This window comes from Hyla sarda, chromosome 11 (assembly GCF_029499605.1).
Source record: "Hyla sarda isolate aHylSar1 chromosome 11, aHylSar1.hap1, whole genome shotgun sequence".
NCBI classification, from domain to species: Eukaryota; Metazoa; Chordata; class Amphibia; order Anura; family Hylidae; genus Hyla; species Hyla sarda.
This window is the reverse complement of record NC_079199.1, coordinates 6,419,148-6,491,236: the sequence shown is the minus strand read 5'-3', so window position 1 is coordinate 6,491,236 and position 72,089 is coordinate 6,419,148. Positions and strand designations below refer to the sequence as shown.

At 46.1% G+C, this 72,089-nt stretch overlaps 1 protein-coding gene across 5 annotated transcripts; it reads left to right on the top strand.

Annotated features, from left to right (window-relative positions):
* Positions 1-11,473: 11,473 nt before the first annotated feature.
* PRIMA1 (proline rich membrane anchor 1) lies at positions 11,474-71,244 on the top strand. Of its 5 annotated transcripts, none has more exons than XM_056545733.1 (6): positions 12,650-12,922; positions 19,117-19,231; positions 30,071-30,221; positions 47,407-47,518; positions 68,670-68,731; positions 70,251-71,244. In XM_056545733.1, exons 2-5 carry the CDS (start codon positions 19,148-19,150, stop codon positions 68,683-68,685), a joined length of 363 nt encoding a protein of 120 aa, XP_056401708.1. In that variant the 5' UTR covers positions 12,650-12,922; positions 19,117-19,147; the 3' UTR covers positions 68,686-68,731; positions 70,251-71,244. The 5 variants fall into 5 exon arrangements, with proteins under 5 accessions (XP_056401705.1, XP_056401708.1, XP_056401707.1 ...); XM_056545732.1 differs by having other exon boundaries at positions 12,651-12,922; positions 30,071-30,242; XM_056545730.1 differs by lacking the exons at positions 12,650-12,922; positions 68,670-68,731 and adding an exon at positions 11,474-11,524 and having other exon boundaries at positions 30,071-30,242.
* Positions 71,245-72,089: the final 845 nt, after the last annotated feature.

Below are 72,089 nucleotides of genomic sequence, written 5' to 3'. Positions count from 1 at the left end.
TATATGTAAATTTCTTCTATTAAAAAAATATATATATCTGTTTAACTTTCTGGCTCCAGTTGATTTAAAAAAATAATATGTTTTCCAGCAGAGTACCCCTTTAAATGCATATTTAGCTCAGAGATGGGGTCCCTAATTTGGACACCCACCTATTATACAGTAGCCAGTGCTGGACGTCTTCTAAAGTGCCCATTGGAATTACCAGATAGGATATGTATAGATTACAATTAATGCCAGAAGGTGCAATGGGCATAGGTATTGGGGTGCCCATTAGGGGGGCTTGTAATATAAAATACATATTCCAGGCCAGACCGTCCCTCCTATGGGGGGTTGTCTAGATTAGAGAACCTATTGTGGTACATTCATTTAGGGGATTAATATAGGACGGTTGTCTGTTCAGGATCCTCAACAATGGAGAATGGAGAACAATTACACCCAGTCATGTGAATGGGCTCTGTGTAATGCTTCTTTTATCCTGTGGTGGCGCTGCAGGGAAATTGAACACTCACTAACAGAAGGGGACGTCCTCTTGAAGTCGCTCTTTTTCTTCTCGAAACCACTATGATGACTTATCTTAGGCTCCTTCCTTTCCCTACACGCATCCCACCTCCATACAATCTCCTTATCTATAGTCCCCCAAATGGTAATAATGTCCCCATGGTTCCCCGCACAGTGTGTAAGTAAGTAGGGGACCCATTAGATCAGTGTTACCCAACCAAGGTGCCTCCAGCTGTTGCAAAACTACAACTCCCAGCATGCCCGGACAGCCGTTGGCTGTCCGGGCATGCTGGGAGTTGTAGTTTTGTAACAGCTAGCGGCACCCTGGTTGGGAAACACTGCCCTGCGGCAGTCTGGGAATGCTAGAAGTTATAGTCTTGCAACAGCTGGAGGCACTCTGGTTGGGAAACACTGCCCTACGGCTGTCTGGGAATGCTGGAAGTTATAGTCTTGCAACAGCTGGAGGCACCCTGGTTGGGAAACACTGCCCTACGGCTGTCTAGGAATGCTGGGAGTTGTAGTTTTGCAACAGCTGGATGCACCCTGGTTGGGAAACACTGCCCTACGGCTGTCTAGGAATGCTGGGAGTTGTCGTTTTGCAACAGCTGGAGGCACCCTGGTTGGGAAGCACTGTCCTACGGCTGTCTGGGTATGCTGGGAGTTGTAGTCTTGCAACAGCTGGAGGCACCCTGGTTGGGAAACACTGTCCTACGGCTGTCTGGGTATGCTGGGAGTTGTAGTTTTGCAACAGCTGGAGGCCCCCTGGTTGGGAAACACTGCATTAGATAGATAGGTTCCCCATTAAGTATGCCTGGGGTTGTAGGGTATATGGGATGTAGCTGTGCAGTAACTAAAGGGTGTCTGGTTAACCCTTTCTATTCGTGACGCCAGGGTGCGGGCTATTCTCTGCATGCTTGTATGCAACAGCTGGAGGCACCCTGGTTGGGAAACACTGCATTAGATAGATAGGTTCCCCATTATGGTAGCCTGGGGTTGTAGGGTAAATGGGGTGTAGCTGTGCAGTAACTAAAGGGTGTCTGGTTAACCCTTTCTATTCGTGACGCCAGGGTGAGGGCTATTCTCTGCATGCTTGTATGCAACAGCTGGAGGCACCCTGGTTGGGAAACACTGCATTAGATAGATAGGTTCCCCATTATGGTAGCCTGGGGTTGTAGGGTAAATGGGGTGTAGCTGTGCAGTAACTAAAGGGTGTCTGGTTAACCCTTTCTATTCGTGATGCCAGGGTGAGGGCTATTCTCTGTATGCTTGTATGCAACAGCTGGAGGCACCCTGGTTGGGAAACACTGCATTAGATAGATAGGTTCCCCATTATGGTAGCCTGGGGTTGTAGGGTAAATGGGGTGTAGCTGTGCAGTAACTAAAGGGTGTCTGGTTAACCCTTTCTATTCGTGATGCCAGGGTGAGGGCTATTCTCTGTATGCTTGTACTACCACCACCCGTCCCAAGAGCGATAGGGAGATATTAAATAAGTGAATGTCCACAACTGGAGAGTTTGCTGAAACTGTTGGAACTTTTACTGAAGATTTTATGCAGACTTTATAACAGGAACAGTCTCTTTACAAGCAAAGTCTCTTAGAGATTGACAGTGGTTGGGACCTTGATCGTTTTGAAGTCCGCTGTTCCACTGGATTTTTGGGATTTAGTTTCGGTCCAGTAGTCACGCTAGCTTTAGCGGGGATTAGTTTAGGACTCACGGTTTGATTCAGGCTTCAGGCCTAGGGTTGTCTTTTTACACAGATCTCAACTCTCCGATGATCCGGAACCCAAGAGAGCGATCATTGGCTGCAGCTCCCTTATATGGGCAGGGGCTGGCCTTAAGCTGATTGGTCCAAAACTTCTGTCAATCATCTGTACAAAGGATCAAGGTCTGACATGTGACCACACCATGTGACCTCTGAAAGGTCCTAAAGCATAACCCAAAGGAATTAACATAGTCACATGACCAAAGGTCCTGCGATGCTATAAAGGTAATTATATTAATATACATTATTAAATATATATACACATAAACACTATAAAATTAGAGAAGGAGGAGGCGACTAGGGGCTGTCCCACCTGGGGGACCCTACCTGAATGTAGTAACTCTGACTTTGGGGACCACCATACAAGGTACGGCATGCAATACGGTACCGGGACACCACAAGTATGTCTCCGGCAGCAGTAAGGTCGTTCCCCCTTTAGGTAAGTATGTCCCTAGGTAGATTGTTCCGGACTTATGCAGGTAGCCCACCTATTAGCCAGGTAGCCCCCCCAAAAGGCACTTCATCCCCCCCCCAGTTGGATGGTAGTCCCCAGTAGTCAGGTAGTCACCCCACACTGCCCCCATAGTTGTTTGCCCCCTTAGTGAAGCAAGTAGTTCGACGCTCCGACACTTTTCCTATATAATTATAGACTCCACACTGCCCTCATATAGATGTATGCCCCCTCGTTGAGCCAACGGCTGTCCGGGCATGCTGGGAGTTGTGGTTTCGCAACAGCAGGAGGCGCCCTGGTTGGGAAACACTGCATTAGATAGGTTCCCCATTAAGTATGTCGGCAGTAAGGCTGTTACCCCATTAGGTAGGTATGTCCCTAGGTAGATAGTTCCTGCTTTATGTAGGTAGCCCCCCCCCCCCCCCAGAAGGCACTTGGTCACCCCCAGTTGGAAGGTAGCCCCAAGTAGTCAGGTTGTCACCCCACAAGGCAGGATTAGCTCCCCCATTAGGCAGGTACCCCCCCCCCCCCCCAGAAGGCACTTGGTCACCCCCAGTTGGAAGGTAGCCCCCAGTAGTCAGGTAGTCACCCCACAAGGCAGGATTAGCTCCCCCATTAGGCAGGTACCCCCCCCCCATAGGGATGTAGCCCCAAGATAAGGGATAAGTGTCTGATTGTGGGGGGTCTGACCGCTGGGACGCCCTGCCATCTCCCGCCTAATGCCCCATTCCTCCTGCTGGAGCGACCTCCACTCCGTGCAGGTTTACTGGCGACCACCAGACGAAGCAATGGCCGACGCGCCCCTGTGTATCTCTATGGGAGAGCCTGATATACACGAGTGCTGTATGTTTAGCTCTCCCATAGTGGCAGAAGCCTGTGATCTGCTCTCCAGTCTGCACCCTCCTCTGACTGTAGGGGGCAGCATTGAGACGCCATACATTCAATTTTTACACTTTTCAGTCCTAAATTTGGAAAAACAAAACAAAAACAAAATTGTAGATGTAGAAAACCAATCCACCCCAAGATCAGCATTACTGCTGGAATATCTACAGCCCCCACAATAATGTCCCTGGTGGAAGGTGGGGATCAGTTCATGTCTCCCCCCGTCCCATCGCAGTGGTATGGCCCACCCTCTACGCCTAGTCCAGCTATTACCCTGCAGCCGTCGTCCTCCCTATAGATTCTTCTCCGCTTTCCATTAATATCATGAAGAGCAGGAAATCCCCCAATGAACATTGATTTTATTTTATTTTTGGCCACAATAACCAGATGAATAAATTCCGGAGAAACGAGACGACAAATTATGATGCAAATTGAATCTGTGTAATTGGCAGTAATTGACCGATGCGAAGAAATGTCACGGCCAATCAGGTTAATGGCTGCGGCGCCGCTGGTGATGGAGCGACGGATGACGCGGCCCCCGGAACCTCTACGGTCTATGAATCCTGTTCTCTTCTATACGACACTGAACCCGGTGACCTCCGTCCTAGCGGACGCTCATATACAGAACGGGCACAATTGTACCATGTAAAACGGCAGGAAAACAATGCAGAGGAGCGAGCCGCTGCCAGGTGACATCTGAGCGACTCGTCTCTGCTGCTCCCTGCAGCTCTCGGCTCTGCACAATAATCGCAGTGTACGTTCCTTTAAAGGGGTACTCCGGCCCTAATACATCTTATCCCCTATCCAAAGCATAGGGGATAAGATGTATGATCGTGGGGGTGGGGGTCCCGTCGCTGGGGACCCCCGCAATATATTATTCCGCACCGCTCCGAGTGTGAAGCGTGACGACCACAGGGCGGAGTATCGTGACGTCATGACTCCGCCCCTCGTGTGAGGTGTGCGGAATGACATAGTGCAGGGGTCCCCAGTGGCGGACCCCCGCGATCATAAATCTTATCCCCTATGTTTTGGATAGGGGATAAGATGTATTGAGGGAGCATGGCCGTGACGTCACAAGCAGAGCATGATCATGACATCACGAGCCTCCGGCGCTGCACCCGACGCTCTAAACGAACGCTGGGTGCAGCTGGGAGATTGCGGGGGTCCCTAGCTGTCTAGAGACAAGAATAATTACCTGCTGACCGGACGGGGCCTATAAATTGCACTGTTTGTAAAACTGTGAGCATAACATTTGAAAATGGATCCTGGACGAAACGCGTCCTGTGTGTCTCAATTTTGATTAGAAGAGGTGTGAATAAACACTTACGGGGATCTGCAAAGAAATGGTGAGTGCCAAGAATTTGCTACATCCAGGATTCAGCCTTCAAATCACGTATGTATCACTGGGATGGATTGGACCAGGTGGACTGAACCTAGAAGCAGGTTGTAAACTTCATATCTATCAGGGGGTCTGAAACTAGAAGAAGATTGTAAACTGCAGATTAGGGGGCCTGAATGTAGAAGCAGGTTGTATACTGTACATAATGGGGTCTTAGACTATAAGCAGGTTGTATACTGCACATCAGAGGGTCTTAACCTAGAAGCAGGTTGTAAATTTTATATCAATGGGTATGAAACTAAGAGCAGGTTGTAAACTGCACATCAGGGGATCTGAACCTAGAAGCAGGTTGTAAACTGCAATCAGGGGATCTGAAACTACAAGCAGGTTATAAACTGCACATCAGGGTGTCTGAAACTACAAGCAGGTTGTAAACTGCACATCAGGGGATATGAATGTAGATGCAGGTTGTAAACTGCACATAAGGGGGTCTGAAACTAGTAAACTGCACATCAGGGGGTCTGAAACTGGGAGCAGCTTGTATACATTATATTAGTGGGTCTGAACCTAGGGGCAGGTTGTACACTGCACATCAGGGGGTCTGAAACTACAAGCAGGTTGTAAACTACACATCATGGGGTTTGAATGTAGAAGCAGGTTGTAAACTGCACATAAAGGGGTCTGAAACTCCAAGCAGGTTGTAAACTACACATAAGGGTGTCTGAAACTAGGAGCAGATTGGGAGGATATGGGTTGATGTCTTATATCTTCAGTGCTGACATTGTACAGTCGCTAAAGAAAGGATTTCCCGCACAGGTTCTTACCACCCATAAAATCAGATACTTACGCTACTTATGACTATAAAGGATCCTAGTAGAAGCTGAAAGGAGAGATCTAATACATGCGCGTTCATTCCATGTATACAAATCATCCCAATGAATAGTATCACCCACTATGCCCTACAACTCCCAGTCATGGTCCGGTCGTTGTGCGGTGATGGACCCAGTGGCCTCCATTTCCTCTGTATAATGCTGACACAACCACCTCTGAACTCAATGGAATCTTTAATACTCCATAAATCTGACATCATACACAGTTAAAGGTGCACATGCAATATTTATCCCGTCTTTCATTACAATATCAATAATCCTTTAAATGTCAGTAAACTCTCTGCTCTCATCCAATTGACAATTTCCGCTCTCTGCACGCGCGACCGCGGTTACGTTGGTTAATACATTAATCCTGGAGCTTAGTCTCCTTCTTCAGGAATGTCTGCCGTAGCCTTAATGTATCTTGATGGTTGAGTTCTATAGTTTTTCACTGAGGGACAGACACGATTCCTGCGCTTCCTCAAGCTATTTCAGCACTTGTGCTCAACACCGACCATAATACACTTGGCCATCTACATACATGGCAGTACATGAAAGAGAAAGGCGCCTGGGGGCTCAGCAGGATGAGATATTGCAGCCAATTCTTCCAGGCTGAAGACACAATGACTTCATATTAAAGGGTCCTGCATTCACTCCGGTTTTCATCATGTTCATCAATATGCACAGTCCTCGACCAACAATGGCTGCTGCAGAACCTCTTTCAATGAGGCAACCGACAGCTGTGCAAAGACAATATGAGGAAGACATATAACTCAGATTGTAATTTATTGTAAAATAATTCTGCATGTAGGTGCATATCATGTAGGGATTGTCTGTTTTATGAACTTACAGGACAATTGTCCATAACCAAAATGTACTAAGCCTTTATCTTCTTTAAAGACTATGGACCCCTTACATATTTTTACATAGTGGTTAGCTTGAGCTAAAAAAAAAAAAAAAAAAAGTTTAGGCTGCAATGTTAAATCCTTCATTTATTTTAAGACCACCTGATGTGAAGTTTACAACCTGCTTGTAGTTTAAGAACCCCACCAATGTGCAGTTTACAATCTGCTTGTAGTTTAAGAACCCCCCCCCCCCCACCCATGTGCAGTTTACAGCCTGCTCCTAGTTTCAGACCCTTAAAGTACAGTTTACAACTTGCTCCTAGTGTAATGTCCGTTTATTTGTTTTGGCATTTTTCCATTTTAGGCCCTGTTCAGACCTTGTTTTTCATACTTTTTCTGTTTTTTGTGCTCTTCTTTTCAGGTGTGGAAGAGTTAAGCTTTTCACCCATGTGCTAGGCGGGTGTGGCTATATAACTCAAGCTCAGTCTGTATTCTAGTTGCTGGTTATTGAGTGCAATACTATTTGTCTGTTTGTGCAATAATGCTACTATGTCTGCTTGAGCATTTACCTTGTATCTATCTTGTTATTTGATCTGAGTTTTTAGCCATGGTTAATTAGTCTTGTATAGTAGATTTTAGTGTGTTTCATTAGTTGATTTTTAGGATTGTATTTCCGGTCTGCTAGTTGCTGTTCACACTGAGTTTTCTTGTGTCCGTTTTCTGAGTTTTTGTAATAAGACATCCCTGTTACCTTTTCATTGGACTCTGGGGAATTAAGATTTAGAACAAGACATTCCCATGTTTTCTGGAGGTTTTCTGGGGGATTGAGTTTTTATTCCTGTTTGTCCTGGAGTCTATGCTGACTCATCCGTTTCCTAGTCTTGTTTTCTAGACCTAATCTGTTAGTTATCGGTGTCCAGTGTGAACAGTGTTCTATATTTATATTCTGTCTGGTATATCTGGTTGTCTAATAGTTTTCCGTTTCTGTTTCTGGCCTGTGACCGACTTTTTATTATGTGTTTTTATGCCACTGCACTTTAACGCAGGCAGGGACCGGCTCCAAGTTGTCAATCCATCGCTTAGGATGGATGGGCAAGTAGGCTCCTTGTCCCCCAGTAGGTCATGACACCTAGTTTCAGCTTCACCAATGTGTAGCATACAACCTGCTTCTAGTTTCAGATCCCCCAATGTGAAGCGTACAACCTGCTAATAGTTTTAGCCCCTCCCAGGTAGGCAGTTTACAACTTGCTCCTAGCTTATGAACCCTATTGTGCAGTTAAGAATCTGCTCCTAGTTTCCTATGTTCAGATCCTCTGATGTGCATTTAACACTCTGGTTCTAGTTTCAGACCTCCCCCCCCCCCCCCATATGCAGTTTACAATCTGCTGCTAGACCCTCTGATGTGCCTTTTACAACCTGCTCCTAGTTTCTGATCCCACCCAATGTGTAGTTTTCAACCTACTCCTAGTTTTTTACCCTACCCAATGTGTAGTTTTCAACCTGCTCCTAGTTTAAGACCCCCCCATGTGCAGTTTACGACCTCCTACTACTTTCAGAACCCTGAGGTGCAGTTTACAACCTGCTCCTTGTTTACCCCCCCCCCCCCAACATGTGTTGTTTCAGAGGTTCAGACCCTCTGATGTTCAGTTTACAATCTAGTAGTAGTTTCAGACCCTCTAATGGGCATTTTACAACCTGCTCCTAGTTTCTGTTGTGCAGTTTACAACCTTTTATATTATACATTTCCATTATATTCTCCTCCGTACTGTACTGTGCAGTGTTATACTTTACTATACTGTACCTCTTAATACTTTACTGTGCTATACTACACTATACATTACGGTATACTACCCTTTTCTGTACAGTATTACACATTACTGTACTAGATTTCACTACTGTTGTGTACATCTCTACACAAAACTGTGCTATACTTTACTACACTCTCCATTACTATAACGCACTGTGCTCTTCTATTCCTATATGCCTCATGGGGAGGGGGTTAAAGCAGTAATGTATGGATGTAATTGATCAGGTACAGAGTATACAGGAAGGCTGCGGTAAGAGCACTAACACTAAACATACATTAAATAACATTACAGAGGAAATTACCGCTGTTAATTCTGTCGAAAAAGTTTCAGTCTACAAAACTTTTTTAGCCATGACCCGGGGCCCAGAGGCATTATGGGGGCTACCTTGGATTCCCTATATGAGACAGATGTTCAGACCCTCTGGTGTTCAGTTTAAAATCTAGTACTAGTTTCAGACCCTTTAATGGGCATTTTACAACCTGCTCCTAGTTTCTGTTGTGCAGTTTACAACCTTTTCTACTATACATTTCCATAATATTCTCTACTGTACTGTGCAGTGTTATACTTTACTATACTGTATTGCTATACTACACTATACATTACTAAACAATACTGAATACTACCCTATTCTGTACAGTATTACACATTACTATACTAAACTTCACTACTGTTGTGTAAGGCATTATGGGGGCTACCTTGGATTCCCTTTATGATACATATACCCTTGATGGAGACCCTCTAACCCAGTATTTTCCAAACAGTGTGTCTCCAGCTTTTGCATAACTACAACTCCCAGCATGCCCGGACAGCCAAAGGCTGTCCGGGCATGCTGGGAGTTGCAGTTTTGCAACAGCTGTGGACACACTGCTTGGAAAACACTTCTCTAATCCACTCCCCTCGCTACTAGCACAGACACACACCATCCATAGGAAAGGAAGATAGGGCCCGCATAATATATATATATATATATATATATATATATATATATATATATATACACATAGAGTTATATGTCTCAATTGTACCATATATATATATATATATATATATATATATAAATACACACACACACACAATACCCTGCACAGTATAAAATATCCTCACAATTCTACAATGATAGAACTATGAAAGGGAGCACTCAGCGCACCCGGTGGTCACTGCCGGTACTGCAGCTATTTTTTCTTTGAATTTCTTTTGAATTTCTTTTGGAAGTGGAAAGGGGGGGGGGGGGGGCACAAAACTACGAACCCTGTAACCCCTTCTTGTCTTATTCTTCACATAGCCATTGCCGGTCTCTGTCCTCTGTGCCCAGTTCTTCTACTATGGAGTCTATGAGATGCCATCATTCAGTTATATAATATCATGTTACAAGTTTTCTGCCCAGATAAGGATAAATGCACAGTACAACTTCTTCAGTCATCTGTGCATAAATGTTCTATAACCCCTTCCTATACCATTCTTCACATAGTCTTTGACTATCTCTGCACTCTGTGTTCCCGGTTCTTCTACTATGGAGTTTATGCACATCAATGGCCATTATCCAGTTACATAATATTATGTCACAAGCTTCCTGCCCAGATAAGGATGAATGCACAGTACAACTTCTTCAGTCATCTATGCATTTGTGCACTATAACCCCTTCCTATACCATTCTTCACACATGGTCATTTACTATCTCTGCACTGTGCCCAGTTCTTTATATATGGGGTTTGTACATCAATGAGATGACATAATCCAGTTTTATAATATCGTGTTACAAGGTTAGTATAAATGCACAGTACAACTTCTTCAGTCATCTATGCGTTTGCGTACTATACCCCCTTCCTATACCATTCTTCACACATGGTCATTGACTATCTCTGCACTGTGCCCAGTTCTTTATATATGGGGTTTGTGTACATCAATGAGAGGCAATCATCCAGTTATATAATATCGTGTTACAAGGTTAGTATAAATGCACAGTACAACTTCTTCAGTCATCTATGCGTCTGCGTACTATACCCCCTTCCTATACCATTCTTCACACATGGTCATTGACTATCTCTGCACTGTGCCCAGTTCTTTATATATGGGGTTTGTGTACATCAATGAGATGACAAAATCCAATTATATAATATTGTGTTACAAGGTTAGTATAAATGCACAGTACAACTTCCTCAGTCATCTATGCATTAATGTACTATAACCCCTTCCTATACCTTTCTTCACAAAGTCTTTGACTATCTCTGTTCCCGGTTCTTCTACTATGGAGTTTATGCACATCAATGGCCATTATCCAGTTACATAATATTATGTTACAAGCTTCCTGCCCAGATAAGGATGAATGCACAGTACAACTTCTTCAGTCATCTATGTATTTGCGTGCTATAACCCCTTCTTATGCCATTCTTCACACATCATTAACTATCCCTGTACTGTGCCCGGTTCTTCTTTATGGATTGGGTTTGTACATCAATGAGATGCCATAATCCAGTTATATAATATAATGTTACAAGGTTATTATAAATGCACAGTACAACTTCTTCAGTCATCTATGCATGACCCCTTCCTATACCATTCTTCACACATAGTCATGGACTATCTCTGCACTGTGCCCAGTTCTTCTTCTTTATGTATGTATTGGGTCTCCCAACCAGGGTCCCGCCAGCTGTTGCAAAACTACAAATCCCAGCATGCCCGGACAGCCGTTGGCTGTCCGGGCATGCTGGGAGTTGTAGTTTTGCAACAGCTGGAGGCACCCTGGTTAGGAAACACTGGTGTGCATCAATGGGACCTATCGTGCTCTGGACAGTTCCTGACATGGACAGAGGTGTCAGCAGAGAGCACTGTGGTCAGACTGGAAAGGAAATTCAAAAAGAAAAGAACTTCCTGTGGAACATACAGCAGCTGATAAGTAGCGGAAGGATTAAGATTTTTTACATAGAAGTAATTTACAAATATGTTTAACTTTCTGGCACCAGTTGATTTAACAATAATAATAATTTAATGATTTAACTTTTTTTTTTTTTTTTTCCAGCGGAGTACCCCTTTAAATAGAGGGAAACAAAATGTCAACTAGAAGGAAGAGGGGTGAGTTCTGGATCCTGCACATTTGTACATACAGGACCCGTTGGGGGGCATCATGATAGGATGATGGGGGTATATATATATATATATATATATATATATATATATATATTATTTTTTTTTTTTTTTTCAGTGAGTACCCCTTTAAATAGAGTTCTGGATCTTGCACCCTTGTACATACAGGACCCATTGGGGGCATCATGATAGGGGTATATATATGTTTTTCAGTGGAGTACCCCTTTAAGATGTTCTACTTTTACTCTGTGACAACCCCCTTGTGTCTGGAGCGATTCCAGGATCTCCCTCCCTCCCCACAGGAATCACATCCAACACCATTTAGATCCCAGTCAGGTGCAGGGGCATCCCCCCATCTGAGTGGGCAGGAGGAGTGGTGAGAGGAGCAGCTCCCTCCACCTATCCAGGATCATGTGGCTGTAGAAAAGCGGAACAGTCTCCCAGCACTGAGTGCCAAATGCACAATGGACTCGGTAGATGTGGATGAGAAATCACTGCAGTATGCTGAGGACAGAATGCAGCCTCCCCCTGCCTCTGCTCTGGGCTCCCTGTAGTCCTGCAGTCTCCAGCCTCTGCTCTGGGCTCCCTGTAGTCCTGCAGTCTCCAGCCTCTGCTCTGGGCTCCCTGTAGTCCTGCAGTCTCCAGCCTCTGCTCTGGGCTCCCTGTAGTCCTGCAGTCTCCAGCCTCAGCTGCTGGGGATGTGACCTGTAGTCCTGTAGTCCTGGTCTGAGCAGATTGATTCTCTTTTTTTTTTTTTTATTAATGAAGAATGGAAGATGTTACCTTGTTGGGAGGCTTCTTACCCTGCTCTGTCTCTGGGAGTCCTTGCTTGTGAGTCAGCTGCACTTTTACTAACTTCATAGACACCAGGACTGCAGGCGATCACTGCCCCCACTCTGTCCTCTGCCCCACTCTGTCCTCTGCCCCACTCTGTCCTCTGCCCCACTCTGTCCTCTGCCCCACTCTGTCCTCTACCCCTCTCTCTCTCTCCTCTGCCCCTCTCCCTCTCTCTCTCTCTGCCCCCACTCTGTCCTCTGCCCCTCTCTATCTCTCTCTCTCCTCTGCCCCCACTCTGTCCTCTGCCCCACTCTCTAATCTGCCCCCCTCTCTCTCCTCACCCCCCCCCCCTCTCTCCTCTGCCCCACTCTCCTGCCTCTTTCTCCTCTGCCCCGCTCTCTCCTCTGCCCCCTGTGGGGCAAAAGTAAAAAGTGGGGGGCTTCTATAGATGTCTTGGGACTACAAGAAGATGAAGCGAAGCTGGGGGGAGGCAGAGACATGGGAGATATAACCACAGCCAGGGGAGGACCTGCTTCCCCACAAACTGCTAACTTTCCCCTAAAGGGACTGGAGACATCTGGAGACCCCAAGACCCCAACAACCAAAGAGGTAAGTCATCATGGGGGGCTCCCCCAGAGTCCAGCCTGTGCTCCTCATCCCCTGCGCGCGCCCTGATGTTTACATTTCCGTTACCGTTTGTTTATTTATTTTGTTTATAAATTGATACAATGTTACCACTCGCTGGATACATTTGTCCCAGATACAAGACAAAGGGGGGAACTTTTACTACACATACAATAAAGAGCAGGTTGTGTGTGATAGATTTTTCTGGCTATTTTCTTCGAGAAGACCACCGACCACCCCCACAGAAGACCACTAATTTTTTTCATTTTACATTACAATTTTTTTGCACAAAATGCAAACTCTGTTCAGCCAAAACGCTCAGTACCAGCCAGGGCTACATGACACCAATGTGCTGGGCTCTGCTCCCATGTCCTGATCTGTAATAAGGTTACTTACTTGGCCGTATGTATCATTCCTATCCCTAGATCAGTGTTTCCAAACCAAGGTCCCTCCAGCTGTTGCAAAACTACAACTCCCAGCATTCCTGTACAGCCTTTGATCAGTGTTTTCTAACCAGGGTGCCTCCAGCTGTTGCAAAACTACAACTCACAGCATTCCTGTACAGCCTTTGATCAGTGTTTCCTAACCAGGGTCCCTCCAGCTGTTGCAAAACTACAACTTCCAGCATTCCTGTACAGTCTTTGATCAGTGTTTCCTAACCAGGGTCCCTCCAGCTGTTGCAAAACTACAACTCCCAGCATGCCCGGACAGCCGTTGGCTGTCCGCGCATGCTGGGAATTGTAGTTTTGCAATAGCTGGAGGTACCCTGGTTAGGAAACACTGCCCTAGATAATAACCAGCGCATTGTGTAGATCTTTAAGCTGCAAGTTGCTCCCAGCGATTCCTGCAAAGAAAGAGTTAAGGAATCCTTGCAAGAAAACCAAGCAATGTAAACAGTGCACCTTATGCATCCTCAGCATAACACAATCTCCAGGGACAGATCCCGTAAAGATTTGGCATAGCCTCTCTTCCCCCATGAAGTCACAGAATCTAAAGCAGTGGTCTCCAACCTGCGGACCTCCAGATGTTGCAAAACTACAACTCCCAGCATGCCCGGACAGCCAAAGGCAGGTCTGCGGGTTGGAGACCACTGATCTAAAGCATTAGTGGAACAGACCTTAGTGCTCAGGAACCTTATATTCTGGGGAAGATTTGGCCAGAAAGTTAATTAATTTGTCCCCCTATGTCAGTGGCCTCCAAACTGTGGACCTCCAGCTGTTGCAAATTTCCAACTTCCAGCATATCCAGGCATGCTGGGAGATGTAGTTTTGCAATAGCTGGAGGTCCACAGTTTAGAGGCAACTGCCCTATGTGATCTCCACTCTTAGCCAGGGTGCCTACAGCTGTTGCACAACTATGACCCCCAGCATGCCCGGACAGCCGCAGGCTGTTAACCCATAGGACCTGTGTCCTACCTGCAATAAAGTGTGCAGAAAACCCATCCTAGATGTAAGCATCTAGTCCAGTGTTTCCCAACCAGGGAGCCTCCAGCTGTTGCAGAACTACCACTCCCAGCATGCCCATCATGGGGGTAAGGGGTTAACGTGACCTAGGGTCCATAGGCATTATAGGGGCTACATTATATTGTACCTATAAGATACATATAACCTTGATGGAGACCATCTAACAAAGTGTTTTGCAAACACTGTGTCCCCAGCTGTTGCAAAACTACAACTCCCAGCACTATAATGCAGTACTGTATAGTGTACAGTAGTTTAGAACAGTATGGTATTTTCAGTATAATATAGAACAGTATAGCGATGTATAGTACAATGTTGTGCAGTATAGTATAATTGGCTCAGGGCAGTAAAGTGCTTGAATTTAGCAAATTTAGAGAAATTTTAATATACAGACACATTGACTTCACATACCGCTCAACGGGCTCCATTTACAAGGCTCTATAGGAGTGTCTCCCAACAAAGGTGCCCCCAGCTGTTGTGAAGCTACAACTCCGATGGCTGTCCAGTCTTGCTGGGAGTTGTAGTTTTGCAACAGCTGGAGGTCCACAGTTTGGAGAGCACTGCCCTATGTGGTCTCCACATCTGTCCATAGAGGTGAACACCAATATTGTTCTACAAATGTCACCTTATGGATCAGTGTTTCCCAATCAGCGTGCCTCCAGCTGTTGCCGTTGGCTGTCCGGGCATGCTGGGAGTTGTAATTTTGCAACAGCTGGAGGCACACTGATTGAGAAACACTGGACTAGATCCTTACATCTATGATGGGTTTTCTGCGCAGGTAATTGCAGGTAGGACTGAGGGTCAACAGAGGGGTTTGCAGTCTCGCAACAGCTGGAGAGCCACAGGTTAGGAGATGTTGTATAAACAGTGGGAGCCATCTTTTTTTCATTACCGTAAAAATGGGCGTGGTTACACGGCAAGCTGCATATTGCGCAATTTCTGTAAATAGAAATGTTGGGGCGTCACTAGTTATATCTCATCCCAATATCGTGAACAATCCACGCTCCAGTCGGTAAAAGCCCCAATATAGATACGTGATGTCCCCCATTGTACTTGAAATAATTGTCCCCCTTCCCCTTTTATTATATTTTCTGGAAATAGAAATTTATATTACAATATAAGGCAGTGGTCTGCGAACTGTGGTCTCCAGATGTTGCAAAACTACAACTCCCAGCATGCCTGGACAACCTTTAATATGGTACCTCAGATATTGGCTATGATTAGAGGCTATACCGCATATCGGGCACAATCTGTTATGTATTTGTTACTTGTATAGCGGCACACCGTTCTGTAGCGCTGTACACAGATTGTAATCACTCCAATGAGACTCTGTTTCCAAGAGCTGACAATCTAATCTTACTATCACTCCCAATATCCATCTTCCCTGCACTTGCGCTGTCATAATATAATCTCACTATCTGAGTCCCAATGGGTAACTCCTATCAGTCCCTGTCCCCAAGAGCTTGCAATCCATTCTCGCTATTGCACACTATTATTCACAACGTTCCTGTGCCAAAGAGCTCACAATCTAAACTAACCATTCCACACCCACCCTATAACCCCCCATCATTCTTGTCCCCTAAAGCCTGAAATCTAACCTCACAATCTTACAACCACTGTATAACCCCCTTGCCTTTGGAGCTCACAATCTAATGCAGTGTTTCCCAACCAGGGTGCCTCAAGCTGTTGCAAAACTACAATTCCCAGCATGCCCGGGGCCTGCTGGGAGTTGTAGTTTTGCAACAGCTAGAGGCACCCTGGTTGGGGAAACACTGCCCTACGGCTGTCTGGGAATGCTGGGAGTTGTAGTCTTGCAACAGCTAGAGGCACCCTGGTTAGGAAACACTGCCCTACGGCTGTCTGGGAATGCTGGGAGTTGTAGTTTTGCAATAGCTGGAGGCACCCTGTTGGGAAACGCTGCCCTACGTCTGTCTGGGAATGCTGGGAGTTGTAGTTTTGTAACAGCTGGAGGCACCATGGTTGGGAAACACTGCCCTACGGCTGTCTGGGAATGCTGGGAGTTGTAGTTTTGCAACAGCTGGAGGAATCCTGATTGGGAAACACTGCCCCATGGCTGTCTGGGAATGCTGGGAGTTGTAGTTTTGCAACAGCTGGAGGCACCCTGGTTGGGGAAACACTGATCTAATGTATAGACCACACCCATTAGAGCACGGGAATCCCACAAGAACATAGGAGCGTCATGCAGGGTCCATACAAGTGAGATGTGTCTTGGATGAGGCCACGGATCCCGGTGCCATCTGGTACCACAGTGTGAGATGACAATGGCTCTGCTGTGTCTTATGGTGGGATGATTGGGGGGGCTGATCTCCTCTCATTGTTTACTGGAGTCACTGGGTGGGGACAGGAGCAAAAGTAGAAGGGAAAAGTTTTGATCTTCTGCAGCAGGTGACGAAGATGGAGCAGAGATAAATGTTCCTTTATAAGGCTGTGCTGTTTGGGCTACATTGTGACTTTTGAAGCTCTGACTATTACTGTAGTAGGTTTAGCTGCAGTCCTATGTAACACCATAGATAACACAGTGATAACTCTTTGAGTACAGATAATGTATAGATGTGACCTGCAGTCCTATGTAACACCACAGATAACAGTGATACCTCTCTGAGTACAGATAATGTATAGATGTGACCTGCAGTCCTATGTAACACCATAGATAACACAGTGATAACTCTCTGAGTACAGATAATGTATAGATGTAACCTGCAGTCCTATGTAACACTACATATAACACAGTGATAACTCTCTGAGTACAGATAATGTATAGATGTGACCTGCAGTCCTATGTAACACCACAGATAACACAGTGATAACTCTCTGAGTACAGATAATGTATAGATGTAACCTGCAGTCCTATGTAACACCACAGATAACAGTGATAACTCTCTGAGTACAGATAATGTATAGATGTGACCTGCAGTCCTATGTAACACCACAGATAACACAGTGATAACTCTCTGAGTACAGATAATGTATAGATGTAACCTGCAGTCCTATGTAACACCACAGATAACAGTGATAACTCTCTGAGTACAGATAATGTATAGATGTGACCTGCAGTCCTATGTAACACCACAGATAACTTGTCATGATATTACTATCAGTAGTGGCCAAAGACAAACACATCTCTATTGAATCTGAATAACTCTGCCACTTCTGACATAATTTTCCCTTCTACCTGAAAATTCAGCTCTGCTGCATCTGGCCTCTGCTCCCCTCTCTGTCCTCTGCTCCCCTCTCTGTCCTCTGCTCCCCTCTCTGGCCTCTGCTCCCCTCTCTGGCCTCTGCTCCCCTCTCTGGCCTCTGCTCCTCTCTATCCTATGACAATCTGCTGCATCTGACCTGCTCTTCTAAAGAGCCTCTGTCAGTTCCTGTTTGAACCCAAAGTACTTTACAATTGTTCCCTGTTATCAGCCATAAGTATAATGAATTCCTACAATTTGCATATTCTCTGCAAGATTGTCAAGCAGTATTTCCCTAGCAGGGTGCATCCATCTGTTGTACAACTACAACTCCCAGCATGCCCGGACAGCCTCCAGCTCTTAGGAGAAGAAATACCCCCAGTGGAGGAAACCTCTAGGGAACCATGGCCGAAGGATTGCACTTCACTTGTTCGTAGACCAGTGTTTCCCAACCAGGGTGCCTCAAGTTGTTGCAAAACTACAATTCCCAGCATGCCTAGACAGTGGGCTGTCCCAGCATGCTGGGAGTTGTAGTTTTGCAACAGCCCCTCGTGCTGATTATGTAACTGTGTGTATGTTGCTTCTAATATACCCCTGTTGTAATTTTAGCATTGAGTGTTGCCCCCTGTAGGTGGCGCTGTTGTTTCCGCTATCACATGGACGCAGATTCCCTGCCAACGGCATTTCCTAAAATAAGATTTTCTACTTTATTAAATATGTACACAGTGACCTCACCAGCAGAATAGTGAGTGCAGCTCTGGGGTATAATACAGGATATAACTCAGGATCAGTACAGGATAAGTAATGTATGTACACAGTGACCCCACCAGCAGAATAGTGAGTACAGCTCTGGGGTATAATACAGGATATAACTCAGGATCAGTACAGGATAAGTAATGTAATGTATGTACACAGTGACCTCACCAGCAGAATAGTGAGTACAGATCTGGAGTATAATACAGGATATAACTCAGGATCAGTACAGGATAAGTAATGTAATGTATGTACACAGTGATCTCACCAGCAGAATAGTGAGTACAGCTCTGGAGTATAATACAGGATATAACTCAGGATCAGTACAGGATAAGTAATGTAATGTATGTACACAGTGACCCCACCAGCAGAATAGTGAGTACAGCTCTGGAGTATAATACAGGATATAACTCAGGATCAGTACAGGATAAGTAATGTAATGTATGTACACAGTGACCTCACCAGCAGAATAGTGAGTACAGCTCTGGAGTATAATACAGGATATAACTCAGGATCAGTACAGGATCAGTAATGTAATGTATGTACACAGTGACTCCACCAGCAGAATAGTGAGTGCAGCTCTGGGGTATAATACAGGATATAACTCAGGATCAGTACAGGATAAGTAATGTAATTTATGTACACAGTGACCTCACCAGCAGAATAGTGAGTACAGCTCTGGAGTATAATACAGGCCATTGTGTAGCCCAAGTTGTACCAGTTGCCGCTTATCTCTCCCTTCTATTAATCTCAGTTTCTTTCCTCCCAGTCCTGCAGGTTGTGACGCTTCTCTCGGAGTTATGCAGAACACAGGGAGCTTCTGCCTCCTCTCCCCCACCCTCCTCATTCACTGTCTCACGCTCCCCCTGGCCGGACTCCTGCAGGTAAGAGGCCGTCAGATCTGTCTATTGCGCGGTATAAAATATTGATGTGCCGTGTTGTCCGCTGGGCCGTAGCACATTACATCATTTGCATTGGAAAGTTATGACATCATGGAGTGGATGGAGCAGCCGGGATGTGCGGTCTCCAAACTGTGGACATATAGATGTTGCAAAACTGCAACTCCCAGCATGCCAAGGTCTGCTGGGAGTTTTAGTTTTGCAATATCTGGAGGTCCACAGTTTGGAGACCACTTGTACAGACCTGCACCTCTATACAGTGCCTTGTATAAGAATTCCCCCCCCATTTTGCTAATGTTACAAACTGGGATTGAAATAAACTTAAATAGAATTTTACCATTTGATCAGCACAATATACATAGTATAAAAAGTGCAAACTACCTTTTAATGTCACTCGGATGCATAAGTATTCATCCCCTGAATCAATATGGTGTAGTATGCTCAGGGTGATGGGCGGTGTTGGGTTATAATGCTCAGGGTGATGGGCGGTGTTGGGTTATGATGGTGTGCTCAGGGTGATGGGCGGTGTTGGGTTATGATGGTGTGCTCAGGGTGATGGGCGGTGTTGGGTTATGATGTGTTTTTTTGAAAAATTCTATGTTGTAGAATAAATGTATTAAAGGGGTACTCCAGTTGAAAACTATTTATATTTATTTATTTTTTCAAAACAACTGGTGCCAGAAAGTTAAACAGATTTGTAAATTACTTCTATTAAAAAAAACTTCTGCTGTATGCTCCACAGGAAGTTGTGTAGTTCTTTCCAGTCTGACCACAGTGCTCTCTGCTGACACCTCTGTCCATGTCAGGAACTGTCCAGAGCAGGAGTCGTTTGCTATGGGGATTTGCTCTGGACAGTTCCTGACATGGACAGAGGTGTCAGCAGAGAGCACTGTGGTCAGACTGGAAAGAACTACACAACTTCCTCGGTAGTATACAGCAGCTGATAAGTACTAGAACGAGTGGAAGAATTAAGATTTTAGATTTTTATATAGAAGTAGTTTAAAATCTGTAGAACTTTCTGGAGCCAGTTGATAGAGGGGTGGGAGGGAATAGTTTTTCAGAGTACCCCTTTAACTAATTCAATGTAGTCGAAAAACACTTTGGTGGAAGAGATGAGCAAATCCATTCTGAACTAGTTGATATTGTTGTGAATTCCCCAAACAATTCAGCCACATCCTTACAGGAGCAGGGACTCCTGTCAAATCTGACTTGGAACTGATTGGTCTCCAATTCGCTCTAATTGACCGTGTGAAAGACATTTTTGGGAGGTTCATCTCTATTTGGCACCTATTTCAGCTCCTCTGGTGGTAGGGGAGAGGACACACAGCTTTCCCATTAACCTGAATGGCATTAAGCAAGGTTTTCCAACCAGTGTGCCTTCAGCTGTTGCAAAACTAATTTCCAGCATCCCGAACAACCAAAGGGGTGTAAATCATGGCTAGAGGAATACTGTCGAACTTCATTCCACTTTCTTCTATAGAAAACTGAGACGTGACACTTGGAAAAGTGGATCCAGGAGAAGTTCCACCAACTTAAAGGGGTTATCCAGGAAAAGCCACTCCCTGTTTATCCCCAGGTTGGGTGGGGTTTTATAACTTGACTCCATTCACTTCAATAGAACAGAGCTGCAGAACCACACCCAACCTGGAGACAGACAAGGAGTGGTTTTTGGAAGAAATAGTCACTGCTTTTCGATTCCTGGATAACCCCTTTAACAGTTAATGCACCGGACCATGACTGGAGGCAGAACGTATCCAGTGTATTTTCCAATAAGTCTTTGTGCAACTTCACTTCGCTGCTACCTCTAGTGACTATGTTGAAAAGCTGATTTAAAGGGGTACTCTGGTGGAAACTTTTTTATTTTTTAAATCTTTTTTCTAATCAACTGGTGCCACAAAGTTAAACAGATTTGTAAATTACTTCTATTTAAAAATCTACTGTATGCTCCACAGGAAGTTGTGTAGTTCTTTCCAGTCTGACCACAGAGTAAAAGCAAATCCCCATAGCAAACCTCTCCTGCTCTGGACAGTTCCTGATACGGACAGAGGTGTCAGCAGAGAGCACTGTGGTCAGACTAGAAAGAACAACTCAACTTCCTGTGGAACATACAGCATCTAAGTACTGGAAGGATTAAGATTAAATAGAAGCAATTTACAAATCTGTTTTTTGGCACCAGTTGATTAAAAAAAAAATCTGTTTTCCACCGGAGTACCGGAGCGTATATCTATCATATCTATCCATAAACACAGACATTGGGGGACATTTATTATGGGGTTTTTTTTTTCACCGCTTTCTGGTGTAAATTTGTCACACTTGCGCAAAAAACAGTATCTCTTTGCCCATGTGACTTTGGTGCACTCTTTTGCTTTTTCACTTTGCAGTCGTCAGAGATTTATGACTTGCATGTAAAAAAAAAAAATTAGCAGAATTGGCGCATAGCCCTCAATTACACCAAAAACCTACACCAGCCCAGACCTGGCGCAAAACACTGGAGAAAGTGGCACGAGTGAAAAAAAAGTTGCAGGAAAGTCGCATACAAAGTGGTGCATTAGCCCCGTATTTACCATAGGTCCTGCGCACTTCAAATACACCATCAAAACCTGTGTATTACATCAGTGACCTGTACGGACTGATGTTTAATACATATAAGGAGAGATTTATCAAAACCTGTGCAGAGGAAAAGTTGCCCAGTTGCCCATAGCAACCAATCAGATCACTTCTTTCACTTTTGAAAAGGCCATGGAAACTGAAAGAAGCGATCTGATTGGTTGCTATGGGCAACTGGGAAACTTTTCCTCTGCACAGGTTTTGATAAATCGTTGTCCAGTTGTCCATAGCAACCAATCAGATCGCTACTTTCATTTTGCAGAGGCCTTGTTAAAAATGAAAGTAGCGATCTGATTGGTCGCTATGGGCAACTGGGCAACTTTTCCTCTGGACAGGTTTTGATAAATCTCCCCCATTAGGTATATCCTGGTATCTTGTCCAGCACACGTGTCTTTATTGAAGGACTTGGTACTTGTTTTCTTCCATCCAATCTATAGAACAGTGGTCTCCAACCGGCGGACCTCCAGATGTTGCAAAACTACAACTCCCAGCATGCCCGGACAGCCAACGGCTGTCCGGGGATGCTGGGAGTTGTAGTTTTGCAACATCTGGAGGTCTGCAAGTTGAAGACCACTGCTATAGAATGTATTAGACTTACAGGACGTCCTCCAATAAATATAATGACTTCTGTCCAAGAAGAGTGTTCCACACGTTGCTTCTATCCGCCATAGTTTCCCCATGATGTATAATGTAGCGTTCAGTGTCACAAAATATCATGGCCACAAATAGGGGACCGGGACTTATTCCAGATATCCCAGCTCTGGGCTCGGTGACCCTTGACCTTATTCCAGATATCCCAGCTCTGGGCTCGGTGACCCTTGACCTTATTCCAGATATCCCAGCTCTGGGCTCGGTGACCCTTGACCTTATTCCAGATATCCCAGCTCTGGGCTCGGTGACCCTTGACCCTATTCCAGATATCCCAGCTCTGGGCTCGGTGACCCTTGACCTTATTCCAGATATCCCAGCTCTGGGCTCGGTGACCCTTGACCTTATTCCAGATATCCCAGCTCTGGGCTCGGTGACCCTTGACCCTATTCCAGATATCCCAGCTCTGGGCTCGGTGACCCTTGACCCTATTCCAGATATCCCAGCTCTGGGCTCGGTGACCCTTGACCTTATTCCAGATATCCCAGCTCTGGGCTCGGTGACCCTTGACCTTATTCCAGATATCCCAGCTCTGGGCTCGGTGACCCTTGACCCTATTCCAGATATCCCAGCTCTGGGCTCGGTGACCCTTGACCCTATTCCAGATATCCCAGCTCTGGGCTCGGTGACCCTTGACCCTATTCCAGATATCCCAGCTCTGGGCTCGGTGACCCTTGACCCTATTCCAGATATCCCAGCTCTGGGCTCGGTGACCCTTGACCTTATTCCAGATATCCCAGCTCTGGGCATCGGTGACCCTTGACCTTATTCCAGATATCCCAGCTCTGGGCTCGGTGACCCTTGACCTTATTCCAGATATCCCAGCTCTGGGCATCGGTGACCCTTGACCTTATTCCAGATATCCCAGCTCTGGGCATCGGTGACCCTTGACCTTATTCCAGATATCCCAGCTCTGGGCTCGGTGACCCTTGACCTTATTCCAGATATCCCAGCTCTGGGCTCGGTGACCCTTGACCTTATTCCAGATATCCCAGCTCTGGGCTCGGTGACCCTTGACCTTATTCCAGATATCCCAGCTCTGGGCATCGATGACCCTTGACCTTATTCCAGATATCCCAGCTCTGGGCTCGGTGACCCTTGACCTTATTCCAGATATCCCAGCTCTGGGCTCGGTGACCCTTGACCCTATTCCAGATATCCCAGCTCTGGGCTCGGTGACCCTTGACCCTATTCCAGATATCCCAGCTCTGGGCTCGGTGACCCTTGACCCTATTCCAGATATCCCAGCTCTGGGCTCGGTGACCCTTGACCTTATTCCAGATATCCCAGCTCTGGGCTCGGTGACCCTTGACCTTATTCCAGATATCCCAGCTCTGGGCTCGGTGACCCTTGACCTTATTCCAGATATCCCAGCTCTGGGCATCGGTGACCCTTGACCTTATTCCAGATATCCCAGCTCTGGGCTCGGTGACCCTTGACCTTATTCCAGATATCCCAGCTCTGGGCTCGGTGACCCTTGACCTTATTCCAGATATCCCAGCTCTGGGCTCGGTGACCCTTGACCTTATTCCAGATATCCCAGCTCTGGGCATCGGTGACCCTTGACCTTATTCCAGATATCCCAGCTCTGGGCATCGGTGACCCTTGACCTTATTCCAGATATCCCAGCTCTGGGCATCGGTGACCCTTGACCTTATTCCAGATATCCCAGCTCTGGGCTCGGTGACCCTTGACCCTATTCCAGATATCCCAGCTCTGGGCTCGGTGACCCTTGACCCTATTCCAGATATCCCAGCTCTGGGCTCGGTGACCCTTGACCCTATTCCAGATATCCCAGCTCTGGGCTCGGTGACCCTTGACCCTATTCCAGATATCCCAGCTCTGGGCTCGGTGACCCTTGACCTTATTCCAGATATCCCAGCTCTGGGCTCGGTGACCCTTGACCTTATTCCAGATATCCCAGCTCTGGGCTCGGTGACCCTTGACCTTATTCCAGATATCCCAGCTCTGGGCATCGGTGACCCTTGACCTTATTCCAGATATCCCAGCTCTGGGCATCGGTGACCCTTGACCTTATTCCAGATATCCCAGCTCTGGGCTCGGTGACCCTTGACCTTATTCCAGATATCCCAGCTCTGGGCTCGGTGACCCTTGACCTTATTCCAGATATCCCAGCTCTGGGCTCGGTGACCCTTGACCTTATTCCAGATATCCCAGCTCTGGGCATCGATGACCCTTGACCTTATTCCAGATATCCCAGCTCTGGGCATCGATGACCCTTGACCTTATTCCAGATATCCCAGCTCTGGGCTCGGTGACCCTTGACCTTATTCCAGATATCCCAGCTCTGGGCTCGGTGACCCTTGACCCTATTCCAGATATCCCAGCTCTGGGCTCGGTGACCCTTGACCCTATTCCAGATATCCCAGCTCTGGGCTCGGTGACCCTTGACCCTATTCCAGATATCCCAGCTCTGGGCTCGGTGACCCTTGACCTTATTCCAGATATCCCAGCTCTGGGCTCGGTGACCCTTGACCTTATTCCAGATATCCCAGCTCTGGGCATCGGTGACCCTTGACCTTATTCCAGATATCCCAGCTCTGGGCATCGGTGACCCTTGACCTTATTCCAGATATCCCAGCTCTGGGCTCGGTGACCCTTGACCTTATTCCAGATATCCCAGCTCTGGGCTCGGTGACCCTTGACCTTATTCCAGATATCCCAGCTCTGGGCTCGGTGACCCTTGACCTTATTCCAGATATCCCAGCTCTGGGCTCGGTGACCCTTGACCCTATTCCAGATATCCCAGCTCTGGGCTCGGTGACCCTTGACCCTATTCCAGATATCCCAGCTCTGGGCTCGGTGACCCTTGACCCTATTCCAGATATCCCAGCTCTGGGCTCGGTGACCCTTGACCCTATTCCAGATATCCCAGCTCTGGGCTCGGTGACCCTTGACCCTATTCCAGATATCCCAGCTCTGGGCTCGGTGACCCTTGACCCTATTCCAGATATCCCAGCTCTGGGCTCGGTGACCCTTGACCTTATTCCAGATATCCCAGCTCTGGGCTCGGTGACCCTTGACCCTATTCCAGATATCCCAGCTCTGGGCTCGGTGACCCTTGACCCTATTCCAGATATCCCAGCTCTGGGCTCGGTGACCCTTGACCCTATTCCAGATATCCCAGCTCTGGGCTCGGTGACCCTTGACCCTATTCCAGATATCCCAGCTCTGGGCTCGGTGACCCTTGACCTTATTCCAGATATCCCAGCTCTGGGCTCGGTGACCCTTGACCTTATTCCAGATATCCCAGCTCTGGGCTCGGTGACCCTTGACCTTATTCCAGATATCCCAGCTCTGGGCATCGGTGACCCTTGACCTTATTCCAGATATCCCAGCTCTGGGCATCGGTGACCCTTGACCTTATTCCAGATATCCCAGCTCTGGGCTCGGTGACCCTTGACCTTATTCCAGATATCCCAGCTCTGGGCTCGGTGACCCTTGACCTTATTCCAGATATCCCAGCTCTGGGCTCGGTGACCCTTGACCTTATTCCAGATATCCCAGCTCTGGGCATCGATGACCCTTGACCTTATTCCAGATATCCCAGCTCTGGGCTCGGTGACCCTTGACCTTATTCCAGATATCCCAGCTCTGGGCTCGGTGACCCTTGACCCTATTCCAGATATCCCAGCTCTGGGCTCGGTGACCCTTGACCCTATTCCAGATATCCCAGCTCTGGGCTCGGTGACCCTTGACCCTATTCCAGATATCCCAGCTCTGGGCTCGGTGACCCTTGACCTTATTCCAGATATCCCAGCTCTGGGCTCGGTGACCCTTGACCTTATTCCAGATATCCCAGCTCTGGGCTCGGTGACCCTTGACCTTATTCCAGATATCCCAGCTCTGGGCATCGGTGACCCTTGACCTTATTCCAGATATCCCAGCTCTGGGCTCGGTGACCCTTGACCTTATTCCAGATATCCCAGCTCTGGGCTCGGTGACCCTTGACCTTATTCCAGATATCCCAGCTCTGGGCTCGGTGACCCTTGACCTTATTCCAGATATCCCAGCTCTGGGCATCGGTGACCCTTGACCTTATTCCAGATATCCCAGCTCTGGGCATCGGTGACCCTTGACCTTATTCCAGATATCCCAGCTCTGGGCTCGGTGACCCTTGACCTTATTCCAGATATCCCAGCTCTGGGCTCGGTGACCCTTGACCCTATTCCAGATATCCCAGCTCTGGGCTCGGTGACCCTTGACCCTATTCCAGATATCCCAGCTCTGGGCTCGGTGACCCTTGACCCTATTCCAGATATCCCAGCTCTGGGCTCGGTGACCCTTGACCCTATTCCAGATATCCCAGCTCTGGGCTCGGTGACCCTTGACCTTATTCCAGATATCCCAGCTCTGGGCTCGGTGACCCTTGACCTTATTCCAGATATCCCAGCTCTGGGCTCGGTGACCCTTGACCTTATTCCAGATATCCCAGCTCTGGGCATCGGTGACCCTTGACCTTATTCCAGATATCCCAGCTCTGGGCATCGGTGACCCTTGACCTTATTCCAGATATCCCAGCTCTGGGCTCGGTGACCCTTGACCTTATTCCAGATATCCCAGCTCTGGGCTCGGTGACCCTTGACCTTATTCCAGATATCCCAGCTCTGGGCATCGATGACCCTTGACCTTATTCCAGATATCCCAGCTCTGGGCTCGGTGACCCTTGACCTTATTCCAGATATCCCAGCTCTGGGCTCGGTGACCCTTGACCCTATTCCAGATATCCCAGCTCTGGGCTCGGTGACCCTTGACCCTATTCCAGATATCCCAGCTCTGGGCTCGGTGACCCTTGACCCTATTCCAGATATCCCAGCTCTGGGCTCGGTGACCCTTGACCTTATTCCAGATATCCCAGCTCTGGGCTCGGTGACCCTTGACCTTATTCCAGATATCCCAGCTCTGGGCATCGGTGACCCTTGACCTTATTCCAGATATCCCAGCTCTGGGCTCGGTGACCCTTGACCTTATTCCAGATATCCCAGCTCTGGGCTCGGTGACCCTTGACCTTTTTCCAGATATCTCAGGGTTCACATCACGCGTTTGCTATATTGTTTTCAATCCATTTTTCTAAAGAAAACCGTATGGCAAAGAAATGGATGGAACCATATGAGAAAAAGTAAACCATATGAGTTTTTTAACCCGTATATTGTTTTAAAAGTGCTTATGGTTCCGTCCATTTTTATGAAAAGAATAAAAATACATACATTTTTGAAAAATGTCAATTTTTAATGGTAGGGGTGTTGGGTGGGGACTTTAGGATGCAAATGTGCATGTTGATGTCTATGTTAAAATAAAACTAATATAGTCATAGCAGTACGGTTTTTAAATCTGAGACAAAACCGTGGTCACCACTGTAACCACATACGTTTTTTTTTTTTTTTTTTTTTTTAACATGGCCGTCAGTGGCAAACGCACGTATAAGGTTCCATACGGGAAACTGTATACAGTCCGGTGGGAAAATCGCATACGGGGCAAAAAGGAGGTGACCGGAGTCAGCGTTTCACTCCAGTCGGCTCATTGAAATGAATTACATATGGGCGGCAGACGGCAGGGATACGGGAGAGCCCGGTTTTAGCTCCCCCCCCCCCCCCCCCCAGCCGTATGCGGTCCCGTACGGCTGAAAACGGTGGTGTGAACCCAAAAATTTTACAACAGCTTTTTACTAGTGTAGAATTCACAGAAATGGTTTGTGTGTTTTGAGAAAAGGTGTAATTTAATCAATTATTGAAAACGTAACATTTTCCAATAATTTTTCAACAATTGATTAAAGGGGTACTCTGGTGGGAACCTTTCTTTTTTTTTTTTTTTTTTTTTTTGGTGTCAGAAAGTTAAACAGATTTGTAAATTACTTCTATTAAAAAATCTTAATCCTTCCAGTACTTACTAGCTGCTGTAAGCTACAGAGGAAATTATTTTCTTTTTGGAACATAGAGCTCTCTGCTGACATCACGAGCACAGTGGTCTCTGCTGACATCTCTGTCCATTTTAGGAACTGTACAGAGCAGAATAAAATCCCCATAGCCAACATATGCTGCTCTGGACAGTTCCTAAAATGGACAGAGATGTCAGCAGAGAGCACTGTGCATGTGATATCAGCAGAGAGCTCTGTGTTCCAAAAAGAATTTCATCTGTAGTATTCAGCAGCTAATAAGTACTGGAAGGATTAAGATTTTTTAATTTAAAGAAATTTACAAATCTGTTTAAATTTTTGGCACCAGTTGATTAAAAAAAAAAAAAAAAAAAAGTACCCCTTTTAAATAACGCCTTTTCCAAAAGAAGAAGAAAAAGCACAACATTTTCCAATAATTTATTTATTTATCTTTTTTCCATGGTCTCTGCACTAACACTTAAAGGGGTTATCCAGGAAAAAACTTTTTTTTTTTATATATATCAACTGGCTCCAGAGAGTTAAACAGATTTGTAAATGACTCCTATTAAAAAAATCTTAATCCTTTCAGTACTTATGAGCTGCTGAAGTTGAGTTGTTCTTTTCTGTCTAAGTGCTCTCTGATGAAACCTGTCTCGGGCACTGTCCAGAGTAGAAGCAAATCCCCATAGCAAACCTCTTCTACTCTTTGCAGTTCCCGAGACAAGCAGAGGTTTCAGCAGAGAGCACTGTTGCCAGACAGAAAAGAACAACTCAACTTCAGCAGCTGATAAGTACTGGAAGGATTAAGATTTTGTAATAGAAGCAATTTACAAATCTGTTTAACTTTCTGGAGCCAGTTGAGATATATATATATAAAAAGTTTTTTTCCTGGAATACCCCTTTACGGCCTAGAAATGTTTTATTTTATACAGTTTTTGCTTGTCTGGGCTCTGGTAATCATGGAATATTGCGTGAGATGCTTCTGGCAGAATTTTTAAATTACAGATTTTTTTGGCCGTAAACTCTGCAATTTTGGAACAGAAAAATCCAATGTGGCGCCAACAAAAATAAATACATTTGGTGGCAAATTTTTCAATTTTAGTGTGAAATAAAACAGTGACCTCTCGCATATTTATATTTTCAAAGCAGCACAAGAGACCTTTGAAAATTTGTGGAGGAAAAAAAAAGTATAAGTGAAGGGGTACTCCGCCCCTAGACATCTTATCCCCAATCCAAAGGATAAGATGTCTGATCGCGTGCGTGCCGCCACTGGGGACCCCCCACTACCTCGGCTGTGGCACCCCAGATATCCGTGCTGGATGACTGGCCATGCGTGGTAGAGGCTCGTGACGTCACGACAATGCCCCCTTAATACAAGTCTATGGGAGGGATTGTGACATCCATCACGCCCCCTCCCATAGACTTGCATTGAGGGGGCATGGCGGTGATGTCACTGACCTCCAGCTCTGCACCTGACGCTCTAAACGAACACCGGCTGCAGCAGGGAGATCGCGGGGGTCAGATATCTTATCCCCTATCCTTTGGATAAGATGTCTAGAGGCGGAGTACCCCTTTAATATTGCTGGAACAGAAATTACAGGAGTTTTTTTTATATCTCCATTGTGTATGGAGATTCCTTTAAAAAAAAAAATTCCTATCCTCTGTTTCTCTTCCAGGTGGCTCAGGCTGAACTCCAGAAGACGTGTTCCAGATCCACAGTGGAGAATCCCCCCGGTGGTGGTTGTCAACAAATGTGCCAGTGCAGACCCCCTCCATTACTGCCTCCGCCACCCCCACCGCCACCACCACCGAGGCTCTCTGCACCCAGTGAGTACCCCATGACCACCAGTGAGTACTGCCTACTGTATACTTCTTATATGTGTAATGTAAGGCGGCTGATCTCTGGGCACCTTGTGCGGCCATGTATGTGAAGGCTAAAACAATGGATGAGTATCTTATTTTGTATCTTAGTGCCTTATTTTGCTACATTTATACGGTTACATTTGTGGCCAAGTGTTTTAATATGATTTCCTGTTCTTGTGCCATATCCAGAACGCTTACATTGCATTTACACGGTGGATCTGACTGCATTTTCTATGTGGATAAACAACATGGTGTTGGGGAATTCCGCCTTGTGCACCATGCTGCTCTTAGGAGGCGGGAGGGGCTGACATAGGAAGTTAGTAGGTATGAGCTTATCGGTGTACGTGTGGCCAGAAAATGTTAACAAATTGGACCAACACTTGGGTGAGCGTGAACACTGGATGGCTCCTTTTATGGTCCCTGTTACACTATGGTATGAAGGACGGGTGACAGCCGGAGAGGCCCCTGGTGTAGACTTTGCATTTGGGTCCAAGAGCTGTAAATGACTCCTCTATAGACCAGTGTTTTCCAAGCAGGGTGCCTCCAGCTGTAGAAAAACTACAACTCCCAGCATGCCAGAGCATGCTAGAAGTTGTAGTTTTGCAACAGCTGGAGGCACCCTAGTTTGAAAACACTGACCTTGGTCTCCAAACTGTGGACTTCCATATGTTGTATAACTAAGACTCCAAGCATGCTTGGACTAACCAGGGTGCCTCCAGCTGTTGCATACCTACAACTCCCAGCATGCCCAGTGGGCCTCCAGCTGTTGCATAACTACAACTCCCAGCATGCCCAGTCTAACCTGTGTGCCTCCAGCTGTTGCATAACTACAGCTCCCAGCATGCCCTGACTAACCAGGGTGCCTCCAGCTGTTGCAAAACTACAACTCCCAGCATGCCCGGACAGCCGTTGGCTGTCCGGGCATGCTGGAAGTTTTAGTTTTGCAACAGCTGGAGGCATACTGGTTGGGAAACACTACTATAGACGTTCTAGACTAGATTATAAGATCAGCCAATTCTGACTGGAAATAATAACTCTGACGAATGAAGAGTCGGAGTTGTTGTTAATGAATCTCCGTCCTTTCGTGTCTCCTGGCAGCTGTGGGGTTATCGGCTTTCACCGGAGGTCTCGGCGCTTCGTGTCTCTGTCAGGGCTGCGGTGCAGATTACTGTAACAAATGTCTCCAAATAAATGTTCATCCTGCAAAGGCGAAGAGCAATTTATGAAATATCCCGAAATGCGTCTGACGATCATTATTCACACCTAACAGGGAGGGACAGAGCCATTGTATAGAAGGATCAGGATACAAGATGTTCCTGGATGAAAGAACATTCTGCATCTCACAAGAGTCTCCAACAGGAAACCTGCTGCATTCTTCTTATACATTCATTCAATTTTCTGTTCTTGTAGTGTATTCACATAAAGCATTGAGCAGGATATAAGTCAGGATCAGTAATGTATGTACACAGTGACCTCACCAGCAGAATAGTGATTACAGCTCTGGAGTATAATACAGGATATAACTCAGGATCAGTAAAGGATAAGTAATGTAATGTATATACACAGTGATCTCACCAGCAGAATAGTGAGTACAGCTCTGGAGTATAATACAGGATATAACTCAGGATCAGTACAGGATAAGTAATGTAATGTATGTACACAGTGACCTCACCAGCAGAATAGTGAGTACAGCTCTGGAGAGAGGGTGTGTTCTGCTGAGCTCCAGAGTTTCCCAGAGAAGCAGTGATTTTCTTCCACCCCTCCCCAGGTGTGTGGCAGACACCTGGGTAGGTTTTCCTGCTATGGAGCCCCGGGAAGCTGGGGCTTCATCTTGCACCCCCCGTTCTCGGCTGGCGGGGTGTGCAAAGGAAAATGCAACAGCCAGTAGTCAGGATGGGGTGAGGAGATCCACCAGGGTCCACAGCCATGTGGGGCCCCCTCCCCCGACCTCAGCTGGGAGCTGCAAAGCTTCCAGCAGAAGCTCATCCAGGCAGCGGAGTGGAAAGGCATCTGCATCTGTTTCCTCAGAACCCCAGCAATGGGGGGTAAAGGGGCCCAGAGAATCCCTGGCCAGCTTTGGGTCCAGAATCCAGGCCAAGATGGCTCAGTATGAACAGCTCGGCAAACAACTAAGAGGCCTCAGAGAGGAGCTGAAGTTCGCAAGTTACCAAGCAAACAATGCAGCAAAGACCAAGAGGGCAGCATTTTCCACCAAGGTGAGAGCTTTGAAGAAACAGGTGGATGAGATTGTGAGGCTGAGATCAGACATTGTGGAGGGAGGTGGGATACTCAGCGAGAAACTTGTGAACAAGGATCGTTTCTCCGGCATGAAGGTCTCAGGACAAGTGAGTAACCAAGATGACTGCCAGAGTGAGGAGGAGGAGATGGAGGGAGGTGAGGAGGGGGATGTGAGTGAGGGGGATATGGATACTGGACCTGTGTGTACCACCACCACTGTTACCCCAGACCCCCCACTTACCCTCAGTGAGGACTATGTAAACCCGGCTCAGGTGGCCTTACCTCCCTCCAGTGATGATGATGATGATGATGATGACGGCAGTGACTGCAGTGTTGGCAGCGGCTTGGCAGATGGGGGTCTCCTGCGGGCAATTGTTATGCAGGAGTCCCCCACCCGTCTGGAAAACTTTTCCTTTGGGGATGATTTGGGCCCAGAGGAGAAGGGAAAGAAGAAGAAAGGAAAGGGCAAGAAGAGGAAGAAGACACAAGGAGTTAAGTTTGTCTTTTCTCCCTTCCAGCAGTCTGGGTCGGCTGAAAAGTCGGTTCAGGGTGCTGGGTCCCCCAATCTGCCAGACCCCGTTTCTGTAGTGGAGCGGGGCCAGCATGGGGGATACAGTAGTGCACCCAAAATCGCCGCGGGTGCTATAGAAAAAAAAGGGCACCCTCCTGTGAGGGGGGAGGGTGTCCAGGCACCGGAAAATGGCGGCAGATTCACCCGTTCGGGGGGCGGTCCCCTGGTTAAAGTGGGCGGTACAGGTCCTGGCACTGCAGGGCACTCTCCTGTGAGGGGGGGGAGTGTCCGGGTGCCGGACCTTGTTGGTTCAGGGGGCGGTCCCCTAGATGGCGTGGTTGGTACTGGTTCTGGCGCCAGGGGGCACTCCACTATAAAGGGGGAGGTTCCCTGCACATCAGCTGTAGCGGGAGTTAGTCCGGAGGGACAGTCTTTTTGCGAGGGGGCGTGGCCACCCATGTCAGAGGCGGAGCCTGTGTCTGCACCCCAAGACACAGGAAGAAAGAACTATGCAGCACAAATCCTGAAACCGGCAACCCTTAAACATGAAGCAAAAGACCCAGCCAGCCCAGTCTGTAACACACCAAGGGAGAGTGAACGCAAGAATGAAAGTGAAAGGAAAAATGTGAATAAAAATGGTAATGTGCAGAATGTGAGTTATGGTGGTGTGCATGGGAGGAGTTGTAGTAGCAGTGTGGATGAGGGGGGTGCAAGCGGAGTGCAAGATAGGGGTGCAAGTAGTGTGCAAGAGAGGGGTACAAGAGGAGTGCAAGAGAGGGGTGCAAGAGGAGTGCAAGAGAGGGGTGCTAGTGAAATACAGGTAAGGAGTGGTAGTGGAATGGCAGAGAGAGGTGTTATGGCTGATGATTCTGTTAAGAGTAAGGGTCCAGGTTTGGCCTCTGGGTCAGTTCCTGGTTCGACTGCCCCCCCGGTAGTGACTGCTTCTCCCAGAAGCTATGCCAGCGTCACTGCCGGGGGATCAGGGGGATCCCCATCTCCGTCTGGCTCTGGGGGTCACTTGCAACAGCGCCTCCTGGAGGCTCTACGTAGAGGAGACAGGTCAATCCATGTAGAGGGGAGGGGTGAGGTTGACCTGTCTTTTTGGATAGAAAGACATGGCTTAGGCGCCTTCCGAGAACAAAATGGGGAGGTGGTCTGGTCCCTCCCGACATCCGGGCAGGAAAGTGGCCGTAGGAATGTGGTCCGTTTAGTGTGGAGGGGCGAAGATGCGTGTCCGCCTCGGGGTAAGGTGGTTGAGCTCCTCCTCCGGATGGAATTCAGGGCAAGTGACATCTTTGCCCTGATCCACCCCTATGGTACTTAAGAGTTTGACATTAGCTTTGTTCGGCCAGAGGGTTTGGAACTTTTCTGGTCGAATTATGAGGTGGTGAAAAGCGAGCCCGGCTGGCGGGATTTCACCGTAAAGGCGATATCCCGTCAGAATCTGGCCAAGAAAGTGACCGTTTTGACACGTAACGAGTCACTATCTTGCTATGACATCATGACCTGGCTCAGCCGATATGGGGATGTGACGGACATGCCAAAAAAAAACTATGACGAACATGGGATCTGGTCTGGGGCCTGGACGTTTTCCGTCAAACTGAAGCGTTCAGGGAGCACTGTTGCCCACATCCCATCAGCTGCTTTCCTTGGGAGAGACAGAATCCAAGTTTTCTACCAGGGGCAGCCCAAGGTCTGTCACAGGTGCGGCAGCCCCACCCACTTTAGCGCAGCCTGTACCGTGCAGGTCTGTGCACTGTGCGGTGGGGTAGGTCATCTTGCCGCATCCTGTAGGCAGATCAGGTGTCATCTGTGTGGTGTCTTAGGACACCCTTTCAGCCGTTGTCCTAGCGCCTTTGCCCGTGCGACGGTCACCTTGGCTGGGGAGAGCAGTAATGTTGCCTCAGCTGGGGAGGGCACGAGTGCGGGTGAAGGTGCAACAGGGTCAGTGAAGAGGAAAAGTCCCGCCAAGCTGAGGCGGGAGGCTAATCGGAGAAGGAGCAGGGAACTGGAGAGTTCCCATGTGGCAGGGGTAGCTTCTGGCCCTGCTCCAGAGGTTAGTCCTGAAACTGCTGAGACCCTGGGGGAGAATGTGCTGGATGAGGAAATGGGGAGAATCTGTAAAGAAGAGGGCAGCAAGGCCAATCTTTCCGATTCCTCCCACTGTGAAAGTGTGGATGAGGAGGGTGAAGAGCGGCCAAAAAAGAAGGGCAGTAAAGGGAGAAAGAAGAGGTCGGAGCCCTCTAGTCCCCGTGCTGCAGACCAGGTCCCAAGCGGAAGCTTACCTGCCCCCCCTCTGATTGATCTGTCTAACCGGTTCTCTGTCCTTGAAGACATCTCCTCCCCCTCCTTGGAGGGGGGGGGTCAGGGATGGGGTGCCTGAAGTGGGGGAGCCTCCAGGGGGAACTGGGCCCTGTCCTGATGGGGCAATTTCCTCAGGGGATGGGGCCAAATCGGAGCCAGGCGGAGATGGGGATTCTAAAATGGACCAGTCAGAGTCTAAAAAACGGTCCAAAGAGAAGGAAGCCTCCTCATCTGGGGATGAGGGGGTAAAGAAGAAACAAAAATGAGGGGGTTAGGGCCATCTATCTCAATCACCCATGATGGCGGCACTCACCCCATTGACGCTGGCATCTATTAACTGTGCCAGTATAAAGTCTGATACGGCTAGATTCGCAGCCTTTGATTTTCTCGGCCGTGTTGAAGCCGATATTTTGTATCTGCAGGAGACCAGGTTGTCAGATCTAGCCTCTCTGGTAAAAGCCAGGAGAGAGTGGAGGCGTGGCCCCTCCCACTGGTCTCTTGCGGCTGAGCCGTATAGTGGGGTGGCGGTCCTTTTTACCGCTCCTGTTGAATGCAGACGGGTTATTGAGTTAGAAATGGGGAGGTGCCTGATCTTAGATGTCCTCATGAAGGGGCAAGAGCTCCGGCTTATTAACATCTACGCCCCACAAACCAAGTGGGGACGAAAAGATCTCTTTATGAGGATTAAGCCCTTTCTTTTTACAAGCCGACAGGTGATCTTTGGAGGGGATTTCAATACTGTCACGAGATCCCAAGATAGGAGAGGCTCCAATGATCGGTTGGCTTATGATAGCATAGCCCTCAATAGTATAGTTAGGGAAGCTCGCCTAGAGGATGCCCACATCCGGAGCCCCTCAGGCCACGCGGGTTTCACCTATCATCGAGGTAGCTGCAGGTCTAGAATAGACAGGTTTTATTTGAAGGAGGAAGCTGTCTCTTCTGCAGTGTCCGTGGTTGAGGTGGAGTTCTCCGATCACTGTATGATTTTGTTTTCCTTGAATGTTTCAGAGACCCCTCGGATGGGTAAAGGTTATTGGAAGCTGAATTCGTCCCTCCTGGAGGAAGCGGAGATAAGACAGTCCTTTGAGGATTTTCTTCAGAGTCAGGTACCTTTACTGGGCCTATGTAGTAGTAAGTCAGAGTGGTGGGAGATGTTCAAGAAGCGGGTTGCGGGGTTCTTCCGCCAGCTCTCGAGCCTCAGGTCCCTGAATAGGTATCGCCTGTATCAGGGACTGAGGAGGAAACTCGAGCTTCTCGTCTCGACTGGAGGTAGCCGGGAGGATATCTCCAGAGTGAAGTCCTTGCTGATGAGGTGTCAGTACGATAGGCACGCATCTTTGGTTTTTGAGAGGGATTTCGGGAAGTACCGCTCGCCCGACCCTTACAGAAACTGTAAGATGTCAGTGAGTAGTAAAGTCATTTCAGGACTGATTGATAGTACAGGATCTCTGAATCGGTCCAGATCAGGGATCTTGGAGGTCGTCAGATCCTTCTACTCGCATCTCTTGGGAAGGAAGGATCTAGATCGAGACGGGATGTCGGCTTTCCTGGCTGAAACCATTCCTGAGCCAGGGGTAGACCCCTCTCTTGATGTTTTGGCAGAAGAAATCAGGGAAGAGGAAGTGAGACTGGCGATTGAGGGGCTTGCCCCCAAGAAGTCACCAGGTCCGGATGGCTTAACATCCGAGTGGTACAAGACCTTTAAGGAGTCTTTAGCTCCCCTCTTGACTGAGGTATTCAATGAGTGTCTCTCCTCGGGCACTCTGACGAAGTCAATGAGGAGGTCAGCCCTGATTCTTCTCTCAAAGGGTAAAGATCCCAGCCATATTGAGAATTGGAGGCCCATAGCTCTTCTCAATACGGACAGGAAGCTTCTGGCCAAGATACTGTTTAATCGGCTGGTGAAGTTTGCTCCCCGGCTCCTTTCGGGGGCCCAGCACTGCTCTGTTCCAGGCCGAAGCACCTTAAGTGCTGTTCTCGGTGTCCGGGAGGCAGTGGAGCGGAGTAGTGCAGGTCTCTGGAAGGGGTACTTGCTGTCCCTGGATCAGGCCAAAGCATTTGATCGGGTGAACCACGAGTACCTCTGGTCCGTCCTCCTGAGATATGGCTTACCGTGTGCTTTTATTAATTGGCTTAAGACCTTATATGCAGGGGCAGAGAGTTTCCCACTGGTGAACGGGTGGTCTGGCCGCTCTTTTGAGGTGGGGTCTGGAGTCCGTCAGGGTTGTCCTTTGAGCCCGCTTTTATACGTGTTCGCAATTGATCCCTTCGTCCGGAGGGTAGATTGTGGGCCGTTGGTGGGAGTCGGGATGAGTCTGGCGGATCTGGATGTTGCCCAGAGAGTGGTGGCGTACGCTGATGATGTCACCATCTTCGTGTCCTCGAGAGAGGAGGTCGATGTGGTGATGTCGGAGGTGGAACGCTACTCGGAGGCATCCGGGTCTAAGATCAACCGGGATAAGTGTGAAAGTCTCTGGCTGGGAGGGGGAGATCCCACTTTTGATCTCCCGGACACCCTCCCAGGGCCCCAAGACTCAGCAAAAATTCTGGGCATCACATTCGGCCAGGATGATTATCCCACCAAAAACTGGGACAGTAAGCTACAGGATGCCACTCATAGGGTGGATCAGTGGAAGGGTTGGTCTATGACCCTCAGGGAAAGGGTACACCTGATCAAATCGTACCTGCTCCCCTTGTTTATCTATCTGGGCAGTGTATGTATCTTGCCAGATGCCTACTACACTAGGGTCTACAGCCTGTTTTTCCAACTGTTATGGGGGAACAGGATGAACCTAGTCAAGAGAGAGGTTACGTACCGCACGAGGAGACTAGGGGGTTTATCTATGGTAAACCCTGTGGTGTTCTTAACAAACACCTTCTTGAAAGCCAACATCTCAAACCTCTGGTCAGAGAGGGCTCCTCCGTGGGTACTCTCCTGCAGGGAATGGTTTTGGCCTTTCTTCCAGGAATGGGAGACAGGAGGGCAAGTGAAGGACCTCCGTACGCCCCATGGGCATCTTCCGGCTTACGCTACCCCGACTCTGAAGGCGATACGTCGGTGGGGTCTGGGAGTGTGGGAGATCAGGACCCAGTCAAGGCAGTTCCTTGACAAACGGGTTCTGTTGACCCACTTCCAGAAGCCTCTGGCGCTCAGGGACTGCCCAGGTCGGGATCTGAGGGTGGGGTTGTATCTCTTAAATATGAAAAGGATCCCCCAGAAGTTTTGGGACTTGGCCTGGCGCTGCTTTCAGGGGAAGCTATATGTGAGGGACAATTTGAAGTGTAGGAGATCTGATGACCGGGGATGTCCCCGAGAAGAGTGCGGGGACATGCTGGAAAGCATGGACCATTTCCTGCTTCATTGTCCCTTTAATATAAGGGTCTACAACCGGGTGGGTGCTTCCATCGGCTGGAGTCAACTTGCCGGCCTTACCTATCCAGAGTGGGCTTATGGGGCATTCAGGAACCTGGGTGGCCGAGATCGGGGCACTTTGTTTTTAGTCAGCTTAGTGGTTAGATACTACACGTGGAATGCACGGTGTTTAGTGTCCACACAGCGCAAAGTCCTCTCCGAGGTGGAGGTCTGTAGGAATATCACCGGTGACCTCGGGAAGATCAGGTCTTTGGAGTATGGCAGTCTTGGTACCAGTAGGGCTTCTCTCCTATGGAGAGGGTTTTCTTTTGATGTGCCCTAGGTACTAGACCTTTTGGGTAGAGTACCCTTGTTTTTGTTAGGGACAGTGATATAGGGACAGGGTTAGGGTGATAGTAGGGTCAGTTTATTTTTAGGGATAATGGTAGGGTGAGAGGTAGGGTGCAGTTAGGGAAAGAATATACATTTTGTATGTATCAGGATTGCCATCCTTCTTCCTGGTGGTGGGCTAATGCATGTGCACCCTAGCTTTTTGTTTTGTTTTCAGAGGCTATGGTTATGAAGGGCTTACAGGCACCGAACTTGGGCCTAAAGTGGGTTTTATTGTTTGCTTATGTATGTTAAAGCTGGTTATGGTTAAGTTGGTTGGGAGGAGTTCTAGGTTGGGAGGGTATATTTGTGGGTGGTGGTGGTCTTTTCTTTTGGTGGCCCTGGCATGGGTCAGTGGACTGGACATTGAGGACTATGAACTGTATGGAAAAAACTCTGACCCATGTACAGGAGGTTGGGTGGTGTGGGTGAAGGGTCAGTTTAGTGTAGAATGTTCTTTTATATTTGTAGGTGTGTTTTCTGTTTATAGGTGTATATAGTTTGTGTATAGTATTGTACATAGTAGTGTATATAGTCAGTTATGTATATAGTATGTATAATGTATGTTATATTATTGTAAAAGGAGGAAAAAAAAAAAAAAGGAAATTTTTTTTTTTTTTTTTTTTTTTTTTTTTTTTTAAGTATATAGTATTTATAGTAGGGATAGACATGGCAGTCGAACCAGTTTTGTTTTTGTAGTAATGTTTCTTTAGTATCCCGTTGTGGATTTATTTTCTTTGGTTTATATATGTAGTATGTAGTAAAGATGTGTGTAAGCATGTGTGTATTGTGTTTTCTGTGATATTTTCCCGAGTTTGGGTATTTTGAGTTGAATTTAATTTATTTATTTATTTATTTATTTATTTATTTATTTTATTTTATTTTTTTTTTTTGTTTCTTGGTTAAATGTAGTTAATATATTGATATATATGTGTGCATGTGTGAGTGTGGTATAGTGTTATTATTATTATTATTATTATTATTTAAAAAAAAAAAAAAAAAAACATGGTGTGCAGTGTGAGTGCTTGTTGTGTTTTCTATGTATGATTTTTCCCGAGTTTGGGTGTTTTGAGTTAAAGCGAAATAGTGCTATATTTATGTTTCTTATGAGTGTGTTGTTTGGCTATGAAAGGTGTAATTATAATATTTCTAGTTCTAGTAGGAAAGCTGGGCTGGCCGGTTAGGCAGGATTTTTGTTCTTTTATTTAAATGTAAAGTTTGGGTTTATGTTATTTCATGTTGTTGTTTTCCGTTATGGCAAAGTTGTGCTGGTTTATGTTTTGTTATGATTTATATTTTTCTAATAAAAGATTTACAGGATATAAGTCAGGATCAGTAATGTATGTACAGAGTGACCTCACCAGCAGAATAGTGATTACAGCTCTGGAGTATAATACAGGATATAACTCAGAATCAGTAAAGGATAAGTAATGTAATGTATATACACAGTGATCTCACCAGCAGAATAGTGAGTACAGCTCTGGAGTATAATACAGGATATAACTCAGGATCAGTACAGGATAAGTAATGTAATGTATGTACACAGTGACCTCACCAGCAGAATAGTGAGTACAGCTCTGGGGTATAATACAGGATATAACTCAGGATCAGTACAGGATAAGTAATGTAATGTATGTACACAGTGACCTCACCAGCAGAATAGTGAGTACAGCTCTGCAGTATAATACAGGATATAACTCAGGATCAGTACAGGATAAGTAATGTAATGTATGTACACAGTGACCTCACCAGGAGAATAGTGAGTGCAGCTCTGGAGTATAATACAGGATATAACTCAGGATCAGTAATGTAATGTATGTACAGGGTGACCTCACCAGCAGAATAGTAAGTTCAGCCAGGGCGACATAGTACTACTGCAGTGACTAATACCATCATACTATTATTTAAATAAAAACCACTAAACAGAACCAATATCGCCACTAAAAAGGGACAAATAACTGTACCGCACCATGACCACCACAAAGTAACAGGATAATATCACTATGCAGGAGACAAATTATACTGCCACACAATGACTTCACATTACCATCATATAGTGACTGGATAATACCACCATACTGGTACTGAATACGACCATTATCCACAAACAAGTAACCCCAATAACACCACAACACACAAGACATATAATTCCACCACACCATGTCCACCGCAGTGACTGGATAATACCACCATACTGGTACTGAATACACAAACAAGTAACCCCAATAACACCACAACACACACGACATATAATTCCACCACACCATGACCACCGCAGTGACTGGATAATACCACCATACTGGTACTGAGTAAAAACCACTGTACACAGTTATATCCCCCCATACAAAGCCCATGTAGTAGTGACCCCAGCTCTACACAGGCTCTGCAGACCGTATAACAGATTACAGTGCAGTTACATCTAGTGGTTTATAGGGGGCATCTTGTCTCTTGCTCAGACCCCCATGAAGTCTTCTTCCATCCAGGACTTGTCACCCCAGAATCTGCCAGAAAAACATGTTCGGCTTCGCACATATACAGCTCCCAACCTTTGGCTGTCCGGGCCATTCTGGGAGTTGTAGTTTTGCAACAGCTGGCGGTACCCTTGTTTGGAAACACTGGTGTAATGGATAGGGCGAAGGATTTTTTTTTGCACCCCCATCGCCGGCGTACTTAGGCAGCTGCCTTATGGTGTCCCCGGCTGCTGGAGTATAATACAGGATATAACCTTCATCCGCTTTCTTTCCCCTCAGATGTCTTTGTTATAAAAGCTTCAAGGGATCTTGGGGTCAACAAACCTTCCTTCCAGTTTTGGCGCTAGGGTTGTGTTATTAGTGAAGTTATATTCAGACAGGGACAAAAATGGAACATAATAACAATCCGGACGGGTTGTGCGTTTCTCAGACGCTGTACGCGCCCTGTTGCTTAGTCGCCTGATGGACGATCGTCCAGCGTATTTAATAAAGTGGAAAGAGTTTTAAGCTGCTCTATAAATAGCTGAGGAAACAATGGAGCATTTGGCCCATTTCCTTAATAGAATACACCGAGCGACCCTATAAATACTGCAGATCATCCCTCCCCGCTCATTAGCGCCATCTCCTGGCCCCAGCAGCTTGTTAGCGGGGCCGTCATTATTAGATTTGTGCTACATTTAATCTTTATAATAATTGGTAATTGTGTAAAGAAGAGATACGGATTATCTGCTCGAGGTCGACATCAATCCGGGATAATTAACAAAAGCGCCGAGTTATATTTAGATATCTATGATGTAGGGAAATTATTGGGTCTGTTTAATGTATAATCCTGTATTATACTCCAGAGCTGTACTCACTATTCTGCTGGTGGGGTCACTGTGTACATACATTACATTACTTATCCTGTACTGATCCTGAGTTATATCCTGTATTATACTCCAGAGCTGTACTCACTATTCTGCTGGTGGGGGTCACTGTGTACATACATTACATTACTTATCCTGTACTGATCCTGAGTTATATCCTGTATTATACTCCAGAGCTGTACTCACTATTCTGCTGGTGAGGTCACTGTGTACATACATTACATTACTTATCCTGTACTGATCCTGAGTTATATCCTGTATTATACTCCAGAGCTGTACTCACTATTCTGCTGGTGAGGTCACTGTGTACATACATTACTTATCCTGTACTGATCTTGTACTGATCCTGAGTTATATCCTGTATTATACCCCAGAGCTGCACTCACTATTCTGCTGGTGAGGTCACTGTGTACATACATTACATTACGGATCCTGAGTTATATCCTGTATTATACTCCAGAGCTGTACTCACTATTCTGCTGGTGAGGTCACTGTGTACATACATTACTTATCCTGTACTGATCTTGTACTGATCCTGAGTTATATCCTGTATTATACCCCAGAGCTGCACTCACTATTCTGCTGGTGAGGTCACTGTGTACATACATTACATTACGGATCCTGAGTTACATCCTGTATTATACTCCAGAGCTGTACTCACTATTCTGCTGGTGAGGTCACTGTGTACATACATTACATTACTTATCCTGTACTGATCCTGAGTTATATCCTGTATTATACTCCAGATCTGTACTCACTATTCTGCTGGTGAGATCACTGTGTACATACATTACATTACATATCCTGTACTGATCCTGAGTTATATCCTGTATTATACTCCAGAGCTGCACTCACTATTCTGCTGGTGGGGTCACTGTGTGGACATGCTGGGTCCTCCAGGTAGAGTAGTGGTCTCCATACTGTGGTCCTCCAGATGTTACAAAACTACAACTTATAGCAAGCCTAGACAGCCAACAACTGTCCGGGCATGCTGGGAGTTGTAGTTTTGCCACAGGTTGGGGATGATTGCTCTACACAACACAATGTAAGTGCATAGATCCCGCAGTGTTACGTATTGTACCTGTGTATACACTTACTATGGAATTCTCCTTCAATCAGAAGATTCCAGAACAATAGAATTTTTTCCAAATTACGATAGAATGAAAACGCTCTGCAGACTTGATAGAAAAGGAATAATCTGCAGTGTAGATCCCCCTCAGATACCCGAGTAATGAAGTCAATGAGGATAACATCTCCTACCTACAGGCTACGGCTCGGCTTCATTTCAAAGGAAGATTGTTTCTTTTATCTGCTGTGCACACGACGGCCGCGGGATTAGAAGAGCGAGAGAGAAAGCGCCAAACAACAAAATCACCTTCAATATCAGAAACCCACAAAAGTTTTCTTTACCAGATTCTCTTTTTTTTATTTGTAGAAGATTTACGTGAATCTGAGAATTTCCACCAAACATGTGTATATACCCCAGAAGCTCCTCTTATAAGGCTCCAGTACTGATATAACCCCAGACATTACATCATATGTAGCAGCTATTGGAAGTTACAGACTGTGGAATGATACGTGACTTGGGGGGTGAGATTTATCACTTTGTGATGCCAGGGTAGCGTTAACCTACATGGTCCAAGGATAGGACAGCTTCTACTGGGCCAGGAGCGGGATAATAAATACTGAGATGCAGGTTATGGATAATTGTCTTTACTGAGGCAGAAGTAGATGTTACAATCCTCACAGTGCAAATTAGAGTAGAGGAGATGCAAAGTGACCCTTGGGAGCCCTGTAGACTTGATGTGACTCCGAGGCCTCCCACACTGACTAGGGTTGAATCAATGGTACACTGCCAATGTGTGAACTATCACTGTGTGGCCCTTGACTCACCAGGTATTATGCTCACAATTAGGAATTTCTGACTTCTCCTGGGCAGGGAACATTTGCAGAAGGGCGCGGTCGCTTGCTTGAAGGTTTACATTAGGCTTCCCCTGAATCACCTCACACTCCGGCTGTCTCTGCTCCACACTGCAGCTCACACGGAGCTCTGCACACAGACTCAAGTTAGAGCTTGGCTAAGACTGGACAACTCCTCCCCCTACACTATATATGGCCTAGCTAGGGGGCCTCCCATTGGGCAACCAGGGTCACATGGGTACTCTGAACGATACCTCCTTACAAATATCCTTTACATTTCTTAAAGGAGTACTTTTTATTTTTTATTTATGTTTTTTAATCAATTGGTGCCAGAAAGTTAAACAGATTTGTAAATTACTACTATTAAAAAATCTTAATCCTTCCAGTACTTTTTAGTGGCTATATACTACAGAAGAAATGCTTTACTTTTTAGATTTCTCTGATGTCATGACCACAGTGCTCTCTGCTGACCTCTGCTGTCCGTTTTAGGAATTGTCCAGAGCAGCATATGTTTGCTATGGGGATTTCCTCCTGCTCTGGACAGTTCCTAAAACGGACAGCAGAGGTCAGCAGAGAGCACTGTGGTCATGACATCAGAGAAATCTAAAAAGTGAAGCATTTCCTCTGTAGTATACAGCCCCTAAAAAGTACTGGAAGGATTAAGATTTTTTAATAGAAGTAATTTACATATCTGTTTAACTTTCTGGCACCAGTTGATTTAAAAAAAAAAGTTTTCCACTGGAGTACCCCATTAAAGGTACAGTGCAAAACAATATAAATTAACAGGCAAAGACTATAACAAATATTAAAGCATCACCTGAGCAACAGGGCCTAGCGCAGTCACCTGGAGCAACGTTTACCTGACAGAACATACTCCGGTACTGGGACACAACACATGTGACTGATATCGGCCGCTCCTCTTATAATGCTCCAGTACTGATATAACCTCCAGAGACCTTAAAGGAGAACTCCGGAATAGGAAAATTATCGTCCATACTGCTGGCAGTAAAAAAATAAACTGGTACATACCTTCCTTCGCTCCCCCGGTGCCTCTGGTAACCGTCTCCGGCCTCTGCCGCGATCCTCTTCCTGGTTGCCGGTGGTCGGTGAGTCATACTGCACTCAGCCAATCACCAGCTGCAGAGAAGTCCCGACTCGACCGGCGATAGGCTGAGCGGCAGTGTGAGAACGCTTCAGGACACAAAATTCTTCACTACACCGGCACCTGCGGCCGAGGCCGAAAACGTCACCCTGCCACTCAGCCTATCACCGGCCGAGACGGGACTTCACTGCGGCCGGTGATTGGCTGAGTGCAGTATGACTCGCCGGCAACCAGGAAGAGGATCGCGGCGAAGACCGGAGCCGGTTACCAGAGGCCCCGGGGGAGCGGAGGAAGGTATCTACATCTTAATTTTTTTTTACTGCCGGCAGTATGGACGATCATTTTCCTATTCCGGAGTTCTCCTTTAAGGTCAGTGGAGGAGATTTATCAAAACCTGTGCAGAGGAAAAGTTGCCCAGTTGCCCATAGCAACCAATCAGATCTCCTCTTTCATTTTTAACAAGGCCTCTGCAAAATGAAAGCAGTGATCTGATTGGTTGCTATGGGCAACTGGGCAACTTTCCCTCTGGACAGGTTTTGATAAATCTCCCCCCAGTACCCCTTTAAGTCTCTTTCTATCCCGGTCTCTCGCTGTCTCGTCCATTATCATTAGACCCCGTCAGATAGAAGATATTTATCATTTACAAGATTTGTCTTTACCCAGAACAGAAGATCGATATCTGCTATAAAGCGCCGGCTCCCAATATGTCATAAATATGTTCACCTGACAAGCGAGGTCACGCTGCGCCGTCTAAACAGCTATAAAATGCGTTGGGACCGCCGCGCTCTAAGAGGTTCTCTAAATTACAGAATATACCAGGGAGACAATGAAGGATGGGAAGACCTTTTCTTTTTTTAACCAATTGCATATCTGCAATAAAAACCTAATTTATTAAATAACAATTTTAAAGGGGTACACCGCTGGAAATTATTATTATTATTATTATTAATAATAATTTTTATTTTTTTAAATAATCAACTGGTGCCAGAAAGTTAAACAGATTTGTAAATGACTTCTTTATAAAGATCTTAACCCTTCCAGTACTTATAAGCTGCTGTATGCTCCACAGGACAGGAAGCTGTGTAGTTCTTTCCGGTCTGACCACAGTGCTCTCTGCTGACACCTCTGTCTGTGAGGAACTGTCACGAGCTTGACAGAGGTGTCAGCAGAGAGCACTGTGGTCAGACTGGAAAGCAATACACAACTTCCTGTGGAGCATGCAGCAGCTGATAAGTACTGGAAGGATTAAGATATTTAATAGAAGTCATTTACAAATTTGTTTAACTTCCTGGCACCAGTTGTTTTGGAAAAAAAAAAAAAATTATTGTTTTCCACCGGAGTACCCCTTTAAATTACAGTTTTGTGTATACAGCTCCTGTTTAGACCTATGTGTCTCCATGTGTTGCACACAAAGAAAGCTGCACGCTTCTCACCAACGACCAATGTGGTTCACCTGCGCAGACGGTCCCGCCCCGGCTTCACGGCAATAATCCAGAAGGAAAGAAGGTCCAACGCTGGTGGTGCCCTTAAAAGTTGATTTATTTCTTATCACGGAGTCACAATTACAGGTAAAGGAATGACTGACGCGTTTCGCACCCACAGGGGCTTAATCGTAGACAATTACGATTAAGCACCTGTGGGTGCGAAACGCATCAGACGTTCCTTTACCTGTAATTGTGACTCCATGATTAGAAATAAATCGGCTTTTAAGTGCACCACCAGCGCTGGACATTCTTCCCTTATGTGTCTCCATGGTAACAGACTACAAACGAGCCCTGTGTAGTCAGATTCTGCAGCTATGTTATTATTAATATACAGTAGTGGTCTCCGAACTGTGGACCTCCAGCTGTTGCAAGACTACAACTCTCAGCATGCCCGGACAGCCGTTGGCTGTCCGGGCATGCTGGGAGTTGTAGTCCTGCAACTGTAGGCGTTTATATTGTATATTTGGGTTTAGATTCCTCCCACTGACCGATCCACTTTGTCTTTTTGCAGTTAAGATCCCACAATGCTGCGTGGAGGAGACCTGGTGGCATTTCCTGCTCATCATCCTGGCAGCCGTCGTCCTCTTCATAGTGGTTATTATGTGCTACAAGGCAATAAAGAGGTAAGACTGAGGGGGTCCGACCACATCTGTGCGGGGGGAAAGAACAGACGTTTCCTGCATTCATTTTTTACATTTTATTTTTTGCAAAACTACAACTCTGGGAGTTGTAGTTTTGCAACATTTGGGGGGGGGGGGGGGGGGAAACACAGTGGTCCTAAAAGAAGACAGTTCTGTTGCAAAACTACAGCACCCAGCATGCCCAGGACAGCCGTCGACAGTGCATGCTGGGAGTTGTGGTTTTGCAACATGTTGGCTGTTCGGGCATGCTTGGAGTTGTGGTTTTGCAATACGTTTGCTCCCCGGGTATGTTGGGTGTTATCGTTCTGCAATAAGTTGGCTATCCGGGCATGATGGGAGTTGTAGTTTTCCACTACTTTGGCTTTCCGACATTATGGGAGTTGTAGTTTTTCAGTACTTTGGCTGTTCGGCATGCTGGGAGTTGTAGTTTTGCAATACGTTAGCTGTTTGTGAATGCTGGGAGTTGTAGTTTTGCAAAAAGTTGGCTGTCCGGGCATGATGGGAGTTGTAGTTTTCCACTACTTTGGCTCTCCGACATTATGGGAGTTGTAGTTTTTCAGTACTTTGGCTCTCCGGCATGCTGGGAGTTGTAGTTTTGCAATATGTTAGCTGTTTGTGAATGATGGGAGTTGTAGTTTTGAAGTATGTCTGATGTCAGCACTTGCTGGGAGTTGTAGGTTTGCACTATACCGGCTGCCCGGGCATGCTGGGAGTTGTAGTTTTGCATGCTAGTTGGGATAACACAAACCTAGTCGTAGGCAAAGTTGCCCCCTCTAAAGAAAAAAGAGCTCTTGCTCTTTGGTGCCACCTAGTGGAGGTAGCATCCCTACACCTTTTTTAGTGCCCGTATTCTTTTAAACGCCTTGAAACATGACTGGGGAATATGAGCTAATCCAAAAAGAGTCCTGCCCCATCTGTAGAAGTCGAATATGGGTCTGGGAGAGTTTCTGGCTTGGCTTATACTCCCCAGTCGTGTTTCAAGGCATTGACTTGACTTTCACTGATGCTACCTCAAATAGGTGGCACCAGAGAGTAAGCACGGTTCCATTATAGAGCCGGGATGTCCAACCTGCAGTCCTCCAGCTGTTGCAAAACTACAACTCCCAGCATGCCCGGACAGCCAACGGCTGTCCGGGCATGCTGGGAGTTGTAGTTTTGCAACATATGTCTTCTATATTGTATGAGGCGGGGGTGACCCAGCATCAGGGTAGAGTCATGGAGGAATCCACTTTAAAGGGGTTATCCAGGAAAAAACTTTTTTTTTTTTTTTTTTTTTTATATATATCAACTGGCTCCAGAGAGTTAAACATATTTGTAAATTACTTTTATTAAAAAAATCTTAATCCTTTCAGTATTTATAATCTCCTGAAGTTGAGTTGTTCTTTTCTGTCTAAGTGCTCTCTGATGACACGTGTCTCGGGAACTGTCCAGAGTAGAAGCAAATTGTCATAGCAAACCTCTTCTACTCTGTGCAGTTCCCGAGACAAGCAGAGGTGTCAGCAGAGAGCACTGTTGCCAGACAGAAAAAAACAACTCAACTTCAGCAGCTGATAATTATTTGAAGGATTAAGATTTTTTAATAGAAGTCATTTACAAATCTGTTTAAAACTTTCTGGAGCCAGTTGAGATATATATATATATGTTTTTTCCTGGAATACCCCTTTAATTGTGTAAATCTCTATATTGGAAGCTTCGGCATTCAGTAGAATTCTACAGAATTTATACGAAAAACAAAATCTCCCCCCAAATGTGTTTAGAGGCAAATAGTCCTGAAGAGCGCCAATTACCGCAGGGATTTCGACAAATTAACTAATTGTGCTGGTTCCGTGGTTGCGCCAGTGCCGGGCGTCCTGCGGCTGCGCTGATTGGTGCACCGCTGGCTGAATTAATTGCTTTGTCTTTACCCCCCGCGCCAGCGCTTGTTCCGTAATTATACAGCGAGAGGTAAGTAATGAGGGGGCCGCTGATCTCCGAGGCTCCCGCGCCGCTGCGCTGCGGAGGATATTAAGTGTTTAGTGGGTTATGTACTTGTGTGTGAGGAGCTCGACGTACGTCCTGACTTATGGCGGCCGGCAGAACCGTCACATATATGAGCACTACAACCCTCAACATAACCATAATACAGGTCTATTATTCTCTGTCTGTGGAGCACTACAACCCCCAGCATGATCCGCAATACAGGTCTATTGGACACTACCATTCCCAAGACGATCCGACCACTGGAAGTGATTATAATATAATTCTTATATACTCTACACACGTAGCACTACAACCCCCAACATGACCATAATACAATTATTTTATACTCTAATAATAAAAATAATAATTATAATAAAATAATAATAAAAATAATTAATAATAATAATAAAAATCTAAATAATAACTCTTTATTTACATAGTGCTCACAGATTCCGCAGCGCCGTACACTCATACTCTATATGTGAGCACTACAACCCCCAGCACAACCATAACACAATTCCTTTATACTCTATATGTGAGCACTACAACCCCCAGCACAACCATAGTATAATTCTTTTATACTCTGCATGTGAGCACTACAACCCCCAACATGACCATAATACGGTTCTCTACCTTGCACATCGGGCACTACAATCCCCAACATGACCGACCACAGGACATGACCACAATACAATTGTATTATACTCTAAATATAGAGCACTACAACCCCCAACCTAAACCCCTAAACCACGGCAAATGACCATAATAAAATTCTATACATGGAAAACTGCAACCCCCAATATAACCATAATTCAATTCTATACATTATACAAAAAACACTACAACCCCCAACACTTTAATATAGTGCTATGCATGAGAACTGTGTAATTGTCATGTCGGAGGTTGTAGTGTTCTATATATAGGGTATTACAGACTTATGGTCATATTGGGGGTTGTAGTTTTCTTTGTATAATGTATAGCATTGAATAATGGTTATATTGGGGTTGTAGTGTTCTGTGTTTAATAGAATGGTATTATGTTTATGTCCAGTGGTCGGGGCATGTTGGGGGTTGTAGTGTTTTATATATCTGGTATAAAAGAACACTACAACCCCTAATCTGACCATTAGTCTGCAATACCCTGTATATAAACACTACAACCCCCAGCATGACCTGATACAATTCTATCATGGGACTTTTCCCGGTCTAGGACACTTGCTGGGAGTTGTAGTGATCCGCTCGCTGTTATCTGCACGGTCTGAACTCCATTTTCTCTGTTTTGGCCGCTGTCACTTTCCTGGATCCGTTGCAGCAACTAAATAAAGAAACCTGTAATGTTCCCATGTGGAGCGTCAGGAGTATTAATAGCAGGGTCATCCGTCTTCTGTTCACGTCTTACAAGATGCAGCGGAACAGTAAGGAGCTGTGCGGAGATCCCAGATATACTACAATATATGAGGAGATAAAGGGGGCCGCACGGTATGGAGGGGTCCGATCACCCAAACCTGGGACCTCCTGCTGCTGCAAAACCACAACTCTGATTGATAGGAGTTGTAGTTTTGCAACTTCTGGAGGTCCACAGTTTGGAGTCCACTACATTAGACCATGTCCCAGGCTGTATAGGCATGCTGGGAGTTGTAGTTTAGCAACAGCTGAAGGTCCACAGTTTGGAGACCATTGCATTAGACCAAGTCCAAGGCTGTCTGGGCATGCTGAGAGTTGTAGTCTTGCAAGTTCCAGAGGTCCACAGTTTGGAGTCCGCTACATTAGACTATGTTCTAGGCTGTCTGGGCATGTTGGGAGTTGTAGTTTAGCAACAGCTGGAGGTGTATAGTTGGGTATGGTCTAATGCCGCAAATGCCAAAAGCTGTCCAGGCATGCTGGAAGTTGTAGTTCAGCAACAGCTGGAGGTCCACAGTTTGGAGTTTGCTGCATTTATAAATGATACCCAAGGTTGTCCAGGAATGCTGGGAGTTGTAGTTTTGCAACATTTGAAGGTCCACAGTTTGGCGCTCTCTGCATAAGACCATTTCTAAGGCTGTCAGGGCATGCTGGGAGTCTTAGTTTTGCAACAGCTGGAGGTGTATAGTTTTGAGTTTGCTGCATTAAATGATACCCAAGGCTGTCCAGGCATGCTGGGAGTTATAGTTTTGCAACAGCTGGAGACACACTGGCTGGAAAACACTGGCACAAGGAGTGGTGACCCTTAACTTCCCTTCCAAAACTACAACTCCCAGCATGCCCGGACAGCCGTTGGCTGTCCGGGCATGCTGGGAGTTGTGGTTTTGCAGCATCTTTCGGCCGACAGTTTGGAGACCACTGCTGTAGGGGATGATATCCCAGTCATCATTAACCCCCGAAGTGCTGATATTAGTCGACTTTCTGACGGTAACTTTTCGGGGTCCATGTTTTTTCCGCCCCTGAAAGGGTTTCTGAATAGTCATGTGGGATTGTGTGACAGGTTTCCCGCACTTCATGGCTGAATGCGCCGAATCCTCAGGTTTATTGCAGCGCTGGGAATTGGCGTGAGGAAGATGGGGAGAACATTGCGGTGACGGCATGCTGGGTTTATTGTGATTGATGAGATGGCAGATGGCGGAAGAAACTTCTCCAACATGAATAATAAATCCTGATGAGGGTGGGAGAACCCCGCGGCTCCCAGGAGAGGGGCACCGCACACAGACCTGTTCACACACTGCACAAGACCAGCCACGTCTGTGATGGCATTGTATCCAGTCTAGACAGTGCTCTGTGAGCTAAACATCCTGGACTCCAGACTGATACATTGTACATAGCTAGTCCTGCTCTCAGCTGAGAAGTGATACAATTGTATCCAGTCTAGACAGTGCTCTGTGAGCTAAACATCCCGGACCCCGGACTGATACATTGTACATAGCTAGTCCTGCTCTCAGCTGAGAAGTATATACAATTGTATCCAGTCTAGACAATGCTCTGTGAGCTAAACATCCTGGACTCCAGACTGATACATTGTACATAGCTAGTCCTGCTCTCAGCTGAGAAGTGATACAATTGTATCCAGTCTAGACAGTGCTCTGTGAGCTAAACATCCCGGACCCCGGACTGATACATTGTACATAGCTAGTCCTGCTCTCAGCTGAGAAGTGATACAATTGTATCCAGTCTAGACAATGCTCTGTGAGCTAAACATCCTGGACTCCAGACTGATACATGTACATAGCTAGTCCTGCTCTCAGCTGAGAAGTGATACAATTGTATCCAGTCTAGACAATGCTCTGTGAGCTAAACATCCTGGACTCCAGACTGATACATTGTACATAGCTCGTCCTGCTCTCACCTGAGAAGTGATACAATTGTATCCAGTCTAGACAATGCTCTGTGAGCTAAACATCCTGGACTCCAGACTTATACATTGTACATAGCTAGTCCTGCCCTCAGCTGAGAAGTGATACAATTGTATCCAGTCTACACAATGCTCTGTGAGCTGAACATCCTGGACTCCAGACTGATACATTGTACATAGCTAGTCCTGCTCTCAGCTGAGAAGTGATACAATTGTATCCAGTCTAGACAATGCTCTGTGAGCTAAACATCCTGGACTCCAGACTGATACATTGTACATAGCTAGTCCTGCTCTCAGCTGAGAAGTGATACAATTGTATCCAGTCTAGACAATGCTCTGTGAGCTAAACATCCTGGACCCCAGACTGATACATTGTATATAGCTAGTCCTGCTCTCAGCTGAGAAGTGATACAATTGTATCCAGTCTAGACAATGCTCTGTGAGCAGAACCCTTCAGCAGCAGTTACACTAATCTCCTTGCTACCATGTATCAGTCTGGACTCACAGAGCATTATTTACACTGGATACAGATAGACATGCTGGGAGTTATAGTATAGCAATATGTAAGCTGTTCGGGCATGCTGGGAGTTGTTGTTGTTGTTGTTGTTTTGCAGCATCTGGGGGGCCACAGTTTGGAGAGCACTTGATTACTGTTTAGAACAGTGTTTCCCAACCAGTGTGCCTCCAGCTGTTGCAAAACTACAACTCCCAGCATGCCCGGACAGCCAAAGGCTGTCCGGGCATGCTGGGAGTTGTAGTTTTGCAACAGCTGGAGGCACACTGGTTGGGAAACACTGGCTCAGAACGTGAAATGCTGATGAACAATGTTTCTACACTGTGACAAATCTCCAGCTGTGCGAATCCGCATCCAGGGCCGACTCCCTTACTGACACTTTTCTCCTGTCAGTCCGAGTACATGTACAAACAAATGATACTGAACAATGAGAGACGGGACTATTGTGATCCTGCAGGGGCAGCGTTAATACCGCCCTCCCCTCACTATAAATAATAGCGCCATTTATTATGGCTGTGCTCCATCTACACAGCAGCTGATTAATGGCAGATGGTAATAAAAGTCAATTAGGTAGATTCCACCTTCCAGTGACATTTGCGCGGTGCAAAAATAAGTCATCAAGTTAGTCACAGTCACCGTAGCCTGCATTAATTTGACCAGATCTACTACAAGTCCCAGCAAATCCTGGCTGAACTGTATAGACTTTACTATCTGTCTACCCTCAGTAAAGCTGCCGTTATCCGTAACTTGGCCTAGCCCAGGATCCAGGGGTATACCTTCGGGTCGTATCGGGGATAAACCACGCCCTGGCGTCACGAATATGAAAGGGCTTAATGCCATCTGCCCCTAGGGTAACAATATCTGCTCTCATCACACCCCGTTACCACAACTTTTGGCGTCACGAACAGGATACGGGTGTGCGTCTTATGCCTAAAGTCCTCTCCCAGTCGGAAATGTGTCGAGTATTGCAACTAAAATTGCGCCAGAAAGTGTACGGGACTTTATCAGTGGAAGGTGTTATACCCGAGGCGCTTGCGAAATAGAGGAGGAGGTGAAGAAAAGACTTATCTGCTACTGTGAACTATATAGCGTTGGTACCTGAAAGGGTTATCTTGGTCCGGTGTTTCCCACGTGCGCGAGCGGTCGCAGCTCCGTCCTGTCAGTTCCCAGCAGTGATTCCTCTTCAGTGCTGCATGGAGGAACCAAAGAACTGACCTCTGTTGCACAGGGGAAGATTTTGACAACCGGACCAACACAGGAAGTTCCCGGGGCGCAGCCATATTGGAAGCTCCGGCTACTCCGCTCGTCTCTGTTGTTACCTGTCAAGCACGCGCTGCAGCGCAGACTCTGCAAACACCATCGATTGCCAGTATCCAGTCTCCGATGCCAGTAGCTATCAGTATTAACCCGTTAGTGTCCGCAAGTCTGGTCGCAAGACGGATTGCAACCGGGTGCCTGCAAAATATAGGGGGAGCACCCTTTACCGTACCCCCATCAGTCAAGTCAAAGCCGCTACAGTAAGCATCTTAAAGGAAATGTCACCTTATTTCCCTTAAAGCAACAGCGCACTTAAAATTCAACAGGATGTCAGAACCCAGCTCTCCAGATCAACCAAGCGACAGCGCCCCGTCATCTCCAGCAGCGAGGATCTTGCCAGCCCTGCCTGAAGTCAACATCAACAGTCCTGGTGTCCCAGCGTCTGCACCGGTATTCATGGGGAACCTTGTCCTCCCTACCTACAATGGAGACCCCTTCACCCTGAGGGATTTTAAAGAGAAGATCCAGAGTTTTTTTCTTTTAACTCTTTCCCTCCTAATCAACAGGTGCAATTGCTCACAGGACAACTCCAGGGACCAGTGTGGTGCGCAACAGGGGTGTGAAGTGAGGTGTATGGGGCAGGTGTTTTTATCCCCTTCATGTTTGTGACGCCAGGGCGTGGTTTTAACAGAGAACCACCCAACGGTATCACCGCTAGTCCTATTTAGGCAGGGCAAATAACAGTCCTAGGCCAGGTTAAGGTTAAGAGTAACTTTACTGAGGTAGACAGATAGTAATAGTCTTTACAGCTCGGCCAGGATCTCAGAGAGGTGACCAGTAACACAAGGGACCTCGCAGCCTGCTGGGACTTGCAGTGACTTTGACAGACTCTAGCACAGCCACGCTGACTATAATAGACTTGACTGAAGATAGTGACAGCAGACAGAGAGGACTTGACTTACTGACTTGTGGCTGTAATTTAGGCGTGAGGCCTCCAGATGTGCTGGACACTGACCCTGAGACGTCTGGACTGGACTTCACCTCAGCAGAAAGTGCGGTGTAAGAGCAAAAGAGGCCGATTGCAGCTCCGCCCTTTCTTTATAAAGGGGGTCTGTCCAAGGAGCCCATAGGCCAACTGCGGGTCATCTGGTCACCTGGTGCTCTCTGGGTAACAAAACATGTGACTTTAACATGTGACAACCATTATCATGTGACTAATAACCATGTGACCATATCAATGGTCATTTACATTCAATGTACAACTAATTACATTATGGGGGAACACTGCATGTGAGCCCTGAGGATGAACAGGGACTCAAGCTGATAGGACTGTGGAATGATATCCTGTACTGGGTAATCACACCAGCATTAGAGGAAGTCCGCACCTGGCCCGCCTCCGAGAAGGCGACTGTAGAGCAGATCTTTGAAGGACTGTACCAGGTATTTGAGTCACATTCTCCATCAGAGGTACGTCTCCGGCTGTATGAAAGACGACAGAAGCCATAGGAGACTCTGAGAGAAAATGCTGTAGCCCTAGAGACTGTCCAAAAACTAGATGGTATAACACCCGAGCAGGGCAACAAGGTGTTAATGGACAGATTTATTGATGGGGATCATAATAAGTGGGACAAAGCCCAGCTGAGAATGTTAGCGGTCCAAAACCTCAACATGCCCTTCCCCGCTTTAAAAAGGCTGGCTATCCAAGTGATTGAGTCCGGGACCGAGTTAGAGGAAGTTTGTGCACCCCTTACACCTATTCCAAAGCCACTAGGGGAGGTAGCCAGATCTATACCACCACTGCCCCAGTGTCCTCTACTTTGCCAGTTACCGCAGCCTCAGATTTACAGACTGTTAGGAAGGACATTGAACATCTGACTAAGGCTGTGAAGGAGATTGCCACCCGGTCCACCCCACCTGACCATGAACCGCCCCTGCCAAGGAAACCTGCCCCTGCTCCCCGCAATTTCAATTACCGCAATCCTCTGCCCAATAGACCCCCAGGGACTCAAAGACCCTTTTGCACTTACTGTAATAAGTCAGGACATTGGAAAATGCAGTGCTGGGATTTAAATGGATTTCCCCGGAGGTCACGGAACGGCCCTCAGGAAAACAGGTGATTCGGGGATTGGACCTGATGACTAAGTCAGAACGCTCATTTTATGTTGCCTTCTGCCCCTATGTAAAAGTTATTTTAGAAGGTGTACAGATGGAGGCGCTGATAGATACAGGGTCACAAGTGTCTACTCGACCTAAAAGTGTTTTCTATCAGCATTGGGATGCTAGGTTATTGTGTGAGCCTGAGGATGTTAACTTCAGAGTAGTTGTAGGTAATGGGCAACCAGTCCCCAGACATGGATACTGGGAGCCAACCATTCAGTAGGGAGAGCATGTACTTACCGGGCAGGGAGTGATTGTAACTAATGTGACAGATAAGGGGTCTGCTGAGTTTATATTGGGGATGTACATTATGAAGGGCTCACTGGAGTGTTAGATGCCTTGCACCACTTGAAAGTTCTCCAGGCGGAGCAGAAGTTTGTCAATAAGCAAGGTGAAATCTGCAGAGTACGAGTTCAAGACATCCGGTCGGTGACCTTACAACCCAACACTGAGACGATCATCTGGTGTCGTGCACGTCCCAGAGTCAAGAATAGTGACTATCAAGCCCTGCTGGAACCTATGCAATTGGAAGATCATCCTCTTGCCTGAGCTGCGAGAAGCCTTGTCACTGTCACCAATGGGAGAGTCCCAATGCGGTTAGTAAACCTGCCTGATTCTGCTACTGTCTTGCCCAAATACACTCCTGTATCCCAGCTGTACCTCCTAGAGTCAAAAGACATTGTAACAGAACGTCTGGTGGCCCGACAACGTGCAGCCCAAGTGGCCAAAGGATCCAGTGTGAGCCCTCCAGAGCCCTGGTGGGCGCAACTCCAGGTTGCAGATGACACTACCCCAAGGGACTAAGTCAATGGAATCATCAATGTTGCCAAGAGGTACCATGAGGCTTTCAGCAAGCACCCCACAGACTTTGAGCAGACTTTAATGATCCAGAACCGAATCCACACAGGTGACAGCCCACCTATCAAGGAAAGACCCTGTCTGGTCGTGGCTGGCATGTTTTAGACTGTCAAGAAGATGCGTGCTGACATGAAAGAGGCAGACGTCATCCAAGAAAGTCAGTCCCTGGGCGGTGCCACTTGTCCTAGTCAAGAAAGGACTGTACCATCCACTTCTTTGTCGACTACAGGAAATTGAACAATGTCACACACAAGGACTTTTATCCATTGCCAAGGATCGAGGAGTCACTCACCGCCCTCGGGTCGGCTGCTTACTTCTCTACCCTGCACTTAACCAGTGGATATTGGCAAGTGCCCATGGCCGTGGAGAATCGGGAGAAGACCGCCTTCGTGACATCCATGGGACTGTTTGAGTTTAAAAGTATGCTGCTTGGGCTGTGCAATGCTACAGCATCTGAAAATGTAGATGGCCCAGGCACCTTTCCATCAAAGTGTCCTATTATACCCAGACGATGTCCTTGTGTATTCTAAGTCCTACCAGGAACACCTTAGCCACCTGTCAGATGTCTTCCAAGTCCTGATCAAACATGGGCTGAAGATTAAACCTTCAAAGTGTCACTTGCTCAATCCTCAGGTCTACTACTTGGGTCTTGTTGTCAGCACAGAGGGAGTCCAGCCTAATCCTGAAAAGGTGGAAGTTGTCAAAAACTGGCCTACCCCACGCATGGTGAAAGATGTCAGGAGCTTCCTGGGGTTTGCAGGCTATTACCGCTGTTTCATTCCCCACTTCGGCCAGATTGCAGAACCCCTCACAGCTCTCTTACGGGGTATGGCGAAGGAGAACTACAATGGAAGACTAACTGTTGAATGGGCCGAAGAACAAGAGACGGCATTTCAAGCTCTCAAACGTCTGCTGACAGAACCACCTATCTTGGCGTGTCCAGACTAGTCAGCCGTTCCGGCTGTATACTGATGCCAGTTTTGAAGGTCTGGGAGCTGTCTTGTCCTCAGTTCAGGAAGGGCAAGAGCAAGTAATTGCCTATGCCAGTCGTAACCTGCGAGAAGCAGAGAAGAACGATGCAAATTAAAGCTAATTCAAGTTGGAACTTCTTGCCCTGGTGTGGGTCATGACCGAAAAGTTCAAAGACTAAGATAACCTGTTGGCCCACCTGAGCACTACCAAGTTGGGTGCCATCGAGCAGCGTTTGACTTCAAGATTAGCCAATTACAGTTTCACCATCAACTACAGAAGCGGCAAGTCAAATGTCAATGCCGATGTACTGTCTAGGATGACCCCCCGTTGAAGACGTGTGGGAAGACATGGAGATGCCCCCCCTTCTACCAACGGTTCGTAAACCAGCATGTTGTGACCACCCTCATGGGCAGTGAACCCAGGTCAAAAAGGTTAAAGACCACCTATACACCTGGAAGACTCTTCAGGACGAAAGTTGAGTCATGGGGGATCTGTTGGACTACCTTCTGGCAAAAAAAGGTACCAACCCGCCTGTCACGATTCGGCTGGCAGGAGGTGGATCCTCTGTGCCAGAGAGGGATTGGCGTGGACCGTGCTAGTGGACCGGTTCTAAGCTGCTACTGGTTTTCACCAGAGCCCGCCGCAAAGCGGGATGGTCTTGCAGCGGCGGTAGCAACCAGGTCGTATCCACTAGCAACGGCTCAACCTCTCTGACTGCTGAAGATAGGCGCGGTACAAGGGAGTAGACAAGAGCAAGGTCGGACGTAGCAGAAGGTCGGGGCAGGCAGCAAGGATCGTAGTCAGGGGCAACGGCAGGAGGTCTGGAACACAGGCTAGGAACATACAAGGAAACGCTTTCACTGGCACGATGGCAACAAGATCCGGCAAGGAAGGGAAGGGGAAGTGAGGTTAAATAGGGAAGTGCACAGGTGAATTGTCTGATTAAGCCAACTGCGCCAATCAGCGGCGCAGTGGCCCTTTAAATCGTAGAGACCCGGCGCGCGCGCGCCCTAAGGAGCGGGGCCGCGCGCGCCGGGACAGGACCGACGGAGAGCGAGTCAGGTACGGGAGCCGGGGTGCGCATCGCGAGCGGGCGCCACCCGCATCGCGAATCGCATCCCGGCTGGGAGAGGTATCGCAGCGCACCCGGTCAGCAGGTCTGACCGGGGCGCTGCGATTGCGAGGATGATGCGAGCGCTCCGGGGAGGAGCGGGGACCCGGAGCACTCGGCGTAACACCGCCTATGCCGGGCCCAGTGTGACTACAAGCTGAAACGTCTGTGCCGAGGAAGGGACTGTTTGTGCACAAAGGGCTGTTGTATCGAAATTCTTTGGATTCGGTTTCTGGTGATCGACTTCATCAGATTGTGGTTCCCCGAAGAGATGTGGCGATGGTCCTCAATGCATACCAGGATCAGTCGGGACACTTTGGAGTCCACAAGACCGAAGCTACTGTCAGGCGAAGATTCTATTGGATCGGAATGCGGAGCGACATTGAGAAATAGTGCAGTGAATGTGCTGTTTGTAATGTCACCAAGAACATGCGCAAGGATGCCAGAACACCCCTCCATTCCATCGAGAGTGAAAGGCCTAACCAGTTGGTTGCGCTAGACCATGTCTAGTTGTCTCCTACCCTGTCATGGTACACCTATGCCCTCACCATGGTGGATCACTACTCTAAGTGGGTTGTCGTTGTACCCGTTAAAGACCTCACAGCCAAAACAGCCGCCCAGATGTTCTACTTCAATTGGGTGCAAACCCTTGGGTGTCCAGAGTCTGTTCTGATGGACCGTGGAATGGCCTTCGAGGCTCAACTCTTAAGAGCTGTGTCAATTCCATGTCTGCAAGAAACTCTGGACTACTGCTTACCACCCCCAGGGGAACGGGCTCTGTGAGCGCATCAATCAAGTCTTTATCCACATGTTACGAGCCGCCTCGGTGTCAAAACAAGAAGAGTGGCCCCAACAGCTGCCCGAACTATTGGAGATCTATAATAACACAGTCCATCGTTCTACGGGAAACACCCCTTTCTACATGGGCAGCTGCCTAAAGACCGAACATTTGGGCTCCAAGCCCCGTTCAACAACTCTCCGCAAGCCTTCCTGGAGTGGGGCTGTGACCACCAGAGAAGAATCCAAGAGGCCAAAGAAATTGTCAACAGGAAGATGGGCGAGGCCCAGCAGAGACAACAGGAGGATTATAACAGTCATGCTTCTGGCAAACCTCTTCAGTTTGCTGCGGAAGTTTCCAAGGACCCACAAGTTAGACTCTATCTGGGAGACAGAACCGTAGACGGTGACTGCCATACCCTCTCCGGACTCTGATGTATACGAAGTACAAAAGTCCGTGTATGAGCCACAAGTTGTTTACCGAAATCGAATCAAGTTCTGTCTCAAAGAAGATCTACCAGTGCTCCCAGCACCACCTGCTCCAGCGGTCAGAGACCTGCGAGAGAATATTCCCAGGTGAGGGAATCCACCCATCCATGGATTTCCCCCATGTTTTCTCCAACCCAGCCTGCGGTGTTCTGTGTCTCATTGGTATCGGGGCTGCATCTGTCCCCCATGTAAATGTGTTTCTAATGTATTATACCATGTAATGTGTTCAGGAAGCGTTGTCACTTTCAGACTGTTTACCATGTGACTTGTCATGTGAATGTTACCCAGGAGGTACCAGTGACCAGGTGATCCCCGGGTGACCTATGGGCTCTCTGCTGGTCTCCCCCATATAAGCCCTGGGTGGAGCTTCTCTCTCTCTTTCCTTACAAGTCTTTGCTGAGGTCGAGTCCTAGAGAGTCCAGAGTCATTGGAGCCTCAAGTCCAGTCTGCAGCCACAAGAGGCTACAAGTAACCACAGTCTCAGTATTGAATAAAATAGAAAGAGAAAAAAAAAAAAGTGAGCTCCTAGTGCAGGCGGTTTGTGATAGCTTCAATGTGCACAAAAAAATGGAGGCTAAGATGGAGTTATGCTAAGAGCACAAGACCTCAGCAGGCATCTAAACTCACGGTGGTAATGGAGGTCGGCAGCCACGGTGTCCTTTCCAGATGCCTCTCAGCTAGCTGGATATGTTTGCAGAGTCCTGGATACAGTCCAAAAAGAAGGATTTACCAAATGGCGCTTCTCCTCCCAGGAAAGATGCAAGGCAGCAATCCACAGTAAAATGGTGTCGTTTTATTGCAACACAAAGTTTCGAGCCTATAATGGGCTCTTCGTCAGGCATAATGTTAGACATTGTAAAATACAGTGTTTAAAAAGCCCGGGGACAGAACTTCAACCGGGTCAGAGGTCATCATGTAATGCGTAAATTAACTAAAAACAGTGGGTGTTGTTAAGAATATTAAATCCTAATATTTAATATAAAATGCACAAGTTTAAAAGAAGCACATAAGTGGTATGAAACATAAAATATAATGTGAATTAGACATTTCTCTGCAGCGCTGGCGGCACGAGCTGTCAGCGTCTGGATGAATGAGCCCAGAGCGAGGCTGGTAAATAAATAGTAAGACGGGTAAATGAAGTCTCAGTATTGTCAGTCACAGTCACCATTTGTCAAGCCAGCGTGGCCTGCATTTGACCAGATCTACTACAAGTCCCAGCAAGCCCTTAAGGTCTCTGAGTCACTGATCACCTCCCTGGGCCTCGGCTGAACTGTACAGTAGTTATACACCTCCCCTTCAGCTCTACCTATACACTGCTGCTGCTATCTTTATGGGATCAGGATATATAGTAGTTATACACCTCCCCTCCAGCTCTCTGTATACTGCTGCCGTCTCTATGAGATCAGGATATATAGTAGTAATACACATCCCCTGCAGCACTCTGTATACTGCTGCTGTCTCTATGAGATCAGGATATATAGTAGTAATACACATCCCCTCCAGCTCTCTGTATACTGCTGCTGCTATCTCTAGTGTTGAGCGGCATAGGCCATATTCGAATTCACGAATATTCGCGAATATATGGACGAATATTCGTCATATATTCGCGAATATTCGCATATTCGTTATATTCTCGTTTTATTTTCGCATATGCGAAAATTCGCGTATGCGAAAATTAACATATGTGAAAATTAGCATATACAAAATTAACATACGAGAAAATTCGCATATGCGAAACTTAGCATATGCTAAATTTCGCATATGCGAATTCTTGCACGCCAGTCTCACACAGTAGTATTAGAGCTTTCTTTACACCACACAAGCTGGAAGCAGAGAGGGGTGATCACTGTGATGTGTACTGTGAAGAAAAAAAAAAAAAAAAAAAACGAATATTCGTAATTACGAATATATAGCGCTATATTCACGAAATTCGCGAATTCGCGAATATGCGATATTCGCGAATAATATTCGAATTGCGAATATTCGCGAGCAACACTAGCTATCTCTATGGGATTAGGATATATAGTAGTTATACACCTCCCCTCCAGCTCTATCTGTATACTGCTGCGGTCTCTGAGATCAGGATATATAGTAGTTATACACCTCCCCTCCAGCTCTAGCTCTATCTGTATACTGCTGCTGTCTCTATGAGATCAGGATATATAGTAGTTATACATCTCCCCTCCAGCTCTGTCTGTATACTGCTGCTATCTCTATGGGATTAGGATATATAGTAGTTATACACCTCCCCTCCAGCTCTATCTGTATACTGCTGCGGTCTCTGAGATCAGGATATATAGTAGTTATACACCTCCCCTCCAGCTCTAGCTCTATCTGTATACTGCTGCTGTCTCTATGAGATCAGAATATATAGTAGTTCCATCTCTCCACTCCAGCTCTATCTGTATACTGCTTCTATCTCTATGGGATCAGTATATGTAATATTATACCCCTCCACAGAGCCTAAAGATATTAAATATATATTAAACACCTCAATTGTGATTATAGGTCAAATCACTTTAATCTCATGGGAATATTTCTTTAAATAGTGCATCAAACCTGCTCATAACGTGAACTGAGCCCAATGTACTTTATGGCTTAATTAGATGACCAGGTGCAGTGATAAGACTCCACCCCCTCTCTCTGCAAAGCCGGAGGATTCGTGGGAAATGTAGGCAGCATTAGGAAATCATTTCAGTAATGGAATTGCAATCACATACTTGCCACTTAAGCTAAAACGGGTAAGCACGAGACATACACTAGAACCCCCACATTACTCTCTAATAATAGCCTGTACTGCACTATAAAGGAAAAAAAAATTAGAGTGCTTCTTTAATTGTGCACAGTTAGAGTGCATGTATGTAAAGATGGCTGTCTCAGCTAATGCATGGCGCTGACCCGCGGGCCGGCAGCAGGATACGGTTACCCGTGCGGTCGGCCGCAGTTTCTTCCAGCCCTGATGTAATTGCCGGCAGTGCAGGATAGAATTGTATTTTTATTTTATTTTTCGCTTCCATTACGTTCTGCTAATTGCCGCTTCTCTCCGTGGGGAGATTTTTAAGAGCTGTCTGATTATGGAGTCCTCCCATTAATAAGCGGGCGCGGGATCTGTCATGTCACAGGTGAAGATTGCCAACGCTTCCACGTCTGCCGCTGACAACCATTGTACCGTATCCCCGCGCCTTATTATACGCTCTGCAGACAATCCGTGTTATTTCCTTCCATTACAGTCAGGGCTTTGAAAAGGTTTCTGCAGGCTCCGTGTACAAATATGTCAGTCTGGTCTCCGCCATGATTGATTGTTGTATAAATTGCGGTGGCGTTTACCTCGTGCGGACGGGCGGGAGGCGATTTTTCATTCTGGGATAAACCATTCATTATCGCAGTCAAAACTAATCGATGCTGGAAAAAAGCGTTTTGCTGGGTGAAATAGTGCTGGGTCTGAGAAAGTTGGGTGCCAGCAGTTACAAAACTACAACTCCCAGCATGCCCGGATAGCCGTTGACTGTCCGGGCATGCTGGGAATTGTAGTTTTGCAATAAGTTGACTGTCCGAGCATGCTGGGAATGATAGCTTTGCACTAGTTGGCTGTCCGGGCACACTGGGAGTTGTAGTTTTGTAATACGTTGACTGTCCAGACATGCGGGGAGTTGTAGTTTTGCAATACGTTGGCTGTCCGGGAATGCTGGGAATAGTAGTTTTGCAATACGTTGGCTGTCCGGGCATGCTGGGAATAGTAGTTTTGCAATACGTTTTCTGTCCGGGCATGCTGGGATTTGTAGTTTTGCAATATGTTGGCTGTTCGGGCATGCTGGGAGTTGTAGTTTTTAATATGTTGGCTGTCCGAGCATGCAGGGGATTGTAGTTTTGCAATAAGTTGACTGTCCTGGCATGCTGGGAGTTGTAGATTTGCAATACGTTGGCTGTTCGGGCATGCTGGTAATAGTAGTTTTGCAATAAGTTGACTGTCCGGTCATGCTGGGAGTTGTAGTTTTGCTTCAGATTGGCTGTCCGGGCATGGTGGGAGACTGAGGTCCTAGGAGGATTTCCTATTCAGTTATGGACAACTTTTTTTTTATATGGCGGCCATATTGATCATCACCAACTTTTACTAGGAAGAGACTGGAGTGGCTGGAGCTTTCCTAGGAGAAGCGTCATCCAAAACACCCACCAAAAAAATCACCAAATTTGCTGCATAAAACCTACCTCAGATGTCAGTCAGTAGGGAAATACAAAATGCCAAACCCACTATTCTTTTTTTATGTAGTTTTTTGGCTCAGTTGTGGTGACACTAGGAATACCTCATCACTTCGTGACGCCAGGGCACTGTTAGCCAGCTTCTCCTGGGCCAGACACCGGGAGTAAAACACCTCGGTGTCGGGTTACGGATACCTGTCTTTACTGAGCTGGTGCAGATGGTGTTACAGACAGTATGGTGCAGAGTGGAGAGGATGCAGTGTAACCCCTTGGGAGCTCTGTTGCCTTGCTGGGACTTATGGTGCTTTACACCCAATTAGTACTGACTTAATATGAGACTGAAAATTGTTCCAGTTCGCTAGGGTTCTGACAAGGTCCTGTAAGGCTTGAATTTCCTCCGTGCGGAGGATCAGGAGACATGAGAAGAGATTTCTTCTGGGCTCTTCCCTTAGAGCTGTGGTGTCCAAACTATGGCCCTCCAGATGTTTCAAAACTACAACTCCCAGCATGCCCGGACAGCCAACGGCTGTCCAGGCATGCTGGAAGTTGTAGTTTTTGCAACATCTGGAGGGCCATAGTTTGGACACCACTGCCTTAGAGGTGTCTACTCTATATAGCTCACAATTTAGGGGTTCCCATTGGACAGGCAGCGTCACATGGGCTTGCACTACTCCTCTGCTCTTAAAAGGTATAACACATATAAATAACACATATAAACACCACACAACACATATAAACACCACACAACACACAAACACCACACAACACACATAAACACCATATAACACATAACACATATAAACACCACACAACACATAAATACCTCATAACACATCAATACCATATAGCACATATAAATACCACACAACACACATATACACCATATAACACATAACACATATAAATACCACATAACACATATAAATACCATATAATACATATAAATACCACATAACACATATAAATACCATATAATACATATAAATACCACATAACACATATAAATACCATATAATACATATAAATACCACATAACACATATAAATACCACATAACACATATAAACACCACACAACACACATAAACACCATATAACACATAACACATATAAACACCACACAACACACATAAATACCACACAACACATAAATAACACATATAAACACCACATAACACACAAACACCACACAACACACATAAATACCACACAACACATAAATAACACACATAAACACCACACAACACACATAAATATCACACAAAACACATAAATAACACATATAAACACCACATAACACACAAATACCACATAACACACATAAATACCACACAACACATAAATAACACACATAAACACCACATAACACACATAAATACCACATAACACACATAAATACCACACAACACATAAATAACACATATAAACATAACACACATAAACACCACATAACACACACAAATACCATATAATACATATAAATACCATATAACACATATAAATACCACATAACACATATAAATACCACATAACACATATAAATACCACATAATACATATAAATACCACATAACACATATAAATACCACATAACACATATAAATACCATATTATACATATAAATACCACATAACACATATAAATATCATATAACACATATAAATACCATATAACACATATAAATACCACATAACACATATAAATACCACACAACACACATAAATACCACACAACACATAAATAACACATATAAACACCACATAACACACATAAACACCACATAACACACATAAACACCACATAACACACATAAATACCATATAATACATATAAATACCATATAACACATATAAATACCACATAACACATATAAATACCACATAACACATATAAATACCACATAACACATATAAATACCACATAACACATATAAATACCATATTATACATATAAATACCACATAACACATATAAATATCATATAACACATATAAATACCATATAACACATATAAATACCACATAACACATATAAATACCACATAACACATAAATAACACATATAAACACCACATAACACACATAAATACCATATAATACATATAAACACCACACAACACACATAAATACCACACAACACATATAAATACCACATAACACATATAAATACCACATAACACATAAACACCATATAACACAGCGCCAATTAAAAATAAACATTTGATAAAGTGCTTGAACAATTGAAGCGCAGCAGTCAGTCACTTAAGGGGCCCAACACCCGTACCGCAGGTCCGCCCGAGGAGATCCGCAGCCCACAGGACAGCCTTTGGTGCTGGGACACCACACAGTTGCATTTTTCAGTGACTGCTGGGTTTTTCTTATTTTATTAAAAAAAAAATATTTTATTTATTTATTAATTTTTTCCTCCATAGACTTCCTTCAGTTCCGTGATGAATGAATCACATGACTTGTAATGATAAAAACACAAGGGGGGGGGAAAAACAATAAGAAGAACAAGACTATTTTCGGGGGGTAAAAAGCCACAAAAACTACATCTTGTGAGAACAAAAATGAGGAGCCAGTTTATTTATTTTATTTTTATTTTTTTTTATTGTTTCAGGTAAAAAAAAAATGCCCCCCAAAAAAGTTGTATGGAAACCTAGGTAAAGCTTTGATGGTACAATGAAAAGTTCTGCAACTTTCGGATAAAATGCATATTTTTGCACAAAGCAGTAGGGCATCAGAATTATCACATTTTTATTTTATTTTTATATTTTTATTTTATTAACTATATATTTTTTTAAATAATTTTATTTACTATATATTTTTATTTTATTTATTATATGTTTTATTTAAAATATATTATGGATTTTATTTTGTTTTATTTTATTTTTTTATAAAATCTGTTTTGCACCACTTGGTGGTATGAAATGATGAAACTACCTCTGTTTGCGGTCAGTGAATGGGAACAGTCTTGTTCACATCCTGAGGCTGAGTTCCTTTCCTTACACAGCTGAGGAATCGTTACTGTGTATCAGTGAGATCGCATGTACAGGCCAAACGTCAGGGCAAATTGTGATGTGAAACGCGACTCTCCTTACTGACATGAAGGTTTGTTACAATGTATCAGGAGACTTGTTCCACTGCTTTGTTTATCTCAGAAAGAATTGCCCGTACTGACACGTTGTAACAAACCCTCAGCTGTGCAAGTAATTCCCCCAGGAGATGAGATTTGCTTCTAGAACATTGGTCTCCAAACTGTGGACCTCAAGATGATGCAAAACTACAAATCCCAGCATGCCCGGACAGCCAACGGCTGTCCGGGCATGCTGGGAGTTGTAGTTTTGCAACATGTTGAGGTCCACAGTTTGGCGCCCACTGTTCTAGAAGATAGTTTCCACTCATTCACTATCACTGTATCCATCTCAAACATGTAGCTTTTAGGGCATGCTGGGAGTTGTAGTCTCACAAGCTGGAAGGAGGGTTACGCTCATATTAATGGACTCTGGATCTGGTTCTTTCTCAGCCCCTTGGTGTCCTAGGACGACAGGATCCCCCTTTATGGAAGACATTGGTCCCCTATTCCAGGTGACAACTTTACCTGCCAACCGGTGATGTCATCATATTAACCCTCGCATCATCCCTGTATTATCCCAAAACTAAACGTAACAAACTCTTCATAGGCTGATTTGGACAAGTTGTGATCTTTATTGTGAAGTTTATTTATATATATAATATTAAATAACTAAACCCCATTCTGATCATCGGTGTATTCACCTCCCTAACACCCGAAGCTGCTGTCACTAATATACTGGTATTATGGGATGTAAAGTAATGGATATAACTCAGGATCAGTACAGGATAAGTAATGTAATGTATGTACACAGTGACCTCACCAGCAGAATAGTGAGTACAGCTCTGGAGTATAATACAGGATATAACTCAGGATCAGTACAGGATAAGTAATGTAATGTATGTACACAGTGACCTCACCAGCAGAATAGTGAGTACAGCTCTGGAGTATAATACAGGATATCACTCAGGATCAGTACAGGATAAGTAATGTAATGTATGTACACAGTGATCTCACCAGCAGAATAGTGAGTACAGCTCTGGAGTATAATACAGGATATAACTCAGGATCAGTACAGGATAAGTAATGTAATGTATGTACACAGTGACCTCACCAGCAGAATAGTGAGTACAGCTCTGGAGTATAATACAGGATATAACTCAGGATCAGTACAGGATAAGTAATGTAATGTATGTACACAGTGACCTCACCAGCAGAATAGTGAGTACAGCTCTGGAGTATAATACAGGATATCACTCAGGATCAGTACAGGATAAGTAATGTAATGTATGTACACAGTGATCTCACCAGCAGAATAGTGAGTACAGCTCTGGAGTATAATACAGGATATAACTCAGGATCAGTACAGGATAAGTAATGTATGTACACAGTGACCTCACCAGCAGAATAGTGAGTACAGCTCTGGAGTATAATACAGGATATAACTCAGGATCAGTACAGGATAAGTAATGTAATGTATGTACACAGTGACCTCACCAGCAGAATAGTGAGTACAGCTCTGGAGTATAATACAGGATATAACTCAGGATCAGTACAGGATAAGTAATGTATATACACGGTGACCTCACCAGCAGAATAGTGAGTACAGCTCTGGAGTATAATACAGGATATAACTCAGGATCAGTACAGGATAAGTAATGTAATGTATGTATACAGTGACCTCACCAGCAGAATAGTGAGTACAGCTCTGGAGTATAATACAGGATATAACTCAGGATCAGTACAGAATAAGTAATGTAATGTATGTACACAGTGACCCCACCAGCAGAATAGTGAGTACAGCTCTGGGGTATAATACAGGATATAACTCAGGATCAGTACAGGATAAGTAATGTAATGTATGTACACAGTGATCTCACCAGCAGAATAGTGAGTACAGATCTGGAGTATAATATAGAATGTAACTTAGATAAACTCATCTATAATTAATATTTCACCTACGTTGATGATTTTTTTTTCCTTTGTTGTATTAATAATTTTTCAAATTTTCCTCATTTTCTGTCTTTTCCTAAGGAAACCACTCCATAAAGATGAAAATGGTACGACCCGGGCTGCTGAATATGCAATGACCCTCGAGACAGCCTAGACGCCAAGTACCGAGCATCCTGGCCGCTCACCTTCGCTCCTCTGCGGACCCTCTTGGAGGTCTTGGACTTTTGCTTCAGAGGAGAGAAGACGGCGACGTTCTGTCCGGAGCCGGACGTAGAGATGGAGGTCAGCGCTGTGTGGAGCGTAAAAACTGTGACCCCAATCATTGAGTGGAGGCCCTGACTGCATGAGCCGCTCCTTATACTGACTGCCCTACGGGGCCCCGGACCGGCTGAGAGGTCGGAGGTCGGACAGCAGCCCCTGCATGCACAGGATTGTCGCACCCTGGAATACAAACCTTATTTTATTATGGGCCCTAAATGTAAAGAAATTATCCACAGAATTGCATGCACTTAATATTACGGGAACACGGCAGCGGCGTCACTACTATGCAATAACCCCCGGCCGGCGCGTCAACGGCGACAACCTACAAGAGAGACGACGCGTTATCTCATAGAAACCTCCTAATACTCTGCGGGGAGAAAGTGCCAGACAAGCGCTTTCCCTAGAGGGCATTGCCCCCTCCCCCCACCGGCCCGGTGACCTCACCCTTTTGGGGGGGGGGGGGATCCTTTAAGAGAACGCGCAGCCATCACACACATACAGCGCGCGGACGCTGGATACATTGTTGCAATTTTTCGAACTTTCTACCGTTCCTCCCGCCACATTCCTAGAAAAATTCCCAACGGGAGCGCCACCCAGTGACCACAGTAGGGAACGCCGAAATCTTCACCGATGGACGGAATTTGGCGCTCAATGGGCGAAGTTTCTCGGTGCTTATATATATGTATACGCCAAATGTTAAACGCCTTTTTTTTTTATAGAACATGTATGATTCCACATCCGGAAAGGCTTAAGCATATTCTGTCCTGATAGGTAAGGGTTAACCATTTTTGTGACCCATTGCGGCCAATCTAGTGACCCCCCCCCCCCCCCCAAAAAAAAAAAATCTGTGACTCTTCTGCTATTGCCAAAACTACAACTCCCATCATTCCGGGAACTGTAGTTTTGCAACGGTTTAGAGAGCCAAAGGCTGTCAGGGCATGCTGGGAGTTGTAGTTGCACTATAGCTAGAGAGCCGCAGGTTTGGGGAACACGGAGCCAATCGGATTTCGGCTTTCGTTTCTGTAAAAATTGCTCTTATGAATAATAATGATGGATTTATCTCTCCTGATCCCCTCCATACACATGCACACTCGCCTTGACTGAGCGTCCATGTATTCTGAATGGGGGCGTGGGAAGAAAGCTCAGAGGAAGCTTAGTCTCCCCTGAGAACAAAAGGATAGGGCAGTTGAAATCCCACATCCCTAATTCCTCTCTACCCCCCCCCCCCCCCCTTGTATATGTAGTCAGGGTAGAGTCTGGAGACCCCCCCCCATAACCACTAGATTAGTGGTCTCTAAACTGTGGACCTGCAGCTGTTTCAAAACTACAATTCCCAGCATGCCCGAACAGCCAACGGCTGTTCGGGCATGCTGGGAGTTGTAGTTTTGAAACAGCTGGAGGGCCGCAGTTTGGAGACCACTGTCTTAGAGTCAGAACATGGCATTGCTATGGCGCCACCTAGTGGCTCCCATTTCTTTTTCATTTTCCATAAATGGGGTCGGGAATAGGCCCGAGGGTCATGGGAGTGGGGGAGGCAGACGCTCTCACACACTGGGTGGCACCATAATGGGGTCCCAGTTTGCTGTGGTGCACCCTACTATAAATGGATCTTTAAAGGGGTACTCCCGTGGAAAACTTTTTTTTTTTTTAATCAACAGG

Bases quoted from the DNA above. Each gene is read 5' to 3' on its own strand.
- PRIMA1 (XM_056545730.1), top strand. From the start codon at position 19,148: ATGCAGAACACAGGGAGCTTCTGCCTCCTCTCCCCCACCCTCCTCATT. The intron at 19,232-30,070 runs GTAAGAGGCCGT...TTTCTCTTCCAG, and splicing joins CCCTGGCCGGACTCCTGCAG to GTGGCTCAGGCTGAACTCCA. The intron at 47,519-70,250 runs GTAAGACTGAGG...TCTTTTCCTAAG, and splicing joins TGCTACAAGGCAATAAAGAG to GAAACCACTCCATAAAGATG.